Source organism: Triticum aestivum, chromosome 5A (genome assembly GCF_018294505.1).
Source record: "Triticum aestivum cultivar Chinese Spring chromosome 5A, IWGSC CS RefSeq v2.1, whole genome shotgun sequence".
Classification (NCBI taxonomy): domain Eukaryota; kingdom Viridiplantae; phylum Streptophyta; class Magnoliopsida; order Poales; family Poaceae; genus Triticum; species Triticum aestivum.
In genome coordinates, this window is record NC_057806.1 from 3,288,053 (window position 1) to 3,354,317 (window position 66,265).

Here is a 66,265-nt window from a genome sequence, read left to right on the forward strand (position 1 = left end):
TGAATGGTTTATTGAATCTCGATCGTAGTGATACACATGTTCATGCCAAAAGGTAGTAATGATAGTACCACCTGCTTGTGGCACTGCCACTTAAGTCATATCGGTAGAAAACGCATGAAGAAGCTCCATGTTGATGGATCTTTGGACTCACTCGTTTTTGAAAGGATTGAGACATGCGAACCATGTTTGTTGGTAGATATGCATGAAGAAACTCTATACAGATGGATCGTTTGGACTCACTTGATTTTGAATCACTTGGGATATGCAAATCATACCACATAGGCAAGATGACTGAAAAGCCTCGGTTTCAGTAAAATGGAACAAGATAGCAACTTGTTGGAAGCAAACACATTTTGATGTGTGCAGTCCAATGAGTGCTGAGGCATGCAGTGAATATCGTTATGTTCTTACTTCACAGATGATTCGAGTAGATGTTGAGTATATTTACTTGATGAAACACAAGTCTGAATTATTGAATGGTTCAAGTAATTTCAGAGTGAAGTTTAAGATCTTCGTGACAAGAGGATAGAATGTCTATGATATGATCATAGAGATGAATATCTGAGTTACGAGTTTTGGCACACAATTAAGACATTGTGGAAATCGTTTCACAACTAATACAGCCTGGAACACCATAGTTTGATGGTGTGTCCGAACATCATAGTTGCACCTTATTGGATATGGTGCGTACCATGATGTCTCTTGTCGAATTACCACTATTGTTCATGGGTTAGGCATTAGAGACAACCCCATTCACTTTAAATAGGGCACCATGTAATTCCGTTGAGATGACACCGTATAAACTATGGTTTAGAAAAACCTAAGTTGTCATTTCTTAAAGGTTTGGGGCTGCGACGCTTATGTGAAAAGGTTTCAGTTTGATAAGCTCGAACCCAAAGCGGATAAAATGCATCTTCATAGGACACCCAAAACAGTTGGGTATACCTCCTAATCAGATCCGAAAGCAATAAGGATTGTTTCTTGAATCGGATCCTTTCTCGAGGAAAAGTTTCTCTCGAAAAGTTGAGTGGGAGGATGGTGGAGACTTGATGAGGTTATTGAACCATCACTTCAACCAGTGCGTATCAGGGCACATGAAGTTGTTCCTATGGCACCTACACCAATTGAAGTGGAAGCTTATGATAGTGATCATGAAGTTTCAGATCAAGTCACTACCAAACCTCGTAGGACAACAAGGACGCGTACTACTTCGGAGTGGTACAGTAATCTTGTCTTGAAGGTCATGTTGCTAGACAACAATGAACCTACGAGCTATGGAGAAGCAATGGTGGGCCCAAATTCCGACAAATGGTTAGAAGCCATGAAATCCGAGATAGGATCCATGTATCAGAACAAAGCATGGACTTTGGTGGACTTGCCCGATGATCGGCAAGCCATTGAGATAAATGGATCTTTAAGAAGAAGACGGACGTGGATGGTAATGTCACCATCTATGAAGCTCGACTTGTGGCGAAGAGTTTTTCACAAGTTCAAGGAGTTGACTACGATGAGATTTTCTCATCTGTAGCGATGCTTGAAGTCTGTCGGAATCATGTTAGCATTAGCTGCATTTATGAAATCTGGCAGATGGATGTCAAAACAAGTTTCCTTACCAGTTTTCGTAAGGAAAGGTTGTATGTAATACAATCCAAAAGTTTTTTGTCGATCCTAAGGATGCTAAAAGGTATGCTGGCTCCAGCGATCCTTCTAAGGACTGGAGTAAGCATCTCGGAGTTGGAACGTATGCTTTGATGATGATCAAAGATTTTGGGTTTATACAAAGTTTATGAGAAACTTGTATTTTCAAAGAAGTGAGTGGGAGCACTATAGAATTTTTGATGAGTATATGTTGTTGACATATTATTAATCAGAAATGATGTAGAATTTCTGGAAAGCATATAGGGTTATTTGAACAATAAGCATTAAGATCTATAAGATAGATCAAAATGCTCAATGGTACTTTCAAAAATAAGCACATACCTTGACATGATCTTGAAGGAGTTCAAGGTGGTACTACCGCTGAGAGTGGTACTACCGCTACGTGGAGCGGTACTACCGCTACGTGGAGCGGTACTACCGCTGGAGAGCTTCGGCGGTACTACCGCTGGGACAGAACGGAGCAGGTACGGAAGAAAAGGGCAGCTCCAAAGATGCGGAAGGAAGACAACGGGTGTGATAAGGATGTGTACGTGTTGATTCCACTCACGTCTTACCAAAGCGGATCCCCTCTTGATAGTACGGTGACTCCTACGAAACTAGTCCACCAACAACGAAGCGAAGGAGCTACACCGTCTTGAATAAAACACTGAGGGGAGTTAATCGTCTCGTGCCAATGGATGAATCTCTGAAAGAACTTAGCGCACACGATTAGTCCACAAAAGCATTATCATCAATCACCAAAACAACTTGGGGATAAATACGCCCTTACAGTTTAGACCAATGATAGCAGAGTACGCGGATGGTGTGTTTGTTGTAATGGGTTGTGCACCGTCGGATCAAAGATTCACGTTGATACGATTCAGCCTAGCTGGCCGGACACGCTAGTACTAGTAGTAAAATTGAGCTACCCACCCGATCCGGGCCAAGCCTAACGCCATCCAGTAGGACGCATTTACCTTATTTTTGTAACCAAGCCGTGACCATTGCACTGAGCCTCCAATATCTCTCTCGAACCTCCCTCACTTATCTCTAGGGAAACCTTTTCGGGATACGGGTGGCGCATCTTAGTCTTAGCTTACGTCTCCCTCTTCTCCACTCGCAACAACAAGACAAGATCAAAGATCCTCTTCCCAAGTAAGGAAGATAGTGATTCTAGCGGGTGCGCATGCCATGTGTCTGGCCTTCCAAGTTCAAAGAGCTCTTTATATCAGGTTGGTTCATGGCCTTGCGGTTCGATCGTGGCAACTTGGTAACTCGGTTTGTTTGTTCGTGAGACCGCACCTTTTAGATTCAACTTGATGATTTTTTAGATTGACGAGATGACCCTTGCTAGCAGTACAAACCAACCTCCTCATGATTTTCAGATTCAACTTTTGATGTTGCCCAACTTGAGTATGTATGGAGCCATCTCTTTCTTTCTTTCTTTCTTTTTATCAAAGAAAGAAGAGCGTAGCGTGTTTTTTGTTTAGACCTAGGATGTGATTTTGTTTGTTGATACCATGAATGCATGCGTGCTATATGTGTTTCTCAGATTTATTTATCTATGCAAATTTTTAGCCCAATTCTAATTTGATACAACTAGTCGCTTTGGCCACGCACGCTTCTATGTGATGGGTCGATCGAGGGAGGGTTTGAGTCCCACATGACGGATGGACCCTCCTGATTTTATTCTTCTTCTTCTCTGCTTAATATTCTAGTAATCATGCCTAAACTACTGAATTACCTTTGATCAGTTTAGAGATTTGTTCATCAGGCCTACCTAGGTAGCTACCTAATGAAAATATGTATGTATGTTTCCACTGGCTGGGCTATGTGGGAACTGCGACTTTTATATGGTAGCAAGTAATTAAAATTCATTCAAGGTTACCACACAGTCAAAGAAAAAAGTAAGAATGAAGAAGAAGAGCACATGAGCATCGTGGAGGACACAAAGTAAGTTTGGTGATCTTGTTCGATCATGCGGCGAAACACATACTCGAACATTAGACCCCAACACAGAATTAACTCCGGGTATAAAACTGTTGATGTTTACATCATGAAAACAACCATCAGAAACATCATAGTTAAGTTAGCCTACTTAGAGTTTTATGTAGAAGTTGACATTTAAATTGACAACAAGTCATTCGTCATGCAGTATCTCATCAAAAGCCAGAATGTTCAGTCAGTCACCTCCACAAATCGCGACCTGCCAAATTTACATCAGTCCAATAATTAATATCACTTCGACCAACGGGTTCAGCATTTCAGTAACTGGCCATTTTCATCCAGGTCCTGCGATGCTAATGCTAGATCAAAAGATGATAGGCGCTTTCAAGTTTCAAATTACCATGTTTTCTGAGAAATTTGGTGCTTTATTTTATTTTATTTTTTTCACTTTGACAAACAGGTAACATTGCTACAAAAAGTAACAACTAAAAGGTTTCACATTTACCAGAGGAACAAAAATAATTTTGAAATCGGTTGGTGCTAGTTCAGAAGGCTTCAAGGATCTTACATACCACTGTCATGGGCATGCATTCAGGCTGTTGTTGCTGCACATAATGGAGATAATCCCATGCATGTTATCCCAAGAATATGGTTCAGGCTTAACCAGCTCTGAACCACCACCACTGGGTGGCTGAAGAAAGAAACGAAATGAAGAGCATACCATGTTTGGCCCCGCCTCCAGAAAGCATCCAGCTTCATGGAAATCCAAAATCAGGGCACCAAGCTATCTGGATTATCTTGTTTTAAATCAGGCCCCGTCTCCAGAAAGCATCCAGTTTCATGGGTTGCCAGGTTGACAGGTTGATCGTTGACTTTCAAAAATGATTTGGAAAAATTAATAAATTTAAAAACGAATTGAAAAACAAACATTGATTTGAAAAAAGTTCATGAATTTCAAAAGAGTTCAAGTTGAAAATGTTCAACAAAAATTAAAACAATATGTATTTTTCTTTTATAATAAGGATATAAAACATCATTTTTGAAAAAAAACAGACTTTGAAAAAAATTAAAGTTGAACAATGTGCATGGATTTGGAAATGTTCATCCTTCGTAAAAAGTTCACATTTCCAAAAAAGTCATGGATTTCATAAAATAGTCACGGGTTTTGGAAAAAGTCAAAATATTTTAAAAAAAATACAAATCATTTGAAAAGTAATTTGTACATTTAAAAAAATTTCAAAAACATTGGGAAAAGTTCATGCATTTGGACAAAAAGTAGAAAACATAAAGAAAAATATGTTTAAAAGATAAATGAATTCAAAATGGGTCAAAATTTCTTAAAAATATATGAATTTCTAAAATCTTTGCCAATTTAAGAAAAGATACTCCCTCCATTCCCTTATACAAGGCCACTATCGAAAATAAATTTTTGCATCAATACAAGGCCACCAACAGTAATCGAGGCAAAAGTTAATGATGTTTCCTCGTACTAGGAACTTTTTAATAGTTACATGCATGTAGTTATAATGACACTCAACCACTTCTTTCTCATTCATACGTTGCATGCTTGTGGTGTATTAATGATCCTGGTTAACAAAAAGAAAAGTTGACTTGCAAAGAAGTCATTAAATTTTATCTTGGTACATGTATATGAGTTTGTGGCCTTGTATAAGGGAATGTAGAGAGTATCAATTTTGAAAATAATAATTGAATTTGGAATAAGAAAATGAAAAATGAAAAAGAAAAGCCATACAAAACATGTCCTAGAAAAAACCAGGGAAAACATGCTCCAGAAAAAATTGATTTGTTAGAGTTGTAATGTTGTGGAGTTGGAGTTTTACATCACAAATATACATAAATCTGTTAGAGTTGGCTCTTTTTGGAGATGTAAAAAACACTTTTTACTGACTTAAATTATACAACACACACTTTTACATCTTCAAATTTGCATTATCTATTTGAGTTGAAAGCTCTAACGAGTAGCCAGACTGATATTTGCTGATGCCTCGATGCTCCTTATTGATGAACGAAGTTTGCCTGGTGATAATAATGGTACTACTGTTATATTCGATGCGTTGGTTGTATATGAAGGGGAGTTGCGGCCATGTGCAATTGAATATGATGGGCTCTTATTTTGTTAATTGTATCATGTTTTTTTCAGGGGTAAACGAAGTTTTATTCATCAAACACCACAGAATGTGAGATGTCATGGTATTGGCCAAGCCAAATGTGATGTCCCAGATCTAACAAAAGTGAAAACTTGGCTAAAGTATGCTTCAACATTGACAACACAACCTTCGAAATTAAAAATACAATCAAAAGACGACACGTGTAGCTTGATCTCGCTAATAACTGCTCCATTGTTTTCTCGCCCACCTTTCTAGATGTCCCCAATAACCTGTTTAGCGTCAGAAGCAATTACCAATCGGTGCAGGTGAAGATCTTTAGTCAATGGTAGTGCCTCCCTGCACATAATGGACTCCAATATTGTTGGGTCGTCCACTCCTCCAATGACAAGAGCGGTAACCCCCCCCCCCCCCCCCCGAATGTTCCGTCTCTATCTCTACACAGTACCACTGCCGTTCCTCCCACTCCCTTTCGGACAGGCAGCATCAACATGTATCTTTGCATAGCCCGTTGGTGGGGCATTTGGGTGCTGCGCTGTAGCCACTGTTATTTTCTGGATGATAGCGAAATACAAATAGACGAGAAAAACAATACCCGGCCCAATAGAACCATACAAGCTTAAAACCAGGATTACATAACATTGAACATTTTTCAAATTGCACGATGAATATTTCTTGATAATATGTTATCAAAAAATATTTATGAATAATATTGAAAATTTTCTAATTGCACGTTAAATGTATTATTTAAATACATGAGGAATATTTTCAATAATATTTTATTGAAATAAAAAATTTTAATAATACATTTTCTAATTGCATGTTATTTTTTTAATACACGATGATAGATTTTTAATAATATTTTATTGAATAATTTTGAACATTTTCTAATTGCATGTTAAATATTTTTAAATATACGATGAATATTTATAAAAATTCACAAACACATTTATCAAAATATCATGACAAATGCTTACATTTTTAGAAAGAAATATAAATAAAAAATGAAAAAGAAAAACTGAACAAAAACCGATAGAAACCACACATTAAGAAAATTATAGGTACATGAGCTAATATTATTCATCGACTATGATTAGGCAAGGTTTTGGAAACGCACCGGCAATTTCTGGGACATGGACATTCCATATCTAACATTCTGACAGCTGCTGAGTAGAAACGCCCTGAGTTTTAGTCCCAGCAAATGGCCTTCGGGTGACTGGAACGAAGCTCAGGAACTTCAGCGTGCCATCTTCCAGCGAGACGACAATGCCTCTGAACATGAAAGGTAGTAACAGGTAACATTATTAATCTACTAGAGTAGACAGAAAATATATATCTATAACTTGCATATATATGCAGTAAAGATCCGTTTGGGAGCTCGGTAGGACTTTCCGCCTGTATGGATTTTACCAATGTATTTATTTTACTAGGCACAGACGATTTCACTTGGTGGCCTGGTCACTAGAACTTGTATGATCAGCATATTAAAGTCAGTGAAAAATATGGAAGATATCAGTGAGCATATATTTATATTAGTTTCAGAACAACATTCGCTAATAAACTTCTATAACAAATTCTTTCATTCGGGAAAATTCCGATCAATTTGCAGGAGCCTAGCATGAGCACTGAACAACCAGATGTATGGAAAATCCGTATATGTGGATAACTGGGTTACCAAACACTGAGAAGCAATATAATGCCCTTATTACCAGTAAAGAGTTTGAAGGCTGTTGGCACGATCCGGCGCTGTGGCATCGAGAACACGTCTGCCTGAGCGCCTTCTTCATGTAGAGTCCCGGGTCGATGATGACGGGCTTCGCCCTCTGAAACCTACACGCCCAGATTCACAAACCAACAAGAGCAGTACCTTGAATCATTTAGTTCATTATAGTTCACTGCACTTCTTCAACGATCTACATTTCATCAGAGAGATATAAAAGGAGGCACTGGCACAGAAAAGTGATTTATGGTACCACTACACTGCATTGTAGTCAACTCCATCAATAGAACCTCACGAGTTCCAATAGGAACAACAGAGATTTTCTTTTTCCCGAGCAACCGGCAGGAGCTCTGCCTTTTCATTAAGAAGATGCTTATTCACTAAAAGCAAACAAACATATTTGATTACCTTTCTTTCTGGTAGGATAACTAGTGCATGCGCCCCAGAAACCAAAATGTGGGTTGATCCTCTCAACAACTATCCTACTTTGTGGTCTAGATTTCCTATGCTTTATAGTATTCGCAATGACACAAACTGAGGGGCGCGCCTATATCTCGCCTTCAGCGGGTTTGGCTTTGGACTCGCTAAATGCGAGCTGGGCCGGCCCACGAGCGCGGGAGGCCACAACTTTTTGTTTTATTTTTATTCTAGTTACAAAAATCACTCTTTAAAAATATCTTAAAAATATTCAACAAGTATTTTAAAAACGTTGAACAAGTATTTGAAAAAATGTTGAAAACGTATTTGAGAAATATTGAACATGTATATAAAAATGTTGATCATGTATAAAGTATGTTGAACAAGTATTTGAGAAATGTTGAACATGTATATAAAAATGTTGATCATGTATAAAAGTATGTTGAACAAGTATTTGAAAAATATTGAACATGTATATAAAAATGTTGAGCAAGTATTTGAGAAAACATTGATCATGTATATAAAAATATTGAACAAGTATTTGAAAAATGTTGAACAAGTATTTGAAAAATGTTGAACATGTATATAAAAATGTTGATCATGTATAAAAGTATGTTGAACAAGTATTTGAAAAATATTGAACATGTATATAAAAATGTTGAGCAAGTATTTGAGAAAACATTGATCATGTATATAAAAATGTTGAACAAGTATTTGAAAAATGTTTAACAAGTATTTGAAAAATGTTGAACATGTATATAAAAATGTTGATCATGTATAAAAGTATGTTGAACAAGTATTTGAAAAATATTGAACATGTATATAAAAATGTTGAGCAAGTATTTGAGAAAACATTGATCATGTATATAAAAATGTTGAACAAGTATTTGAAAAATGTTGAACAAGTATTTGAAAAATGTTGAACATGTATATAAAAATGTTGATCATGTATAAAAGTATGTTGAACAAGTATTTGAAAAATATTGAACATGTATATAAAAATGTTGAGCAAGTATTTGAGAAAACATTGATCATGTATATAAAAATGTTGAACAAGTATTTGAAAAATGTTTAACAAGTATTTGAAAAATGTTGAACATGTATATAAAAATGTTGATCATGTATAAAAGTATGTTGAACAAGTATTTGAAAAATATTGAACATGTATATAAAAATGTTGAGCAAGTATTTGAGAAAACATTGATCATGTATATAAAAATGTTGAACAAGTATTTGAAAAATGTTGAACAAGTATTGGAAAAATGTTGAACATGTATATAAAAATGTTGATCATGTATAAAAGTATGTTGAACAAGTATTTGAAAAATATTGAACATGTATATAAAAATGTTGAGCAAGTATTTGAGAAAACATTGATCATGTATATAAAAATGTTGAACAAGTATTTGAAAAATGTTTAACAAGTATTTGAAAAATGTTGAACATGTATATAAAAATGTTGATCATGTATAAAAGTATGTTGAACAAGTATTTGAAAAATATTGAACATGTATATAAAAATGTTGAGCAAGTATTTGAGAAAACATTGATCATGTATATAAAAATGTTGAACAAGTATTTGAAAAATGTTTAACAAGTATTTGAAAAATGTTGAACATGTATATAAAAATGTTGATCATGTATAAAAGTATGTTGAACAAGTATTTGAAAAATATTGAACATGTATATAAAAATGTTGAGCAAGTATTTGAGAAAACATTGATCATGTATATAAAAATGTTGAACAAGTATTTGAAAAATGTTTAACAAGTATTTGAAAAATGTTGAACATGTATATAAAAATGTTGATCATGTATAAAAGTATGTTGAACAAGTATTTGAAAAATATTGAACATGTATATAAAAATGTTGAGCAAGTATTTGCGAAAACATTGATCATGTATATAAAAATGTTGAACAAGTATTTGAAAAATGTTGAATAAGTATTGGAAAAATGTTGAACATGTATATAAAAATGTTGATCATGTATAAAAGTATGTTGAACAAGTATTTAAAAAATATTGAACATGTATATAAAAATGTTGAGCAAGTATTTGAGAAAACATTGATCATGTATATAAAAATGTTGAACAAGTATTTGAAAAATGTTTAACAAGTATTTGAAAAATGTTGAACATGTATATAAAAATGTTGATCATGTATAAAAGTATGTTGAACAAGTATTTGAAAAATATTGAACATGTATATAAAAATGTTGAGCAAGTATTTGAGAAAACATTGATCATGTATATAAAAATGTTGAACAAGTATTTGAAAAATGTTGAACAAGTATTGGAAAAATGTTGAACATGTATATAAAAATGTTGATCATGTATAAAAGTATGTTGAACAAGTATTTGAAAAATATTGAACATGTATATAAAAATGTTGAGCAAGTATTTGAGAAAACATTGATCATGTATATAAAAATGTTGAACAAGTATTTGAAAAATGTTTAACAAGTATTTGAAAAATGTTGAACATGTATATAAAAATGTTGATCATGTATAAAAGTATGTTGAACAAGTATTTGAAAAATATTGAACATGTATATAAAATGTTGAGCAAGTATTTGAGAAAACATTGATCATGTATATAAAAATGTTGAACAAGTATTTGAAAAATGTTGAACAAGTATTTGAAAAATGTTGAACATGTATATAAAAATGTTGATCATGTATAAAAGTATGTTGAACAAGTATTTGAAAAATATTGAACATGTATATAAAAATGTTGAGCAAGTATTTGAGAAAACATTGATCATGTATATAAAAATGTTGAACAAGTATTTGAAAAATGTTTAACAAGTATTTGAAAAATGTTGAACATGTATATAAAAATGTTGATCATGTATAAAAGTATGTTGAACAAGTATTTGAAAAATATTGAACATGTGTATAAAAATGTTGAGCAAGTATTTGAGAAAACATTGATCATGTATATAAAAATGTTGAACAAGTATTTGAAAAATGTTTAACAAGTATTTGAAAAATGTTGAACATGTATATAAAAATGTTGATCATGTATAAAAGTATGTTGAACAAGTATTTGAAAAATATTGAACATGTATATAAAAATGTTGAGCAAGTATTTGAGAAAACATTGATCATGTATATAAAAATGTTGAACAAGTATTTGAAAATGTTTAACAAGTATTTGAAAAATGTTGAACATGTATATAAAAATGTTGATCATGTATAAAAGTATGTTGAACAAGTATTTGAAAAATATTGAACATGTATATAAAAATGTTGAGCAAGTATTTGAGAAAACATTGATCATGTATATAAAAATGTTGAACAAGTATTTGAAAAATGTTGAACAAGTATTTGAAAAATGTTGAACATGTATATAAAAATGTTGATCATGTATGAAAGTATGTTGAACAAGTATTTGAAAAATATTGAACATGTATATAAAAATGTTGAGCAAGTATTTGAGAAAACATTGATCATGTATATAAAAATGTTGAACAAGTATTTGAAAAATGTTGAACAAGTATTTGAAAAATGTTGAACATGTATATAAAAATGTTGATCATGTATAAAAGTATGTTGAACAAGTATTTGAAAATATTGAACATGTATATAAAAATGTTGAGCAAGTATTTGAGAAAACATTGATCATGTATATAAAAATGTTGAACAAGTATTTGAAAAATGTTGAACAAGTATTTGAAAAATGTTGAACATGTATATAAAATGTTGATCATGTATAAAAGTATGTTGAACAAGTATTTGAAAAATATTGAACATGTATATAAAAATGTTGAGCAAGTATTTGAGAAAACATTGATCATGTATATAAAAATGTTGAACAAGTATTTGAAAAATGTTTAACAAGTATTTGAAAAATGTTGAACATGTATATAAAAATGTTGATCATGTATAAAAGTATGTTGAACAAGTATTTGAAAAATATTGAACATGTATATAAAAATGTTGAGCAAGTATTTGAGAAAACATTGATCATGTATATAAAAATGTTGAACAAGTATTTGAAAAATGTTTAACAAGTATTTGAAAAATGTTGAACATGTATATAAAAATGTTGATCATGTATAAAAGTATGTTGAACAAGTATTTGAAAAATATTGAACATGTATATAAAAATGTTGAGCAAGTATTTGAGAAAACATTGATCATGTATATAAAAATGTTGAACAAGTATTTGAAAAATGTCTAACAAGTATTGGAAAAATGTTGAACATGTATATAAAAATGTTGATCATGTATAAAAGTATGTTGAACAAGTATTTGAAAAATATTGAACATGTATATAAAAATGTTGAGCAAGTATTTGAGAAAACATTGATCATGTATATAAAAATGTTGAACAAGTATTTGAAAAATGTTTAACAAGTATTTGAAAAATGTTGAACATGTATATAAAAATGTTGATCATGTATAAAAGTATGTTGAACAAGTATTTGAAAAATATCGAACATGTATATAAAAATGTTGAGCAAGTATTTGAGAAAACATTGATCATGTATATAAAAATGTTGAACAAGTATTTGAAAAATGTTTAACAAGTATTTGAAAAATATTGAACATGTATATAAAAATATTGAACAAGTATTTGAGAAAACATTGATCATGTATATAAAAATGTTGAACAAGTATTTGAAAAATATTTAACAAGTATTTGAGAAAACATTGATCATGTATATAAAAATGTTGAACAAGTATTTGAAAAATATTTAACAAGTATTTGGAAAATGTTGAACAAGTATATAAGAATGTAGAATGAAAAACAATAAGAAACAAAGAAAAGCCAAAAAATAAAAAATAAAAATGGAGAAGAAAAAAGGAAACCAAACAAAAAATTAAGAAGGAAAAATAAAACCCAAAGAAGAAATGGAAAAGAAAAAAGAAATCCAAACAAAAAATCCTGTCAAAAAAGAAAAAGAAAAAATTAACCGTGAAAACCCATGGAAAAACCGGCTACGTTTGCCTCAAGGACGCGACACGCCTAGTGCTAACCACGTGCAAGACATGGGTGCAGTTACCAGTAGAGAGAGAGAGAGAGAGAGAGAGAGAGAGAGAGAGAGAGAGAGAGTCACCTCCGAGGAGATTAGAGATTGATCCCACTTCTCCCATATCGTTTTCTTTTTCATTTAACCGTGCGTGAAAATGGGCCGCTCCAATTACTATACTCTTCAACAAGAGTTCGTACGGTCTCTCGCTTAATGCGAGAAATAGTCGGCGTGCGAGCCAAGAACCTCTAGGCTTTCTCAAAAATAATAAAAGGGTTGGATTATGGGCCGTTTTGTGCCTTTTTGGTTATTTTGGTTTAACCGATAACCATGTGGTGTTAACCAAAAAAAACGAATGCTAAATGGTTTCCATGTTTGAAAACCAAAACCTGAGAAAACCGAAATTTTAATTCGGTTTTGGTTTGTTGGTTTTTGTTTCGGTTTCGCACACACCCCGAGTCAACGCGCCAAGTCTTGTGCCGCGTGATCCGTCTCTTTTGCTTCCGTGACCCGTGACTTTTGTTTTTTCCTTTCCCACGTGTTCTTCCACTGCTCCAATCCAACTACTCCTACAATGTCATTCTGACAGTGCCCTTTGCTTTTAGTACTAGTATTATTTTGGATTGGTGCACTAGGTGCCTACCTACTGGAGTATTACGGGCTACGGGCACTGCATCACATCACACACATATCAATCATCAAAGTCGCCGGTTTGACTGGCGTGTATCCAGTCAGATCTGCATACTGTACACATAACTGCATTGCCTACGGGCTGGACCTGGACCTGAACAAATCCTGCACTGCTTCCGTCTTGCTCCTCTTCCTTCCTCCTCTCCGCTGTGACAGGCCGGACAGGAGCCTCTGGGCCTCCATCTGCCGCATCCGGTCTTCGTCTTCGGATTCATCAACGCCTTGCCGGCCGGTGAGCAATCTTAACTTGCTTCCTTAATTGTCTAGAAAGGGTTCAACTCCTTAGATTAGCTAGCTCCGCCCTCCATGTATGTATCGCCTTCACCTTGAGCTATCGTACGTCAAGTCAACAAACAGCCTTGAGCTATCGTAAATAAAATGTTTTAAACCAAGATCTCTGGGAGGATGCGGATGTGTTCAACGATGTTGTCGAACCGATGTCTCATGTCTTCTGACAATGTGCTTCAGACTTGTCTCCTTATTCTCTTTTTGTCGATAATTTTCGTAAAGACCTTTCTCCTTGATTACTTTCTAGTTTAGCTCCCCCTTATAGCCTGCAGCTTATATATATCCTTCTGTAGTTTGGTTAGCCTGTAGCTATTCGCTGTATCAAACTTTTTTGGTTTTTATATTTTGTTGTAATAAAGAAAAAGGACGTCCAATTTTGTTGTATATATCCTTCTATAGTTTGGTTGCCGCTTAATTAAAGTTAAAAAATGGTTCAGCCTGATATTTTGTCAAAAAACAATGTTTAAAATCAGATGCTATGTCTGATCCTTCATTGGTTCATGGAGGAGTCCTATTTGTAGTTGTAGGTGATGCTGCTAATGGAGTTTTTTTTTTCTTCCCCTTTCTTCTGTGCAGCGTCGCTGGATACAATTACGATGGCATGGTCTAAGTTGGTCGTGAAGGTCATTCGTGTTCACAAGCTATTCCCAGAGCATAGTAAAGATTCTACAAGTGCCTTTGTCGTGGTCACCTTTGATTCTCGACATCTATCAAATTTCTCCATCGGCCGTAGGAGACTGGGAAGCTAGTCGAACCCCCGGCCGGGGCCTGCATCAGCATCATCGTGGCAGGAGCGCTGGAGACCTGTCCGCGGAGGGTTTTTTTTTTTTAGAGAAAATGCCAGGTCCGACTTTAAATTAATAAAGTCACCAGGCAACATGAGTCACAACCAAACTAACCACACAACAACAGTATCACCCGGCCCGAGGATAACCAAAAGGACAATTTTAACTGGGAAAGGCACAAAACGAAGCATGGGAGCAGCAGCAGCTAGGACATCCTGGCCCGATCCCTTCCAGATAGAGATATAGCAGTTGCACACACTCGGTCGGTGAGGGCCACTACAACCGCCTTTTCCTCCTCCTTAATCAGAGATTTCCACTGCTGCAAAAACATGGATAATTTGAAGATAACATTAGCCACCGAGCTAGGGAACACCTTTTAACGGTAAACTTGTTTCTGATAGTCCACAAGGTCCAGCACATGGCCAAGAAGCCGGACCAGAAGAGCCTCTTCGTCAATCCTGACAAAGTAGCCGAAAGGAGGCAGAGGGCAGAGAAATTAGCAGGATCCCAGGAGACGCCCAGCCAGTCCCTTAGACAGCTCCAGAGTAGTAATGCCAGCGGGCAATGAAAGATGATGTGATCAGTATCCTCAGGGCTCCCGCAGAGAGAGCAGAAATGAGAGCACGGCCCATGCTGTTTCTTAATCTGATCAGCGGCAGGTAAACGGCCCCTCATTGCTTGCCACATAAAGATTCGGATCTTGTCACTCGGGCGAACCAGATGGGCTTGAACTTAAAAACTTAGGACCAGTCGGCGGCACACGGTAGCACGACTTAACAGAATACCGGCCGGAAGCATAATGGGGCCAAGAAACCTCATCCCGCGCCTCCAAGAGCGCGGGGAAGAGGGCAGCGAGACGCTGCCACTCCTCCAACTCTGCGGGAGACAGGACCCAGCGGAAGCCCAGATCCCAACCAGCGGCCGCAACCTCCGTGATGGAGATAGCAGGCGACGACACAAAAGAAAACGGAGGTGTTGTTGTCGATGCATAACACTCCTGCCTTCCACCCTGCTGTAAATAAATTCACCCAATAATATGTGATTATACTCATCACATGTATGGATAGATGGCTCAGCCTGTGTCTTCTTTTCACATGAGAGATGAGATCACAAAACAATCAGACCACTAGTTAATCAAAGGCAAATTTTAGCATGCTCCCTCTTACCTCCCTTTTTCACGTGAGAGGTACGAGAGATCATGCTGAAATTTGCCAGAGGTTGCACATTCGGTGTGTGTACACTATGATTCAGTGTTCAAGAGTGAGATGTGGCAAGAAGATGCTAGGGTTCTTTTACCAAAGAGGGCCCGGTCGATCAGTGAGCTAGCGCAAGAACCTTTCATCCATGTGAGTTTCCTAGTTTCTTGGGCCAGAGGCCCCAATCAGTGGTGTGACGACACCGACAAGCCCATACCGGCGCGGGTCAGCCTCCGGCGCCAATGATGGCCGCAGAGGAGGGCGTCCGTGACTGTCGCGACCTATGCTCACAAAGCCGGGGAATGATGGAGCCTCCATGAACCAGGCTGGACCTCTGCAGCTGCTTGAAGCCCGCCCAGATATGTGATTCAACCGCGTAGTTCACTTCCAGCTACCTGATCTGGGGCAAGTCGCACTCCCTCATATCTGGGGACGAACATTGTTTTTTTGTTAATGACACGAGTAAGATGGTGATTTGCGAAAACGGAATTGTTATTTCACATCTAGATGCAATATACTTACCTCACATCTAAGTTCAGAACCATTGATTTTGGTTGTCTTTAATTAATTCCACGCAAGAATCAGACAAACATAGAGTGAATAGCATAAAACTACCATTTTTCGTGCTATGGTACCAAAAAACTACCGAAAATTTGTTTGTGACTAATACCTACCACTGTTGGCGTCGACTGTCTCAAAAAAACCCAAATGGACGAGTGGTTAACATCTGATCAGGTTTATGATAGCTGGGGACCGCCTGTAAGATAACAGTTCGTTTGACCGTTTGTTTGGCCGTTAACTTACATCTGAGGCCTACATGTCAGTGTCATTCAAATAAAAAAATCTTCATTCCCTCAATTAGCAATCAGGTCCCTGAAAATAAAATAGAAAGCAATCAGGCCCTGAAAAATAAAACAAAAAGCAATCGTGTCCCCGCCGGCAAGCTCGTCGCCGGAGTTGATGCGGGCGTCGGCCGGCCTTCAGCGGCACCGTCCCTGCTGCTCTGCTGCACGCGCCGGAGCTGCTGCATTGGTGCACGCGGCAGAGCTCGAAGGCTCCCTGCTGCCGGCAGCGGGCGAGGCAGCCATGGCGAGCTCGCCTCGAGGCTTTGCAGATGGGGCCAGGCACGGCAGCCGTCGGACGTGAAGAAAGCGAGCTCAGCCTGAGTGGAAGGAGGCCAGCAGGAGGTGAGGGAGTCGGCCAAGCTCCGTCGGAGATGGGGCCGGGCGGCGCACGTGCCATAGGAGGCGAGCTATGGGGAGGAGGGAGGAGGGAGGAGGCGTGGGTGGTTGAGCTGCTCGCCGTTTGCCCCCGCACCCGTGGCGGTGGCCAACTGTAGCCCGTCGCCGTGGCCGGCCGTGAGGAAAGAAGAGAGAGATCACAGGAGGGGAGTAGAGAAGAAAGGGAAGAAGATGAAGCTTACCGGTGGGTCCCACATGTAAGTTAACGGTCAAACTAAACAGTCAAACAAACGGTTTGTTTAGGAGCGGGCCCGACTTGTCATAATCCAGATCAATTTTGAATCACATGGTGATTTGGGTTTTTTAGACAGCCGATGCCAACAATGATAGATATTAGTCACAAACAATTTTTTGGTAGTTTTTTTGTACCATAGAATGAAAAGTGATAGTTTTATGTTATTCACTCGACAAACATACCGTATATACACTGCTGCAAGACATGGCTTCTCGTGGTTTGTTTCGCGCAGAATTCCCCAATTACGATTCCTTGTCTTTTAGATCCTCTGACGATGAATAATTCCCTGCTGCTGCGCCTCCATATATAGCATAACCATTTCTCTAGGAAAAAGTACAAACCGTGGCAGCTTATTAGGAAACTTGTAAAGCGCTGCTTAGGCCACGGATCCGGCTTGCCTGCTTCCTTCCCATGCTTCCGTCCGTGCTCCCACTTCATCCTACGGCTGTCATTTTCTCTTTTTCTTTTCTAATCTAATCATCTCCCCCCCCTGATTTTCAGGGGGTGGGGCCGGGCCTTATTTTCTTCCAATCAAATCAAGCCACGTACGCGGGAACACAGATGGGAGCACGGGAAGGGAGCAGGCAAGTCTCGTCCTTAGGCCACACCCATACTGGCTATTACTATTAGGCATGGTTCTGGAAACGTACCCGTAATTTCTGAGACATGGACATTCCATATCAAATATTCTGACAATTTGCAAGTAGAAACACCCCTGAGTTTTATCCCTGGACATCGCTGGCAGTTCTAGGTAAGCTGAGGAACTTCCATGTGCCATCTTCCATTGAGATGACGATACCTCTGAACATGAAAGATAGTAACATCATCAGGACGCGGAGTTTCTGCTCCCGGGCTTAGCTGCACCCTTGCTGATGAAAAAAACCAAAACAAATACTAGAAAAATTCAAAAAAAATCATTTTATTTGTGTGGTAGATAATTTAGTGCGTGAGGTCTGCTCCAAATTTTAACTCATTTGGACATTTGAGCAGCCCTCGGCAAAAAAGACAAAATCAGGATCTGCAAAAAAATTAAGCTACTAGTAGACTGGAAATATCTCTGGCCTGAATATATACTCCACGGTAAGTCCCCGTTTGCGAAGTCAATAGACACTCGTATAGTTTTTACCACTGTATATTTTACTAGGCACAGACGGTTTCAGTTGGCGGCCTGGTCAACACAACTTGTATGATCAGCATATTTGTATCAGTACAAAATATGGTACATATCAGTGAGCATGTATGCATTAGTTTCCAACCCTCAACACCCACAACAACTAATAAACTTCTAATACTATCAGATTCCTCTGAAACATGCACATACAGATTAACAAACCAACAAGTGCACGGCCTTGAATCATTTAGTTCATGATAGTTCATCCCGTCAAAAGAGAAAAAAAGTTCATGATAGTTCAGTGCCTTTTTCAAAGCATGCATGCATCATGCCCATTTCAGAGAGACAGGAGGCACAGAGAAGTTATTTATGCTACCGCTGCATTGCATTGTACTCCCTCCGTTCCTAAATACTTGTCTTTCTAGGCATTTCAACAAGTGACTACATACGGAGCAAAATGAGTGAATCTACACTCTAAAATATGTCTACATACATCTGTATGTAGTAGTCATTTAAAATGTCTAGAAAGACAAATATTGAGTAGTCAACTCCATCAATAAAACCTCACCAGTTTCATTGCTTATTTCACTAGAAGCAAACGAACTCGATATTTGATTACCTTTCTTCCTGGTAGGTTAATTAGTGCACGGGCCTCAGAAACCAAAGAAATCATGACACGAACATATAATGTGCGCGCAACGCAAGCGCGAGCAATTCATGTCCTCCTGCTAGTTGGCCCCTAGGCGCGCCTGGAGGTTCCTTGCCAGGATCCCCTCGAAGGTGATCCCCGGCCCGAACGCCAGTATGAGTCCCCACTCGCACTCCTGACCCCCCTCCGGCTCCGGCTCCGGCTCCGGCGCCTCCGTCCTCTGCCTGCTCTCCTCCACCATGTTCTCCAGCACGTACACGATGGTGTTGCTGCTCGCGTTCCCAAAGTCCCGGAGCGCGCTCCGGCTCGCGCGCAGCTTCCCGCCGTCCAGCCCCAGCCGCCCCTCCATCTTGGTCAGGATCGCCGGGCCACCGGGGTGCACAGCCCAGAACATCTTGTCATACGTCAGCTGCTCGCCATGGTCACCCTCCGCAGCAGCAGCAGCAGGGTGCTCCTTGATCAGCTTCTGGCAGAAGGACTCCACGTGCGCCTCGATGATGTGGGGGAGCTCGCGGCCCAGCTGGAACTTGATGCCCTCCTCCGTCAGCCGGCCGTCGATGGTCTTCTCGGTGTCGGGGAGGAAGCGCTGTAGCGCCGAGTAGAGCTCGAAGAGCGGGCGCTCCTGGTCAGTGGGGTCGGTGCCGACAACGGCCGCGCCCGCGCCGTCGCCGAAGAGCGCCACCCCGACGAGGTCGTAGGGCCGGTCGGGGCTGGGCGGGCGGAACCCGGCCACGGTTGTCTCGGAGGTGGCCAGCAGGACGCGCGCGCCCGGGCAGCTCTCGGCCAGGCCCTTGGCCACACGGAGGCCCGCCACGCCGCCGGAGCACCCCGTGAAGGCCAGCATGACGCGGCGGACGTCCGGGCTGAGCCCCAGGGCGCGCGCCAGGTGCAGGTCCCCGCCCGGGAACCGCGCCTCGCTGGACGAGACGTAGACGAGGTGGGTGATCGCCGACAGGTCGCCGCCCCACGCCTTGATGCAGGCCAGCGACGCCTCGGTGGCCATCTGCGTCACCGCCTTGTTGGAGATGTCCAGCCGCTGCTTCATCGTCGGCAAGCCCTCCTGGGCCAGCTCCGGGTAGCTCTTGAGGATCTCGTCCGACATCACCACGTACCTCGTCTTCACCGTCGTCGTCTTGCCTGCATTGCATTCATATACTCATCATGCATCAACAAAAGAACTTGCCGAAATGGAAACAGAGAGAATTAGTGGTTACATACATAGCCTGGTGAGCTTCTCCTTGAGCTCGGGATCCTTGCAGTTGGTGTTCCTCATGAAGCCCTCGACGACGTAGTCTTGCATGACGAGCTGCTGCGGGAAAGCGTGGCCCAGGGCGAGGATCGTGGCCTTGCCGGGGTTGGGGGCCAGGCAGGTGGCCTGCTGCTGCTTGTTCGCCGCCGTCGTCGTGTCGACATCCCTAGCGCTCACCATGGTCGTGTGAGGAGGATTGGATTGATGCAAGAGGATGGAATCTCAGTGCCGGAGGAGGAGGGCTAATTAGCTGCTGGTGGTCCAGAGATTTGAAGACTATATATACATATACTCTCCTCTTGTTTTCTTCTCCTCTGCTTTAATTACTTAGGATGTATCAACCAGTCTGTCTAGTTGAGAGGCACCAAGTGCGTGCATGTATGCATGACAAGCAAGGTTGGTGGCCAGCAAGCAGATAACCTACAGGTTGTTTACTGGTAATCGAGGATCTCAGTACCAGAAGCAAATAAACAACCATGTGTACTCCGAAGTGTCTTCCTTCCTTCTAGGCCGCCCTTGTCTAATAACACCATTTGATTTAGGTCTACCTATCAGTTTCCGACGAACCCTCAACGGAATCATTCCCTTCTGGTATTTTTCTAGGTCTTCCTCTCCTACTATACGCAATCATTGGCTGATGAGGATGTGCCTCTTCAAACGGTGCTACGAGGCACCATGCTTGAATGATACCTCTGCCAATCAGTGTCACACCAAGTTTATGGTAAGACCAACCAGGAGGATGAGCAGCAACTACAAGATACTGCAGCAGATAGACGATCATGATCAGCTCCAAGTACCCCATAAGTTCTACTTATCGTTTTTTATATCCAGTAGATTCTTGCACTTAAAAACAAACCAAAAAATCCTATAGTTTCTTCTTTTTCTGATCGAAAAATTCTTATACTTCCTAAAAACATATACATTGCATATTAACTTATTGCATCAAAAGAGTTGTATATACAACAAGATACGCATTGCATGTTAAACAAGCGATGATGGAGTTTTTCTAATTGCTAGATTCGGGCGGTGAACCAAACATTTCTCCGGATAGACTTCAAGACAGACAGGCACACTGGATAATAAGATGAGGAATAAACTCTTTTGATGTTACTGCTTCATGCTTCATACGTAGTTCATAATCATCAGCCTCGCAATTTACAGGAGGAAACTCTTTGAAGCCACGACTCACAAAATGAAGTCGGAGAGCTGCGGCAACACATACAGAGATCTAATCACTGTTGAACTAAATTTAACAGAGAAAAGTGAGATAGGGCAGGAATACGAGATCAGATTTAATACTAAAGTTGTCGTTTCTTAAAGTTTGGGGTTGTGATGCTTATATGAAAAAGTTTCATCCTAATAAGCTCAAACCCAAATCGGAGAAATATGTCTTCATAGGATACCCAAAGGAGACTGTTGGGTACACCTTCTATCACCAGATCCGAAGGCAAGTTATTCATTGCTGAGAATGGATCCTTTCTAGAGAAGGAGTTTCTCTTGAAAGAAGTGAGTGGGAGGAAAGTAGAACTTGATGAGGTAACTGTATCTGCTCCCTTATTGGAAAGTAGTTCATCACAGAAATCTGTTCCTGTGACTACTAGACCGATTAGTGAGGAAGCTAATGATGATGATCATGTAACTTCAGATCAAGTTACTACCGAACCTCGTAGGTAAACCAGAGTGAGATCTGCACTAGAGTGGTACGGTAATCCAGTTCTGGAGGTCATGTTACTTGACCATGACGAGCCTACGAACTATGAGGAAGCGATGATGAGCCCAGATTCCGTGAAATGGATTGAGGCCATGAAATCTGAGATGGGATCCATGTATGAGAACAAAGTATGTGAGCGAAATATGCCCTAGAGGCAATAATAAAGTTATTATTTATTTCCTTATATCATGATAAATGTTTATTATTCATGCTAGAATTGTATTAACCGGAAACATAATACATGTGTGAATACATAGACAAACAGAGTGTCACTAGTATGCCTCTACTTGACTAGCTCATTAATCAAAGATGGTTATGTTTCCTAACCATGGACAAAGAGTTTTTATTTGATTAACGGGATCACATCATTAGTTGAATGATCTGATTGACATGACCCATTCCATTAGCTTAGCACCCGATCGTTTAGTATGTTGCTATTGCTTTCTTCATGACTTATACATGTTCCTATGACTATGAGATTATGTAACTCCCGTGTGCCGGAGGAACACTTTGTGTGCTACCAAACGTCACAACGTAACTGGGTGATTATAAAGGTGCTCTACAGGTGTCTCCAAAGGTACATGTTGGGTTGACGTATTTCGAGATTAGGATTTGTCACTCCGATCGTCGGAGAGGTATCTCTGGGCCCTCTCGGTAATGCACATCACTTAAGCCTTGCAAGCAATGCAACTAATGAGTTAGTTGCGAGATGATGTATTACGGAACGAGTAAAGAGACTTGCCGGTAACGAGATTGAACTAGGTATTGGATACCGACGATCGAATCTCGGGCAAGTAACATACCGATGACAAAGGGAACAACGTATGTTGTTATGCGGTCTGACCGATAAAGATCTTCGTAGAATATGTAGGAGCCAATATGGGCATCCAGGTCCCGCTATTGGTTATTGACCGGAGACGTGTCTCGGTCATGTCTACATTGTTATCGAACCCGTAGGGTCCGCACGCTTAAGGTTTCGATGACAGTTATATTATGAGTTTATACATTTTGATGTACCGAAGGTTGTTTTGAGTCCCGAATGTGATCACGGACATGACAAGGAGTCTCGAAATGGTCGAGACATAAAGATTGATATATTGGAAGCCTATGTTTGGATATCGGAAGTGTTTCGGGTGAAATCGGGATTTTACCGGAGTACCGGGAGGTTACCGGAACCCCCCCGGGAGCTATATGGGCCTTAGTGGGCCTTAGTGGCTCTTTCGAACCGCGGTGAGCTGCTGACCGTTTCCCCTTTGACCCCCCTGCTTGCTCCCGCCCTCTAGCCATAGCCCCGAGGTCACCGAGGCCGCCGTCCGCCGTGGCCGGCGAGCCCGCGCTCCCGAGCCTCTCGTGCTCGCTCCAGGGGCATCGACACGCTCCTGGCGCCTCAGGAGGCCGCCTAGCCGCTACGTTTGCTCGCTCGAGCACTGCAGCACCGGACTGGCTCGAGCCCAACTCCGGCCGCCGCCTGGCTCGACGCCGGCGCCATTCCCGGCCACCCCAGCAACCCCCACCATCACCAATGGATGCGCGTTGGCCCCAGCTAGCCCTAGGTCCAAACGGCGCTCGATTCCGTGGACTACAGTGCGAACCCGACGCGTCTCTGCCGCTCGGTTTGGTCATCGCCGGCCCAACTCCGGTGAGGTGACGTGGCGTCATTAGCCCCAGCTAGCCCTAGGTCCAAACGGCGCTTGATTCCTATATATTCCCTGTTTATCTTGTTTTCTTTTCTGTTTTTATGCGTTCTGTTTTTGCTTTTCTTTTTTCTTTTTGTTTATAAGTAGTCGGTTTTAAAGTTATTTTTGGGTTGTCGGGTGAGTGTAAATGTACGTACATACATACATACATACATACTATATAATACTTCCCCCGTCCTATAACGTAACATATTTTTTGACACTACAGTAGAAAAAAAATGTCTTACATTATGGGATGAAGGGAGTATGTATACTATTATATGATTATTCTTTGCATATTAGAAAATTTGCAATTTTAGTGCAAAATTGTTGTAAGTTTTTTATTTTCTTTTTGAGTGATAGGCACAGGTTGACCGACCAAAATTCGGCCGGTCGTCACGTAGCCCTCAGATCGCCCCACGCGCAGTTGTACGATGGATTTTCTAAGTGAACTTTTTAAAGTTTGACCAAGCCTATTGATAAAACCCGCAAAGATCTGCGATATCAAATATATTTAATATCAAAATCCAATTCATAATGAATCTGATGAATTATATTCGTTTTTTAATAAGAAGTTGATAAATTTTGTTAAAACTTGGTCAAACTAGACAATAAATATGATAAGCCAATTTGGGCTCCAGCCCAGTAAACCCGGCCCATACATTAGCTGATCCAATGTGATGAGTTGCCGGACACGGAGAGCGTACGCTCTGCCTTCCCGCGCGAATCCGTGTCCGACCCGCTCTGTCTCGGCCAGGATCGAGTGCTTAAATTCTCACGCAGCAAACCAAACCAAGCACCGGTAGCAGCAACAACGAGAGCCCGCCGGCGATCGATCGATTGCAAGAACTCGAGCTACTACTGGTTCACGGCGAGCCGGCGATCGGTTGCTTGCAGATCATGGAGGCGGTGAAGAAGAAGCAGCTGGAGGCGCAGCTGGAGGCGGCGGACAAGCTGCTCGCGGCCGGCGACCTCAGGAGGGCCAAGATGCACGTCGACATGGCCGTGGCCATGGACCGCTACGGGGCCTGCCCGGAGGCCCAGCGCGCGCGCGCCGCCTACAGGGTCCTCGCCGCCGACAAGGCCAACCACTACGCCGTCCTCGGCGTCGCCGTGCCGCCCGGCGGCAGGCCCACCAAGGAGTCCCACGACGCCGTCAAGTCCCAGCACAAGGCGCTCTGCGACATGTTCGACCCCGGCAAGGCCGGCGGCACCAGCGCGGCCATGGCCGGCGCGTTCAAGCTCGTCAACCAGGCGTTCGCCGCGCTCACGGACATCAGGAAGAACGAGGGCGCGGTGCCGGGGAGAGCTCCCGCTCCTCGCCACCGCCTGCCGCCGCTGCTCCCGGTGCCGCGTGCCAAGGCCAAGGCGGCGGCCGCGCCAGCCCGGGTGGTCGTGGTGGAGGCCGCCGCCGACGAAGATCCTCTTGCTGCTGTCTTCCTGGACAAGCCGGTGGTGCCAGAGCACAAGGGGCATGACGCAGAGGCAGTGGAAGACGAGGAGGAGGACTACAACGCCGGCGGCCGCGGCCGCGGTGGACGTCGTTAATTAGGGAAGGAAGGCCGATCAATCAAGAGTCACTAAAAATATTAGTCGGGAGTAGTACATTGTTTGCTTGTTTAGTTCAAGATGTTACATTGTTTTCTTGTGTTTCTTCTTGAGTCAAGTTGATTTATATGTACCCTGTTTGATTCATGACTTGGGATGATCATGAGATTTATTGGCAGTGGATTCTTTTTGTTTGCAATTCGAATTTGTTGTGGAATTGATGGTCGAAACTTCCTAGTTCAAATGGATGAAGGCTATGCTACGCTAAATGTGCAATTTGTGCGATTATTCACTTGACACCCTGTCACGTGTTAGCAACCTGTTGTTCGTCAACACACTTTGCTTTTGCTAGCCAGGATGGCTTCAAGAAGTGGCTAACTCCGATGAGACGGACCCAGACATTCAAATAACCAATTTTCACTAATCTAAGAAAACAATTTCACTACTACAACAATAACAACAACAAAGCCTTTAGTCCGAAATAAGTTGGAGTAGGCTAGAGCTCGAACTCATAAGATCTGGCAACCAACTCATGATTCTGGCACATGGATAGCTAGCTTCCATGCACCCCCTGTACATGGCTAGTTTTTTGGTGATATTGCAGCCCTTTAGATATCTCTTTATGGACTTCTCTCATTCTAAGTTTGGATTTAAAAAACAATTTAGCTCATTTCAAACAAATAATTTCACTCACTTTAAAAAATATTTCACACGTTTTAAAAGTTTTATTTTACTCGTTTTAAAAAACATATTTCACTTATTTTAAACCACTGATTTTCCTTAGTTCAAGAAATAATTTCACTCATTTCAAAAACTGATTTCAATCATTAAAAATTTGTTTCCCTCATGTAAATGTTTCCACATATTGAGAAAAAAGCAGTGACATCTTTTTTCAAAAAAAAAACACAGTTTCATATATTTGAAATAATCGGTTTCACACACTAGAACAATCAATTTGACAAGACTGATTTCTATTCTTTCAAATAACATATTTCAACCGTTTTGAGAAATGGATTTCATTCATTTAAAGAACATAGTTCATTCATTCAAGTTAACCGAGTGAAGTTATTTTAAAAAACTGATTTCACTCATCTTCACAAGTAGCATATTTCAGTCGGTTATATTTTAAAAATATCATTTTCACTCACTGTAATAAGGAGCTTCACAAATTTTAAATCAATTTCACATATATGAACAAAAACTATTTCACATTGGAATTGAGATGAATGCAATAACTAACTTCACAAATAAACTCAGCGAAATAAGCAGCTTCAGAAAATAGCATGTTCAAACTTTAGTTATATTCCACAAATATCAGTTTCACATACTGAAGCAAGCAGCTTCACAAATAAGCAATTTCACACAGTTGAACTATTTGAGTGAAATAAATGGATTGGAACTTTAAAATTTAAACATATTTGAAATGTAGTCCCTCAGTTCCAAAATAATTTAAGTTCTAGGATTGTCTAAGTCAAACTTTTTAAAGTTTGACCAAGTCTATAGACAACCCGCAAAGATCTGTGATATCAAATGTAATAATATGAAAATTCATTTCCTAATAAATCTGATGAAGTATATTTGTTTTTGAAGACATTGATAAATTTTGCTATAGTGTATAGACTTGATCAAACTTGAAATGAAATATCATAAGTCAATCTGGGCTCCAGCCCAATATACCCGGCCCACACATCAGCTGATCCAGTTGTGATCCAATGTGATGAGTTGCTGAACATGAGCCGGACGGAGAGCTCTGCCTTCCCGCGCGAATCCGATTTCGACGCCGACCATGTCTCGGCCGGCCAGGATGAGTCCTTAAATTCACACGCACCACACCAAGCACCGGCAGCAACAACTCACGGTGATCGATCGATTGCAAGAACTCACGGTGAGCCGGCGACCGATCGCGCAACTCGAGCAGATGGAGGCGGCGGCCGTGGCGGTGAAGAAGAAGCAGCTGGAGGCGCAGCTGGAGGCGCAGCTGAAGGCGGCGGACAAGCTGTTCGCGGCCGGCGACCTGAGGAGGGCCAAGATGCACGTCGACCTTCACGCCTAGAGGGTCCTCGCCGCCGCCAACAGCAACAAGGCCGACCACTACGGCGTCCTCGGCGTCGCGGCGCCGCCCGGCGGCAGGCCCACCAAGGAGTCCCACGACGCCGTCAAGGCCCAGCACAAGGCGCTCTGCGACGCGTTCGAGGCCGCGGCCGATTACCCTGCTGCTGCTGCTGCCTTCGTGGACGAGCCGGTGGCGCCGGAGCAGAAGGGGCACGGCGTGGTGGCAGATGAGGAGGAGGAGGAGGACTACTACGCCGGCGGTCGCGGCCGCGGTGGACGTCGTTAAGGCCTAATCAATTGTTACTACGAGTTACACAACGTTACTAGTAGCTAGTACATTGTTTGCTTGTGTTTCTTCTTCAGTTGAGTAGATCTACCATATGTAACTTGTTTCGATTCATCATAACTTGTGATGATCATGAGAATTTGTAGTAGAATTTTTTGTTACTATTCGAGTTTGCAGTAGAATTGATGGTCAAAACTTTCATGCTTAAACTGTGTGGTACTCAAACTCTGCTACAAATTGTCGAGTATATACGATTAGCAGTTATCACAAAACCTTTCGACAAACGGATGAAGCAATGCTACTAAAGATGCTCTAAGTTAAACAATATAACAATAAACAAGAAAACATGAAATTTATCCGATTATTCACTCGACGCGAGACATGGCATGCGGGGCCCACGTGCCAGTGACCGGAGCAGCCGCTCCGACTCTTTTTTTTTTTGGTGGATGTCTTGATTCTTTGTTCGAACAAAGTGATGAAGCTAGGCTAGGCTTAGGACTTGCAGTGGTCCCTATGGCAGATGGAGAGGACGATGATGAGGATGATGGCGACGACGATGCCGGCGACGATGAGCTTGATCTTCATGTTCTGGTACCACATCCTGCGGCGGATGCGCGTGCCCTCGGTCCTGAAATCCAAGGCGTGGTCGTGGAGCTGCTCGGTCCTCGTCACCAGGCCCTCGATCTGCTCCCCGCGATCAATCACCTGAGAAGCATCCACCAAGCAAACATCCAAGATCAAATCAACAAAGAAATCCATTCGGCATTACAGTTACTCCCTCCGTTCGTTTTTATAAGGCGTTTCAGACAGCTGGGTTTGAACTGTTTAGTACACTGTCTGAATTTGCTAAAACGTCTTATATAAGTGAACAGAGGGAGTATTTGATTGAGAAATTAGTACCTTGTCGATGTTTTCCATCATGATGCCCTTGACCTCGGAGACCTGGGCCTGCACCTTAGACAGCCTGCTCACCTCCTCCGGGTGATCCATGCAGTACTGCATCTGCTCCTTCAGCCTCGGCCTGGCCGATCACTTCGTTAATACGTACCTTACTTTATATTACCCTAAACCTTTGCTGCTATTTTCATTTATTTTTGGTAACGTTATGGAATGGTCTTTGCCTAATCAGTTACCTTGCTAAATTTGTTGACCACAGCTAATTAACCTCTGTCTCTATGTCATTCAGAGTAATTAACCCACAACATTAGCCATAATTTGTTACCCGAAATCTTTGGTGAGGCTGTTGGCTGTGGCGGTGGCGGCCTTGCCACCGGCGTACCGCTTGTTGAACTCCTCCTTGATCCTCTCCAGGAAGGCGAGGGGCACCTCGCGCCCCGCCGACTCCGTCGCCACCACGCAGTAGGCTGCATATCATATGTATATGCACATGTCATTTTCAGTTCAGTGTGGATGCAGCTTTGGTTTTACTGAATAACTTTGGTTTTACTGAATATTATGATGTGTATGCAGCTTTGGTTTTACTGAATAACTTTGGTTTTACTGAATATTATGATGTGTATGCAGCTTTGGTTTTACTGAATAACTTTGGTTTTACTGAATATTATGATGTGTATGCTTGGAAAGCAGGGCAACACCAACGCTCAGGCTCTGAATATTGGGCATAAACGGAACAGATTTGTGAAATAAGTACCAAGTGAGAGCTTGTATGCGATTATTCATGGATGATATATGTATGTACTACTATCATCTGGAGGCCATGCAATTTTTTTCATGAACAAGAACCTGACCTCAGAACTAGTAGTAACTAATTACTTTGAGATTGATAACTCTGGCTGGGTTTTGGGAGAAGGGAGGTCCAAGATCAGTCAGCTGCACCAGAACTGAAAAAGAAAAATCCTGGGAGACCGGCCGGAGAAGAAAGAGGTAATAAGATGGTGCTGCCGTACCGTAGCCCTGGTGGAGGAGGAAGGTGAAGGCGTGGCCGTCGCAGGTGTAGGTGAAGCGGCTGTCGCCGGCGGGGAGCTTGTGCAGGCACTGCGCGGCGATGTCCCGGAAGTTGCCCGTGTACGCCGTGTGCTCCGCCACCACCATCGTGCCCCGCGCCACCATCGCGTAGATCATCGTCATCTTCTGCCCACCCTCCCCCTCCCCCTTCCCCTGCGGCGCCATCGGTCGATCAACCGGCGACGACCACCACCACCAACACCACAAGTAGAAGAAGAAGAAGAGGGGGAGGAAAGAAGAGGACGAAGAAAAGGTGGAGCTTGTCAAAACAAGGGAGGAAACAAGGCAGGCAGGCAGACAGGGTTTGGTGGTCTATACTATGTCGCCGTTTTGGAACCTGTCAACGCTAAGTACCACATGATGACGATGATGAGCCGTCCATTTGACTATGATTTCGGGCGTTGATTACTTAGCTGCTTCCTTAAACAAGTGCAAAAAGAAAGACAAGGCTGGTAACACAAAGACATGTTCATTTCTCCCCTCAAAAAATAAAAAGAGACATGTTCATTTCTTGTCATTTTGTTTCCAAGCAACATTCATCTCCTGTAAAGAAAATTCTCCTGTAAAGAAAAATCAAAGCCAACACAGCAGAATGACATGTTTGCAAGCAATCTTTTTTTTTTTTTTGAGATGTGTTTGCAAGCAATCTTGGCTGACTGAATAATAACAGGAATTGCTGTTAGAACACAATCCTAGTAACAGAAATGGGTCCTTCAGGATGGCTCTTACTCAGGCAGCAATAAGTAACCCTTTTTCTGTTTTCTTCCAACCAGCAGAGATACCCAAACTTCAGAAACATCAGCAGTCTTTCATCACCAAGTTCCCGTCTTCAGGTTCATACCGTCGAGTCGATGTCGATGATACATCATCTTGTGGTCTTCAGACTTTAGTAGTCTTACAAGTGGTGATACAACAACAAACTCTACTTACGCTACGTGGTCTGGTCGTACTCGTACAACATCATCATACATGGCATGGTCTGCTACCTAGCCGACAAAACGGCGAGCCGCAGGCGGTCAAATCGACCGTGCGTACATCGCCGGCAGGAGATCCATGCATCATCACACCGCAAGCAGCTCTGGCATCAGAAGCATATCATCACTTGCACTGCCGCGGGTGGAACTTCTCGTCTGACAGGAGCGACGTGACGAGCCGCTGGAGCCGCACGGCCCCACGGCCAGGCTGAAGAAAGCTGGTGTTCCCGACGACCGAGCAGGGGTCGCTCCCGTTGTCCCCTGTCCCCGCGCACCAGCCTCCGGGCGTGGGCGCGTCCGGGCCGGCGTGGCGGGACAGGAGCTCCGCGTCGATCCGGTCGAGCACGGGCTCGTCCGCGTGGAACTTGCGGGCGAAGGGCGCGTCGCTGGCGATCATACGATCCAGGTCGTCCATCGTGAGGTAGTGTGGGTGCTGCTTCGGGGGGTTGTCCCACGAGATGTAGTGCAGGTCGTGGTTCACCGTCGTGTTCTTGAACTCCTCCGCGTTGCAGACAACGGTGTGGAAGTAGCCCTCTGGGGAGGAGATGAAGTTGGAGTAGTACATGAGGACGGTGCGGGGAAGGTTGTCCCAGCCCCATATGCTGTACTCGACCAGCGACCTGGACAGCGCCATCCAGGCTGAACCTGCATCAGGATAGATAGGGATTATCAGATGCATCTACAAACATATCAGAGATTTAAGAGCAAAGATTGGTTCCTCAAAAAGGCCCAGAGTAACAGAGTTAATTGGTCACTCAAAAGCTCTTGAAATGCAATATTTGTGGGGTTTGTGACGAAGAGCAAGATGCTGCCATATTTCCTTGTTAGTTATTATTACACAGGAAAGCTAAAATACTATCATTGGCCTAATCATGCTGCTAATGTTTTGCTTGCCAGTTAGGAATCAAATGCCTTGAACTTCACTGCAAAGGCAGGCTCTGAATCTTACAGCTACTTATCTGGTTGAGATGTTGAAACATGGAGTGTACACATCAGGTCAAGAACTACTTGAGGAACTGAGATTAGATCAGTCTTCTTGGTCTAGAGAGAGGCAGAAAGGTGATTTTTTTGGGGGCTACTAGTAAGAACATTTACAACAGGTGAAGTTTACCAGCACAATAAAGTAACTGAACTGAAACAGAAACAGAAGGTTTTGCTAGTTACATTCAATAGATGGAATGGAAGTTTCCTCAAGGAGTTTCAACAGGAAAGGTAAATCTGAACACAAGGAGTTTCCTCATTTATGCCACGTTTGTTTTCAGCAAAAGAAACAAAAAAAAAAGCAACTATTAAGCTAGAAAAGCACCACATTTATTGTGCTGGATTCTGCATGATATCTCAGGAAATAGTAATAAAATAGTAACATTGGCCTAATCATGCTAATGTTTTGCTTGCCAGTTAGCCTTGACCTTGACTGGAAAGGCAAGCTCTGAATCTGGAAGCTACTTATCAGATTGAGATGTTGAAACATGGGGTGTGCATATCAAGTTGAGAACTACTCCCTCCGTTCCAAAATAGATGACCCAACTTTGTACTAAAGTTAGTACTTGAGAAACTCGGATCAGTTGATCTTCTTGGTCTAGAGAGAAGCAGAAAGGTGAAATTATGGGGCTGCTAATAAGAGCATTTATAACAGATGGAGTTTACTAGCACAATAAAGTAACTGAACTGGAACTGAAACAGAAACTGAAGGTTATACTAGTTATATTCAGTAGACAGAATGGAATTGCTGTCACGCAGGAAAGATAAATCTGAACTCATGGAGTTTTTCCATTTATGATTTGTTTGTTTTCAGCAAAAAAACAAAAAACAGGCAACTAAACTAGAAAAGCATCCCATTTATTACGCAGGGTTCTGCATGATATATCTGGAAACCCTTTGAAGATCTTTTTATGGTAATATAAATCGATGAGAACTGCTACACACACGATGGGTTGTGCCCGATTTGTAGACGACAAGCTGTATCAGCCATCGATCACTTGGGTTCACCTGGGCCGCAGCCAACGATCACAACGTCGTCTTAAAATCGTCCAGCAACTTATCGTGTGCATAGTAATTTCGTAAATCGATTTCAGTTGGTGGCGTGCTCACCAGAACTTGCTTGATCAAACACGTATCAAAGAGAATATATAGTTTCAAATCCTGAACACTCACATTCACTGATAAACTCTTCTACTCCCTCCGTTCACTTGTGTAAGGCGTTTTAGACACTTAAGACGACACCCAAAACAGTTCAATTTTAGCTGTCTTAAAAATCTTACAAAAGTGAACAGAGGGAGTACAACAAATTCTTTCAATTGACGGAAAGAATTTGCAGGAGTCTAGTATATATGCACAGTGAATATAATGCCCTTTGTTATTACCGGTGAAGAGCTTGAAGGCTGTTGGCACGCTCCGGCGCTGTGGTATCCAGAACACGTCAGCCTTCTTCTTCATGTAGAGCCCTGGGTCGATGATGACCGGCTTCGCCCTCTGAAACCTACAAAGATTAACAAACCAACAAGAAGTGCATTAATTTCCCACAGTGTCCATCCATCCAGCCACGGTGCACCATCGACCGATCGGAGTTTTAAGCTGGGAAGGAAGGAAAGTCCTACTCCTTCCATCCGATGTTGCTGGTGTGGTCGATGAAGTTGAGATCGCGCGGCAGCTTGGAGAAGACATGGATCAGATCTGCAGCAAGCAAGCTCACAGGGTCAGATTAGTGGATTTGAACTTGGAAGAAGTGGTGGAAGGAGAGGTCAAATTACCGTCCTGCGTGACGAGCGGGTAGTCGGAGGCGGAGAGGTTGATGAACCAGTCCCAGTCGGACCCGCCGGCGCCGGAGTGGCCCCAGAGGAGGGCCGCGGCGGCGTGCAGGGTGCTGGCGACCATGGTGGGCCCGCGGTAGGTGACGAGGTTGGCCCGCTCGACGACGCGGACGTTGCCGGCGGCGGCTATGACGGGGTGCGCCGCGAGGCCGGCGGCGAGGTCCCGGCGGTCGGACTCCGGCGCCTCCGCATCTAGGTGCAGGACGTAGAGGTTCCTGGGGTGGTAGAGCGCGAGGAGGACGCGGCGGAGCGCGGAGGCGTCCTTGGCGGATCCGGAGATGACGTAGGCGATGCGGGGGAGGGATCCGGCGGCGCGGGAGGCCGGCGGGGTCGGGGCGAGCTTGTGCTCGACGAAGAGCGCCGGGGAGGGCGAGGAGGAGGGGAAGAAGGGGAAAGGGACGGTGGTGAGGAGGACGAGGAGGAAGAGCGACAGCGCGGAGCCGACGGCCAGAGGGAGCAGCCACCGGCGGTCCACGGCGGCGGCGTGGACGACGATGGGCTTCATCGGCGGCGGCGGGAGGAGGCAGCCGCAGCGGCGGCTTGGCAGGAAAAAAGGCCGGATTTTGGCAGGTGAACGGCGGTAACCACTAAAACCGGGTTTAATAATCTACTGTGATATAAAACCAGGTTTATACAAACACTTCAATGATCAAATTTGAGTTCTTTGTGAGCTTACCTTCCACAAATGTTGTTAGTTAATTCGATTTCAATTGTTCATTTGGGTGCTTAGGGGGATAACATGTTCTGCTTTTTCCTTGGCTTAATCAACATTTTTTAACACAGCACAAACATAGACACTCATACATATTTCACAAGAAAAAAGACACTCATACATACACACATACGACTTGTATAGGATCTGACCTTTAGGTGAGAATCGTAGGATCAACACCAAAATTTCATGTTTAGACATTTTAAAAAATTCTGAATTTTTTGAAAACATACCTGCAAAGTATGTTTACAACTCTAAAAAAATCAGCTTCAAACCCGGTCTATAGTAAGAGATTCAATAAAGACAAATTCGACTATGAATAGTGTCATCTTGGGGTGAATAGCATTTGACAATATTCACATCCGATTTTCTCTTTTTTGGTTCTCTAAGTGTACTCTGAATTAGGAGTTGAAACCTCTTGAGGTTGTACATCAAACATGGATGTGTGTTTATAACTATTTTTAGAAATTTTGAACATGTTTTGAGTCTTTAAATAGATTGATCTATTTGATCTCACCTAAAGGTAGATCTCATACAAGTCTCGCCCTCACACGCCACCCCCCCCCCCCCCCCCCGCGCACACACACACGCACACTCCACCCCTTACAAGCACCTTCGAGAAACTGAGTCGACACATCATCTTGAGATTGATGAAGTCGCCACAAATGCCTTCATAGTCGACGGGAACGTCTCCTCCCACTGAACGCACATCGCCGGAAAGCTTGAAATAAATCCAGAAAAAGCTCAAGTTCAGGACTTGAACCCTGGTGGGCTGGGGATATCACTGTCCTCCTAGCCATCCAATCATAGGTTAGTTTGCATCAACACTTAACCTTGATTCTAACAATTTGGGTATCAATGAATTTTTTTTTGTCATGGTATTTTCCTTATCAATGTCTAAAACACGACTTAGTATGAATTCAGTGAAGTTAACAGATTTATCTATAATCTGTGGGTTGGGTTTAGTCCTTGTTGTACAATTTTTTCATTTCTTTATCAAATATATTAAAACGAGTTGCATCCATCCTAATAACCCGCACAACAATACAATTGCAGTTCCACAAAACAATTAAAAACCATAACAAATATTAGGCGCGAGCCACGTAGTTTCGTATGCATTACAGAGTGAAACCATGGGGAGAAGAGGACAACATCTTGGTGAGTCATTGCTTATCATGTACTAATAACACATAAGACACATGCTCTAACAATTTTTTGGTGAAAGCTAAGAATGGTGGATCCATCTGAAACAACCTACGGAAGTCCACAAGTTAGCGTTCATGAAAGAGTAAACTATAAAACACTTAACCATATGTTTTTTAGTACAATACAATACCAAAAGCAGGACATGGAAGTGTCACACATCATTACTCATTGTATGTTTCCACAAAAGAGTAGATACTTTATGAAAAATGCCATCTATATAATTACCACACAATGGCTAATACATGACAGAACAAAGAAAGTTAGTGGAAGATGACATCTAGATGCATTACTTATCATGTTCTACTACCTTGTATAACACAATCACTAGCAACATGGTCTCGATCTTTCTTTAAAGACCCGCACAATTACAAATTAAGTTCCACAAAAAACCAAAGTAAGAAGCCTTGGAATAACATTACATGTGGTCTCTTTCGAGGAAAATTGCAGATTCAGTGCACGAAACATCATCTCAACAACTTGCTAAAATTATGTGTGCTTGCAAAGTAACTTTGGTCATCCAACTAAATTTGTAAGCATTCAAAAGCAACACAGAATGGTAGACATATATCATGTCACATCATCCATTATAAATAGTGGCCTCATCTCATCTTTCATCTTCACCACTACCAAAACAACATTGACAACATGAAGATCTTCTTCCTCCTAGCTTTCCTTGCTCTGGTAGTGAACACTGCTATTGCGCAATATGCGGAAGTTCCCAGCCCAGCTGCGCGAGCTCCCACCGCGGATGGTTCTGGGGAATGGGTTGCGATAGCACCTAGTGCGAGTGGTTCTGAGAATTGCGAGGAAGAGCAGCCAAAGCTAGACTCTTGCAGCGATTATGTTATGGATCGGTGTGTGACGAAGGATATGCCGCTCTCTTGGGTCTTTCCTCAGACTTGGGGGAAGAGAAGTTGTGAGGAGGTCCAAAACCAGTGTTGTCAGCAATTGAGGCAAACGACGCCGCGTTGCCGCTGCAAGGCTATATGGACATCAATCCAAGGCGATCTAAGTGGCTTCAAGGGCCTTCAACAAGGTCTGGAAGCCAAAATGGTGCAGACGGCCAAGAGCCTTCCCTCCAAGTGCAACATTGATCCAAAATACTGCAACATCCCCATCACTAGTGGATATTACTGGTGATGTAGCTTCCACTGGTGACCAATAAACTATCACATACCACTGTATGTGACCAATAAATGTGACCATGGAATAATATGTACTTTAGTTTTCCTTACTTATGTATGTATGTGTTTCTCTTACAAACATCTAATTATGCATGTGTCTATCAAGAAAACAATGTTAATTGTGCCAGTACAAAAGGAATGTGTGGAAGCGCAAATACGCCTCTCATTGCGTTTTGGTATACATGGCGAAAAAATTAAATGGGATAATTAGGGCATACTTGTGAACAGATTTTAGTCCCAACCATGAAGGTTGTCGAGAATCAAAGAACCATTAAAAATGGAAATAACACAAAAATGTGCCTCGGTAGAGGTTATTTTATAGGCTTTACTCACAACGGTTGGGAGGGGGTCTCCTATTGAGACCTCCTCTTCTTCGGCGCCTTAAGCGCCCGTTCCCATAGCGGGCGCTCGCGCAGCAGCCTCGGGTGGGCCGACCCAGCAAGCACGCTCACACCTTCCTTTTCTTCCTTCTATCGCTAGCTCCTTCATGCACGTTTCTTTCGTTTTTCTTTTTGCTGTTCGTCCCTTTCGTTCACAAAAACTGAAAACCACATGGATCTGAAAATTAAAAATTTGAAAAGCAGTTCACGAATTTGAAAAAGTTCATCAATTTTGAAAGCAAAAAAAAGAAAAAGTTCATCGGATTTGAATTTTTTTGCTGAATTTGAAAAGAAGTTCATCAAAATTGAGAAAAGTTCACTGAATTCAAAAAAAGTTCATCAACTTTGAATAAAAGTTCATCAAAAATGTGAAAAGTTCACTGAATTTGAAAAAAGTTCATCGACTTTGAATAAAAGTTCATCGATTTAAAAAAAAGTTCATCAAATTTGAGAAAAAGTGCATCAATTTTGCAAAAGGATTCGGCGCCTTTGAAAAAGTTCACGCATTTATGAGAAAAGAAAAAACAAGATAGAAAAAAAAGAAAACAGAAAAAATAATTGGCTTTCTCATATTGTATAAAGAAAAGAAAAAAGAATAGTAAGCACATCATGTCTTCTGATCTAACTGGTTAGAGCATCTCCAGCCGTGACCCCAACAGACCCCCACGCCCCTTTTTAGGTGCCGGCACCCAGAAGACGGTCCAGTCGGACCCCCATGAGAACCCATTTTTTGCCGGTTAGGCCCAAAACTGGCGTCGGCGGACCCAACCCAAACTCGGCACGCTGGGGCGCCGGGGGTGCCGAGGCAATCGTTTTTGGCGCCAAAGAACGGTGGGCCCGCCGAGTCAACGACCCTCGCGCCTCGTCGTCCTCACATCGCCTCGGTTTCCCGTGGGGAATCAATGCCAAGGCTGTCGCCAGTCAGCCTTCCATTGATTCCTCATGAGTGGTGCGGTGAGGCGACGCGCCCCCTCCCGCCACGCGTACACATGATTGCCGCCTCCGGCCGTTATATAAAGCAGCACCTCCCTCGCCGGTGGACACACCCATGATGGGTTTCGTAGTAATTTCAAAAAAATTCCTACGCACACGCAAGATCATGTGATGCATAGCAACGAGAGGGGAGAGTGTTGTCTACGTACCCAACGCAGACCGACTGCGGAAGCGCTGACACAACATAGAGGAAGTAGTCGTACGTCTTCACGATCCAACCGATCAAGCACCGAAACTACGGCACCTCCGAGTTCGAGCACACGTTCAGCTCGATGACGATCCCCGGACTCCGATCCAGCAAAGTGTCGGGGAAGAGTTCCATCAGCACGACGGCGTGGTGACGATCTTGATGCACTACAGCAGCAGGGCTTCGCCTAAACTCCGCTACAGTATTATCGAGGACTATGGTGGCTGGGGGCACCGCACACGGCTAAGGAATAGATCACGTGGATCAACTTGTGTGTTTCTGGGGTGCCTCTGCCTCAGTATATAAAGGAGCCAAGGGGGAGGGGGGCGCCGGCCAGGAGGAGGGCGCAGGAGGAGTCCTACTCCTTCCGGGAGTAGGACTCCCCCCCCCCCAATCCTAGTTGGACTAGGATTCCCCGAGGGGGAAAGAGGGAGAGGGGGGCCGGCCACCTTTCCTAGTCCTAATAGGACTAGGGGAGGGGGGAGGCGCGCAGCCACCTTGGGCTGCCCCTTTCTCCTTTCCACTAAAGCCCATTAAGGCCCATATGGCTTCCGGGGGGATTCCGGTAACCTCCCGGTACTCCGGTAAAATCCCGATTTCACCCGGAACACTTCCGATGTCCAAATATAGGCTTCCAATATATCAATCTTTATGTCTCGACCATTTTGAGACTCCTCGTCATGTCCGTGATCACATCCGGGACTCTGAACAACCTTCGGTACATCAAAATGCATAAACTCATAATATAACTGTCATCGTAACCTTAAGCGTGCGGACCCTACGGGTTCGAGAACAATGTAGACATGACCGAGACACGTCTCCGGTCAATAACCAATAGCGGGACCTGGATGCCCATATTGGCTCCTACATATTCTACGAAGATCTTTATCGGTCAGACCGCATAACAACATACGTTGTTCCCTTTGTCATCGGTATGTTACTTGCCCGAGATTCGATCGTCGGTATCCAATACCTAGTTCAATCTCGTTACCGGCAAGTCTCTTTACTCGTTCTGTAATACATCATCCCGCAACTAACTCATTAGTTGCAATGCTTGCAAGGCTTATGTGATGTGCATTACCGAGAGGGCCCAGAGATACCTCTCTGACAATCGGAGTGACAAATCCTAATCTCGAAATACGCCAACCCAACATCTACCTTTGGAGACACCTGTAATGCTCCTTTATAATCACCCAGTTACGTTGTGACGTTTAGTAGCACCCAAAGTGTTCCTCCGGCAAACGGGAGTTGCATAATCTCATAGTTATAGGAACATGTATAAGTCATGAAGAAAGCAATAGCAACATATTAAACGATCGGGTGCTAAGCTAATGGAATGGGTCATGTCAATCAGATCATTCAACTAATGATGTGACCTCGTTAATCAAATAACAACTCATTGTTCATGGTTAGGAAACATAATCATCTTTGATTAACGAGCTAGTCAAGTAGAGGCATACTAGTGACACTTTGTTTGTCTATGTAGTCACACATGTATTATGTTTCCGGTTAATACAATTCTAGCATGAATAATAAACATTTATCATGATTATAAGGAAATAAATAATAACTTTATTATTGCCTCTAGGGCATATTTCCTTCAGTCTCCCACTTGCACTAGAGTCAATAATCTAGATTACACCGTAATGATTCTAACACCCATGGAGCCTTGGTGCTGATCATGTTTTGCTCGTGGTAGAGGCTTAGTCAACGGGTCTGCAACATTCAGATCCGTATGTATCTTGCAAATCTCTATGTCTCCCACCTGGACTAGATCCCGGATGGAATTGAAGCGTCTCTTGATGTGCTTGGTTCTCTTGTGAAATCTGGATTCCTTTGCCAAGGCAATTGCACCAGTATTGTCACAAAAGATTTTCATTGGACCCGATGCACTAGGTATGCTACCGGCCTCCGCATTGTGCCTGGCGAGCTTGCGCAGCGGTGTCCCACCATGGGCATCATGCCCGCAAGCAGCACCGGCCATGGGGAGGAGGAAAACGAAAAAGGAGAGGCAAGATTTGACGCCGAAGGCCGGGATAGCTAGCGGCGGAGGGATAGGGTTTGGTAACCCTAAATCCTGGCTAAACCGTAGATATAGCACCGGAGAGACGTTTTCGCGGGCCGCCTGTAAATTTTTATGGGCCGTGCTAGATTTAGCGGATCTATTCGGACAAAAAAACGTTTAATCTCACAAAATGACCGGAGTTTTACGGGCCGGCGTGCTTTTGCGCAATCTGCTAGAGATGCTATGATCCATTCTTTTTGGAAAAAAATGTAGGTAGCAAAAGATCACCTATATACCACAGTCCACGGTGAGTAGCCAATAAATAGAGTGCTGAAATAATAATATATGAAAAGATTATCATATGTATGTTTCTTGGTACAAATATGCAGCCAAAAACAGAAGAGAACGTGCGTCTTTATCTCAACTAGTAAAATGCCCGTGCGTTGCTACGGGCAAAAGCCGAATGTCCGTGCATTGCCACATATTTATAAAAATATAGAAACATTGATCAAATTATCCTTTTAATTCAAAAATATGTTTTTAAGCAAGGTGGCATATGATTTCCATCATATAGCGACAAATAAAGACTCTCTTCCACTTGTTTCCTTCTTGGTAGTCTTTGTGTCTCCTTAACCAACCAAATCATTCGCTAACTGGATATATGTTGCCCACGATTAAATAGCATTAGTATCACTCAACTTCACGCATCCATGGTGTCATTATTATAAGGTACACAAAGCTTGGCAATTCCTTAGACTTATAGTGCGCCTCTTAATTTCAGCAATAATAGCACGAGAAGAAAGATCCAATTTTGTGAGATTGTTCTTTATCAATAGCATAGATGTTCCATTCTCCATAGCAATAACCAGTCTGAAAATAACACTGCAAATGGTTTGAGCTTGTGTCAAATATTAGGCCCAAGTTGTTAACTGCGTCATTTTTCAACCAAACACATCTCCCTTGTTGGTAAGTCTATAGGGCACCAGGGCTTGTACTGCACCTGGATTCAGCTTGTACATACAAATGTTTTCAAAAAAATCTGAGAAAAAGTCTACAGATGGGCACAACATGAACCGATAATATCACAAAAATCAAGTACCTTTTGAATCTCAACTAATGTCAAGGTCCAAAAACAAAAGTAGTATTGACAGTGGTAATGGGCAAAATTTAAAGCCCAACTGATGTTGTGTACTATCAGAGTCAAATTTGTCTTTTTCTCCCGAACTATATTATAAATTATACTTCAAATTTGTGACACGGGTGTTCCCTCTTGCAGGTTGAATTTATGTTGGAACTATTTTATTTCAAAATTTAATTGGATTATAATATTTATAGTAGAACTACTGTCGCATTTGAATATTCTCATTCATGAAGATTTGATATGCTATTATTTTGATCCGTGTCCGTGAACCAATCCGCAGATAAATAGTGTGTCCATTTTGTGGGCCCGCATTGAAGGTGCCTTTAAGGCCTATCTTGCCGACACAGTGGTCGTGGTCATGACAGCAGGCGTCAAGCCGTCAAGGTCTTCACAACGCCACAACTATCCTTCCCTGTCTCCACCAAGTTCATAGGTAGTGCAACGGCGGCGGACCCGTGCGTTGCCACGAAACAACACATTTACGCACAGTGACATGTTTTTAGCAAGTAATATTAAAGATATCAAACAAACATGAAAGCTGCTCCAATAATCACTTATCATGTTAATGTGAGTAGAAATAACAAATAACAATGTTGAGATAGACAATTTAACAAAGAAAAAGGACACCAACCCCTTCTTACGTCCGTAATTCAAGAATAAACGGTCCTTTTCAAGGGTTTGTTATGCTCTCATCAAGAATATCGTTTTCGACTTTAAAAAGAGTTTGAATTTTATATACAGTGCAGCTCTATTAAAAGTGCAAGAATAAGCGGGGCCTTTTCAGGCTTTTGTTAGGTTCTCAATTTCACACGGATTCGCACATTCGATAATTACAATCTTATAAAAATTGCAATTTAGTAGGAGTACTTCCAAGGGTAGAGGGGTTTGAGTTCTTTTGCCAGCTTGCCTTTTGATTGAATACTCCTTGAGCTCCATTATCTTGCTCTTGTCCACATGTCCACATGACACAAGCAAAATCATAGCTAGAAGACGACAACTTGGCTTGGATCCATGCTAAGAAATACTCCCTTCGTCCGAAAATACTTGTCATCAAAATAAATATAAGAGGATGTATTTAAACATATTTTAGTTCTAAATACATTTATTTTTATCCATTTTGATGACAAGTATTTTCGGACGGAGGGAGTATATTGTTTGATAATCATGCTCAAATTAAAAAAGTCACCCTCTCCTAGAAAAAGAAAAAACATTCTCCATTTCTCACAATTGCTATGGCTTCTTCTCGGTGGGCCCACGCTGTCAGTGACACACGGCGGCTAGTGGGTGTCACGTAGCTCACGTGGCAGCGCAAAGAGAGGTCCTTGAAGCCACCGAGCTAAAAAAGACATTCTTTTCCACCTCTTCTGTTCCGGCAGGGGCGGCGGCGATGGCGGCCAGGACGCGGTGGTCGGCGCTGGCGGCGAGCGCTCTGATCCAGTGCTTCGCGGGGGGCAGCTACTGCTTCGGCGTCTACTCGCCGGCGCTCAAGGCGTCGCAGGGCTACGACCAGTCCGCGCTCGACGCCGTCGCCTTCTTCAAGGACGTCGGCGCCAACGTCGGGGTCCTCTCGGGCCTCCTCGCCGCGTGGGCGCCCGCGGGAGGGCGCCGACGCCCCTGGGTCGTCCTCCTCACCGGCGCCGCTCTCTGCGCCGCAGGGTACCTCCCCATGTGGCTCGCCGTCGCGGGTGTCGTGCCCGCCCCGCTCCCGCTCGTCTGCCTCTACATGCTGCTCGCCGCGCAGGCGCAGACCTTCATGAACACGGCCGATGTCGTCACCGCCGTCGAGAACTTCCCCGACCGCCGCGGCACCGTCATCGGCATCATGAAGGTACCTGCTGCCGATCGATCCCCTTACTCTGCTTTCAGTCTCTGCTCTGTTCCTCTGCATCAGTAATTTGCTCTGTGAGTTACAACAAGAAAACAATCCAAAGAAGCATGTGAAATCCACAGGCTCTGTCTGCTCCAATCGTACAAACCAAAAAGAGGCATGTGAAAGGATCTGTTTTGTTCCATTTTTATGTGCAGAAATCTGTTTTGGTGGCATACCACAGTGGCACAGTAGTACAGAGATTTATGCTGAAAGTAGTCAAGGAGAGTAATTTTGATGCAACACAACCTTATTTAGAGACAAACAGTTCTAGAGAAGTACAATTCATCGAGCACAACCATTCTGGGAATCCTTGCTCCCTGGGAGGCAGCATCACAGGTTCTAGAAAAGTACAGTTGTGTAGGTACAGGAACTGTTTCATAATAATGTTTTCTGGTCCAGATACATCAGAGAGGCAATAATGCAGTGTTCATTCGCTGGCCTCGTCCTTTACCTACCACACCAGGTGGAGCTATCATTTTTGTCTTAATTGCCCGAACTTTCAGTGTTATTGTCTTCAGTTCCCGCCTAACTGTATTCATAACTCTGATGATGTGAACTTGTGTGGATCCAACATTGCACACACTTTATTTTCTCAATAATCCCAACCTACACTCTGTTTCGCAGTTTATGACATCGATTCATCTGTTTAATTTCCAAACAGGGTTTTCTAGGCTTGAGCGGCGCAATACTGGTCCAAGTACAGCGCACTCTCCATATTGATCCCGGCAGTTTCATACTTATGCTGGCAATACTACCCACAGCCATCGCGTTGCTGCTCATGTACTTTGTCGACGTCCACAGCGCTCATCAGCGGTACAACAAGAAGTTCCTCGATGCTTTCTCTCTCATGGCCGTTACTGTTGCTGGGTTCCTGATGGTTGTCATAATCTGCGACCAAGTTTTCATGATAAGTTCAGCTGGGCAGAGTGTTTGCTTCGCGATACTCTTGCTGCTGATCATGTCTCCAGTGACTATTGTTGTAAGGGCTCAGAGGTCCGAATCGAAGCAGCGAGAAGAACCAACGTCGGAAGAACAAACTGGTTTACTTCTTCATGAGGAAACGGCGCAGCAGGATTCAGAGAACGCCAGCTCTAGCACACCGCTTGTGGGATCTAATAATCAGGACATGTCGTCGGACAAAGCAGAGAACCTGAACGTGGTGCAGGCCATGTGCAAACTCGACTTCTGGCTGCTCTTCCTTGCGATGGCCTGCGGAATGGGCTCGGGGTTGGCCACGGTGAACAACATCAGCCAGATCGGGGGCTCTCTGGGCTACACGAGCAGGGAGACCAGCACTCTGGTGTCCCTATGGAGCATCTGGAACTTCTCAGGGAGGTTCGGCGCAGGCTACGTCTCCGACCACTTCCTCCGGTCGCGAGGACTGGGCAGGCCTTTCTTCATAGCAGCGACGCTTCTGGTCATGGGTGTAGGCCATGCCATCATCTCCTCCGGTTTCCACGCATCGCTCTACGTCGGCTCGGTCCTTGTCGGCTTGTGCTACGGGTCTCAGTGGGCTTTGATGCCGAGCATAACTTCAGAGATATTCGGGCTAAACCATTTTGGCACCATCTTCAACACGGTGGCCGTCGCGAGCCCTGTTGGCTCTTACATCCTCTCGGTGCGCGTGGTCGGGTTCATTTATGACAAGGAGTCACCGCAAGGTGAGCTTGCCTGTGCCGGTAAGCACTGCTTCGCACTCTCCTTCCTGATCATGGCATGCGTCTGTGTCTTCGGGTCTGCCGTAGCATTTGTATTGTTCATCAGAACAAGGAAGTTTTATAGACGGGTCATATATGCCAGACTGCTCCCTTTTGTAGATAAATGAGGAAATGTATATATACAAACCAGTTTTCCTGTATCTTTAATATAGTAGTAACAATATCATGTTAGCATTTGGTATTGTAGCACTCTCTTTAGATAGCAACAATACAATGGTCACTTCCTGTGTTAATAAGCAAATGAAAAAGAAACCAATATTTGTATTTCAGTTGAGTGACACATATTTATCGGGAAAAAAGCTGAGTGATACATACTCCCTCCGTAAAGAAATATATGAGCGTTTAGATCACCAAAGTAGTGATCTAAATACTCTTATATTTCTTTATAGAGGGAGTACTTTACAGGAGTTGTGCTCTTACAGCAATACCATGTTAGCATTAGGTATTGTAGCCTCCGTCCCAAAATAAGTGTCTTGGTTTTAGTTCAAATTTGAACTAAAACCGCTTCACTTATTTTGGGACGGAGGTATTATATAGCAACATTATAATGGCAATTTCTCTGAGAAGAGAAATCAATATTATTTATTTATTTTACTCCAGTTGAGTGATACATATTTTATTTGAACAAACACTGCATCTGTTTGTGTCTGTAAGGGAGCACTAGTTTACATGTTCACTCTGATCCTGTAACTCTACTCGTCACCTTGATTGATGTCTCCGTTGGCTACCTCTGATGTTTTGTCCTTCCCTTCGTCTTTCTTCGCCTCTCCCTCCTTTATCTCCTTGGCTTTCTTCACTTCAGCCTCCTTGGCCTCCTCTTCCTCCTTCGCCTTTGCCGCTCCTGCGTCCTCCTTGGCCTGCTTGAGCGCCTCGATGAGTCCTGCCAAGCACACATCAGGGTCCCTCCTTTTCTTCTTGGACATGGCATCAGGTTCTCCGCCACATCAGCAGGCGACATATCGATTTCCTCGAGCAGCTGCTGGATCTCGCCGAACAGCTCATGCTCAACGATGTCCATGTAGTTCTTGGTGAGCACCGTGAAGCCCTCGAAGCGACAGTAGGACATCTCTATGTGCTTGTCCATCCTGCCCCGCCGGATCAGTGCGGGGTCCAGCTTCTCCTTGTGATTGGTCGTGAAGATGATAATCCGCTCACCCCCGCAGGCCGACCACAGCCCGTCGATGAAGTTGAGCAGGCTAGAGAGCGTCACTCTTCTCTGGCTCCATTGATAGCTTGGATCTGTCATCGTCATCAGAATCCTTATCGCCAGAGGCCTTCTTGTCCTTGCGGCGTTTTTCGGTGAGGTCGGCGGAGCAGTCGATGTCTTCTATGACGATGATGGATTTGCCTGTTGTCGCAATGAAGAGCTTCCGCAGCTCGGTGTTGTTCTTGACGGCAGTGAGCTCGAGATCGTAGACGTCGTAGTCAAGGAAGTTGGCCATGGCAGCGATCATGGTGGACTTGCCGGTGCCAGGCGGTCCATAAAGGAGGTACCCGCGCTTCCACGCCTTGCCGACCTTTGCATAGTAGTCCTTGCTCTCCTGGAACGCCATGAGATCGTCAACGATGGCCTCCTTCTCATCAGGGTGCATGGCGAGCGTGTCGAAGGTGGCGGGGTGCTCGAAGGCGACGTGGCTCCAGACGCTCTTGCTGTGGTAGGGGTTCCAGTTGCGGCTGGCGTTGTTGGTGAAGAGACGGCGCTGGCGGTTCTTGACGGTGACGGCACGACCCTCGCCGAGCACGAAGGGCAGGTAGGAGTTGACGACGAGGTCGCGGTGGCGCCTGTGGAAGACGACCTTGTAGAAGCGCCGCTCGTCCTCGCCGGGGTAGAAGCTGATGACTTGGGCCCTGGACTGCCGCTTGGAGGCGTACCACCAGATGGTCGTGCCGGAGAAGTCGTCGGTGACCTCGTCGTGGTCGTCAACGGTGACTCGGAGGTTCTTGCTGTCCTTGCCGAGCTCGGCCTTGAGCCTCCATGCATGGCGAGCATAGGCATCGCTCACGTAGGCCTCGACAGCGAGAAAAAATTCGCTACGCTGGAATCGCTTGGCGCCGTACTCGGAGATGGTGATCTCGTGGTAAGGGTTGAAGTTGGCAGCAATCTTGGCTGCCCGGGTGGTGAGGAAGAGGCGGAGGGTGTCGGGGACGTGGTTCTGCACCATGGACCATAAGAAGATGGCGCTCGCCACCGCCGATCCAAACCATGGCAACCACTCCGCCATGGGCGCTATGGCTGGACCTCTTGATATTGTGTCTTGAGGCTTTCTTGTTGGAATGCTATAGGTCGATCTGCACTGGAAGCGCCTGCATATGTGTATATATAATGCTGGAGAGTTGTGGGTGATTTACTTAAGTTGACCTGAGTCTTCGTGCCCGTCTTCGTTTTTGTTGTCGTCATCGGAGCATGTTCGACTTTGCCTTTGTCGTCATCGGATCAGATTTGTGTTCTTCTTTGCCGTTGTCGGAGCAGGTGAGGAGGAGCTGTCGGAGCAGAGAAGAATCTACAGCATGGAAAAATCCTGTGGATTACCTTTGCCCAGTACGTTTGAGACAGGGGAGAGGTTGGCATTTCGTATTGTAGCTATTCCATACATACACAGGAATTATCATCATTATTATTCTTGTTGAGGGATACATATTTTGTTTTGTGCCCCCATTTGCCTTTCTCCTTGGCTTCACACTCTCCTTCATGATCATGGTGTGTGTCGTACCGCTCGTATTGTTCGTCGGGACGAGCATGTTCTATAGGCAGGTTATATACGCCAGAATGCTGTCTTTTGTAGTGAAGTGAGGAAAATGTTCGCTGTGTACTTGCAACAGTATCATGTTAGAATTATGCATCTGGTATCAGTTATATTAACTTTCTAAAGGTAACTTCCCGTGTGAATTAACCATTGAGAAGAGAAAGCAAAACCATTTTATTCCAGCTGAGTGATACATAATTTATTTGAACAAACACTATACATCCTTTTTGTTGTTGTAAGCGAGCACTAGTGAGCAAGCAAACTTGTTTGATGTCTTGGTTGGCTACCTGGCTTCCTGGCACGTTTTTTCTTTCATTTGTCTTCCTTGGGTTCCTCTTTCTCCTTGGCTTTCTTTGCTTCTGCCTCCTCTTCCTCCTTCGCCTTTGCCGCTGCCGCAGCCTCGACGGCGTCTTTCTTGGCCTGTTTGAGCGCCGCAATGAGGCCTGCCAAGCACATGTTCGGGTCCTTCTTTTTCTTCTTTGACACGGGCATCAGGTTCTCTGCCACGTCGGCTGGTGACATGTCGGTCTCTTCGAGTAGCTGCTGGATCTCGCCAAACAACACATGCTCGACGATGTCTAGGTAGTTTTTGGCGAGCACCTTGAAGCCCTCGAAGCGGCAATAGGACATCTCGATGTGCTTGTCCATCCTACCCCGCCGGATTAGCGCCGGGTCCAGCTTCTCCTTATGGTTGGTGGTGAAGATGATGATCCGCTCACCGCCGCTTGCCGACCATAGCCCGTCGATGAAGTTGAGTAGGCCTGAGAGTGTCACCTTGCTTTCATCGTCCTTCTGTGGCTCCGTCGGGTCCGCTTCATATTCATTGTCAGAGTCCTTGTTACTCGAGGCCTTCTTGCCCTTGCGGCGCTTACCAGTGAGGTCAATGGAGCAATCGATGTCCTCGATGACGATGATGGACTTGCTTGTCATCTCGATGAAGAGCTTTCGCAGCTCGGTATTGTTCTTGACCGACGTAAGCTCGAGGTCGTAGACGTCGTAATCAAGGAAATTGGCCATGGCGGCGATCATTGTGGACTTGCCGGTGCCGGGCGGGCCGTACAATAGGTACCCCCGCTTCCATGCCTTGCCGACCTTTGTGTAGTACTCCTTGCCATCCTTGAACGCAATGAGGTCGTCCATGATGGCCTCCTTTTGGTCAGTGTCCATGGCAAGCGTGTCGAACGTGGCCGGGTGTTCAAACTTAACATAGTCCCAGACGCTATTGCGAAGGTAGCGCCTCCGTCTACCACCGCAGTTGGTGAAGAGGCGGCGCTGGCGGTTCTTGACGATGACGGTGCGGCCCTCGGCGAGGACGAAGGGCAAGTAGGAGCCGACGACGAGGTCACGGTGGCTCCTGTGGAAGACGACCTGGTAGAAGCGTCTCTCGTCCTCGCCAGGGTAGAAGCTGATGACATTCCCCTTGGAATGCTTCTTGGAGGCATACCACCAGAGAGTCACACCAGAGAACTCATCGGTGACCTCCTCATGGTCGTCCACGGAGACCTGCAGGTTACTGCTGTCGCTCCCGAGCTCGGCCTTGAGCCTGCGGGCGCGGCTGGCGCACGCGTCGCTGAGGTAGGCCTCGACGGCGTAGAAGAACTCGCTTTGCTGAAAGCGCCCGGCGCTGTTCTCCAAGATGGTGATCTGGAGGTATGGGCTGAAGCAGGCGGCGAGCTTGGCGGCCCAGGTGGTGAGGTAGAGGCGGAGGGTGACCGGGACGTGGTTCTGCACCATGGACCAGAGGAAGATGATGCTGGCCATGGCCGACCCCAACCCCGCCCATCTCTCCACCATCGCCACCATGGCTGGCTAGCTCTCTTCTTGCTAATGTAACGCTGGAGATTTGTGTGTGTAGTGTATATATAGTTCCTGAGTTCTGGGTGCTGATTTACTTAAGTAGACTTAGGGGCGACCGGTGGTCGTTGTGGTCGTCGGAGCTGGTGAAGATGAGCTATCAAAGCCGGGTAACTTCATGCGCGCATGGAAAAAATGCAGAACTTGGTCGACCGGTGGTCGTTGTGGTCGTCGGAGCAGGTGAAGATGAGCTATCAAAGCCGGGTAACCTCATGCGCGCATGGAAAAAAATGCAGAACTTGGTTGCTTCCGGATTTGGGTTGCTTAATCAATTAATTAATGAAGGAGCAGGGTAGGTTCCGATTGCTAATTGCGTATTCTGTCACTGTCATGCGTAGTGTCGATATTGTGTTGGTGAAATTGTAGGGAAGCTTCTTATGCCACGTTTAGGTTTAACTCCCTATAGAAAAACTGGTTAGCATTTTGTTGTAGGTAAAGCGAATGGGTCTTGTTAGCATTTTGTATAGTTTTGCCGGAAATATTACAAATGAGAGATGAAACAATTATCTATATAAGTAAGGGGGCACATATTACAAATGAGAGATGCAACACACAATATCTCAGTTGAGAGCTTATATTTTCTGTGAACAAACACTGCATTTTCTTTTTGTACAAGCGGGCACTAGTGAACAAGCTCATTCTTTTTTCCTTGGCTTTCTTTCTTGATTTCACTTTACTTTGTCACCTTCCTTGATGTCTCCATTGGCTTCCTCTGCTGCTTTGTCCTTCCCTTTGTTTTCCTCCTTGGCTTTCTTCACCGCCGCCTCTTCTTTCTCCTTGGCTATCTTTGCTTTAGCCTCCTTGGCCTCTTCTTCCTCCTCCGCCTTGGCCGCTGCTGCCGCCGCATCTTCCTTGGCCTGCTTGAGTGCCTTGACGAGGCCCGACAAACACAAATCAGGGTCCCTCTTTTTCTTCTTCGACATTGGCATCAGGTTCTCTGCAACGTCGGCGGGTGACATGTCGGTCTCCTCGAGCAGCCGCTGAATTTCCCCAAACAGCTCATGCTCGATGACATCTAAGTAGTTCTTGGCGAGCACCTTGAAGCCCTCGAAGTGGCAGTATGACATCTCGATGTGCTTGTCCATCCTTCCTCGACGGATCATCCTTGTCACTAGAGGCCTTCTTGTCCTTGCGGCGTTTTCCGGTGAGGTCGATCGAGCAGTCGATGTCCTCTATGACTATGATGGACTTGCCCGTGGTCTCAATGAAGAGCTTCCGCAGCTCGGTGTTGTTCTTGACGGCAGTGAGCTCGAGATCGTAGACGTCGTAGTCAAGGAAGTTGGCCATGGCAGCGATCATGGTGGACTTGCCGGTGCCAGGCGGTCCATAAAGGAGGTACCCGCGCTTCCACGCCTTGCCGACCTTTGCATAGTAGTCCTTGCTCTCCTGGAACGCCATGAGATCGTCAACGATGGCCTCCTTCTCATCAGGGTGCATGGCGAGCGTGTCGAAGGTGGCGGGGTGCTCGAAGGCGACGTGGCTCCAGACGCTCTTGCTGTGGTAGGGGTTCCAGTTGCGGCTGGCGTTGTTGGTGAAGAGACGGCGCTGGCGGTTCTTGACGGTGACGGCACGACCCTCGCCGAGCACGAAGGGCAGGTAGGAGTTGACGACGAGGTCGCGGTGGCGCCTGTGGAAGACGACCTTGTAGAAGCGCCGCTCGTCCTCGCCGGGGTAGAAGCTGATGACTTGGGCCCTGGACTGCCGCTTGGAGGCGTACCACCAGATGGTCGTGCCGGAGAAGTCGTCGGTGACCTCGTCGTGGTCGTCAACGGTGACTCGGAGGTTCTTGCTGTCCTTGCCGAGCTCGGCCTTGAGCTTGCGTGCGCGGCGGGCGCACGCATCGCTGAGGTAGGCCTCGACGGCGAGGAAGAAGTCGCTGCGCTGGAAGCGCTCGGCCCCGTTCTCTGAGATGGTGATCTCGAGGTAGGGGTTGAAGCAGGCGGCGACCTTGGCGGCCCAGGCGGTGAGGTAGAGGCGGAAGGTGGGCGGTACGTAGTTCTGCACCACGGACCAGAGGAAGATGATAGTCGCCATCGCCGACCCGAACCCTGCCCACCTCTCCACCATCATTGCCGCCATTGCTGCAACTGGACCTCCTGCTGTTGTTGTGTCTTGTGCCGATGGAAAGCTGTAACTCGACCTGGACGCATATATATAATGCCAATGATTCGTGTGGTGATCTGCTTAGGTTGAAGCTAAGCAACGTGTAGTCGTCGTCGTTGTCGCCGTCTGCGTTGGAGCCGGTGAGGAGGCGAGAAGAGGCGGCGGGCGTCGATGGAACTGTCCAAGGAAACGGAGTTACTTAACTCTGAAGACAGTGGCAAAATGGGAATCGCCAAGCTCAGTCTAGCCAATCGCCAAGCTCCGTCGCTGTTTTTAGCTCATGGATTGCATCTCTGAGACTGACAGCCGAGTATAGAACAGAGACGAGGCAGGCCGGCCGGTGACATGTTCAGTCGTCGGCAAATGGAAGCATGGGTGACGACATGGTGTTGCGTTGGTGAGTGCTGAGGATGCATGACGCCATGTACTCCTAATATTTACCACAATAGTTCTATCTTCTATGTAAGTTAACTGAATTTGCATTGGACTGGTCCATTTTTGCGGGAAAGGAAGGAGGAGGCAAGGCCGGAAAGAGGGGGGCGCCACAGCGAGCGGCAGAGAGATGCTGGGACCCAGGTGAGGCCCAGCCAGGAATGGCCGTGATGACATGGCTCGCCGCGGCGTCGCATCCGGAGGCGAGTTTGAGAGTTAACAGGTGCGGGTGGTGGGCCTTTTCGTTTTGATTCCGGGGGCGGAGAAGAAACTGGAGGTTTTAGGTTGTGGTGAAGATTTTAAGGTTTGGGGTGGGACACCGGGGCCGGAGAAGAAACTCATGTCTCCGGCTAGAGGGTGGCATGCAGGAGGAGGCGGCAGCAGTAATTGAGATAGTGTGTGGTGATTCAGTCAGGAGAGGCTACGGAGCCAGCCGTGGAGCTTGGAAGACAACCGACTGAGCAGGATAGGAGGAAGAGGATGAGAAAAGAGAAAATCAATGGTAATTTTCGGATAGAAAAAAAGAGAGGTGATGTTTGCTATTGACACTAAGTGTCAACTTGTCTGGGCCTAGAAATTTGACTTGGTATTTTCATGAGATAGAAATCCTTACTCAAATCTTTGCATATGGACCGACATTGGGAGCATATGGACCATAGGTTTAGGGGTTGTTGGAAGGATATAGCTCAATCTGCATTGGACACGGCTGCGTGTGTCTATATATAATATTCGGATGTTCGTGTAGTGATTTAATTAGGTTGACCCAGGTCTTCGTCTCCGTCTTCGTCTTTGTCGTCGTCGGAGCAGGTTCGACTTTGTCTTTGTCATCATCGGAGCAGGTTCATGTTCTTCTTTGTCGTCGGAGGAGGATGGAGGAGATTCATCTTCATTGCCGTCGGAGCAGATGAGGCGGAGCTGTCGGAGCTGAGAAGAATCTACAGTCCATGCACGCATGGAAAAAACCTGTGGATTCCCTTTTCCCAGTACGTTTGAGACAGGGGAGTGAGAGGTTGGGTGTAGCCAAAGGGTCATGTTAGCATTTCGTATTGTAGCACCATTCCATAGTCCATACATAGGAATATTATCATTCCTGTTGAGAGATACATATTTTGTTTTGCCTCCCCTTCGCCTTTCTCTTTGGCTTCACTCTCTCCTTCATGATCATGGCGTGTGTCGTACCGCTCGTATTGTTCGTTGGAACAAGCAAGTTTTCTACGCGGGCTTATATACGCCAGATTGCTGTGTTTTGTAGAGAAATGAGGAAAATGGCGCTCAGTTTCCATTCGGTTCTTACAGATCATGTTAGCATTTGGTATTGTGTAGTACCATCTCTATATGGTATAACACTACAATGGTCACTTCCTGTGTGAATAAGCAAAAGAAAAGACACCAATATTATTTTATTTGTGTTGAGTGACACATCTTTATCAGTAAAAAAATTAAGTGATACATATTTTCTTTGAACAAACACTAAATCTTGTTTTTGGAAGGGTGCACTAGTGAACAAAGCTCACTCTACTCATGGGTGGCTTCCTCCAATGTTTTATCCTTTCATTTTTCTTTCTTAGTGTCTGCTTCCCCTTTCTCCTTGGCTTTCTTTGCTTCTGCCTCCTCTTCCTCCTTGGCCTTTGCCGCTGCCGCAGCCGCGACCGCGTCTTTCTTGGCCTGTTTGAGTGTCGCGATGAGGCCTGCCAAGCACATGTTCGGGTCCTTCTTTTTCTTCTTTGACATGGGCATCAGGTTCTCTGCCACGTCGGCTGGTGACATGTCAGTCTCTTCCAGCAGCTGCTGGATCTTGCTGAACAACACATGCTCGTTCACGTCTAGGTAGTTCATGGCGAGCACCTTGAAGACCTCGAAGCAGCAGTAGGACATCTCGATGTGCTTGTCCATCCTGCCCCGCCGGATTAGTGCCGGGTCCAGCTTCTCCTTGTGGTTGGTGGTGAAGATGATGATCCGCCCACCGCCGCTTGCCGACCATCGCCCGTCGATGAAATTGAGTAGGCCTGAGAGCGTCACCTTGCTTTCATCGTCCTTCTGCGGCTTCGTCAGGTCCGCTTCATATTCATTGTCAGAGTCCTTGTTACTTGAGGCCTTCTTGCCCTTGTGGTGCTTACCAGTGAGGTCAATGGAGCAATCGATGTCCTCGATGACGATGATGGACTTGCTTGTCATCTCGATGAAGAGGTTTCTCAACTCGGTATTGTTCTTGACCGACGTAAGCTCGAGGTCATAGACGTCGTAATCAAGGAAATTGGCCATGGCGGCGATCATTGTGGACTTGCCGATGTCGGGCGGGCCATACAATAGGTGCCCCCGCTTTCATGCCTTGCCGACCTTTGTGCAGAACTCCTTGCCATCCTTGAACGCGATGAGGTCGTCGATGATGGCCTCCTTCTGGTCACGGTGTCCATGGCAAGTGTGTCGAACATAGCCGGGTGATCAAACTTAACATAGTCCCAGACGCTATTGCGAAGCTAGCACCTCCGTCTATGTAACACCCACAATGCGGCTATATCTCCCACGTGTCGGGGCACGACTTAGAGGCATAGCCGCATGGTAGTTTTGTCGCAAGAGGGATAATCTTCACACAATCCCATGTACTGAATAAGAAATGGATAAAGAGTTGGCTTACAATCGCCACTTCACACAAATAACAAGTTAAACATACATCATCCAGAGTACAATCAAAGGTCCGACTACGGAACCAAAAGAAAAGGAAGACAACCCCAAATGCTAGATCCCCGATCGTCCCAACTGGGCACCACTACTGATCATCCGAAAAAGACACACAACAACGATCAAGATCTTTATCGAGCTCCCACTTGAGCTCGGTTGCGCCACCTGCACTGGTACCATCGGCACCTGCAACTGTTTGGAAGTATCCGTGGGTCATGAGGACTCAGCAATCTCACACCCGCGAGATCAAGACTATTTAAACTTATGGGTAGGATGGGGTAATGAGGTGGAGCTGCAACAAGCACTAAGCAAATATGGTGGCTAACATATGCAAATAAGAGTGAGAAGAGAAGCAACGCAACGGTCGTGAAGCTAGAAGTGATCAAGAAGTGATCCTGAAACTACTTACGCACAACCATAACACAAGAACCGTGTTCACTTCCCGGACTCCGCCTAAAAGAGACCATCACGGCTACACACGCGGTTGATGCATTTTAATTAAGTCAAGTGTCAAGTTATCTACAACCAGACATTAACAAATTCCCATCTGTCACATAACCGCGGGCACGACTTTGAAAGTTTAAACCCTGCAGGGGTGTCCCAACTTAGCCCATCACAAGCTCTCACGGTCAACGAAGGATATTCCTTCTCACGGAAAGACCCGATCAGTCTCGGAATCCCGGTTACAAGACATTTCGACAATGGTAAAACAAGACCAACAAGACCGCTCGAATGTGCCGACAAATCCCGATAGGAGCTGCACATATCTCAATCTTAGGACACATCAGATGGGCAAGACGTCGGGTTGGCATAGACCCTGGTTTCCCAAGGGGCGCCGGACATCGCCCAGTTCGGACCAACACTTAGAGAAGCACTGAACCGGGGGGAGGGGGGTTAAAAATAAAGACGACCCTCGGGAGCGCGACTCCCAAGGGAAAAGTAATAGGTGGTTGTGGAAAATGTTAAAACCAAGGTTGGGCCTTGTTGGAGGAGTTTTATTCAAAGCGAACTGTCAAGGGGTTCCTGTTGGGGATATAGCTACCAGGTATGACCCGCCCAGGAGGGGCCTGGTCAACCCCAATGGCGGGTTACAAAAGAAGCCCAGTAATATTCAAGGTGATAGTTTATTAAGACTTGTAGAAGGCCTAAGCCCAGAGGCAGCTTAAGGCCCAACATTGTAAACCGCCGTATGTAAAGAAACACTTGTAAAGAAAGGCATATAAAAGAAGTCACCGAGCTGGACACGTTTTATGAGCCGGCCGGGACTCTGCAGGCCGCCAGGCGTCAACCCATGTATATAAGGGGACGACCCAGCGGCGGCTTAGGAGAAGAAACAAGAGATCGATAGCCAAGCTAGCGGATTAGCTCCTTGGTCATTGAAACCCTAGCAATTCCAACACAACTAGACATAGGCTTTTACCTTCATCGTAAGGGGCCGAACTAGTATAAATCTCTCGTGTCCTTTGTCCCGATTAACCCCTTTGAGCTTCCTAGTTGCGATGGCCCTATGACTAAGTCCTTTTACTAGGACATCTGCCGTGACAATTCCACGACAGTTGGCGCCCACCATGGGGCCAGTGCACGGTGGATTTGAGTTCTTGGAGGGCAACTTCGAAGGGCTCAAGGGATACGTTGTGGGCCCGATGACCAAGAGTCGTCGCGGCAAGCTCTACATCAACGACGAAGGCTGGGGCCCCGAGGCCGGCTCAATTGAGTACGGGTACTGGGTCCCCTTCGGCGGAATCCATGTCTTCATCGGCCGGATCGGCGAGTCAGACCCTAAGCCGGACGTCTACACCAACCTCGTTGAGACGACTCAACGCGCGAGATCCGCCCGGGCTCAACTTGCCGTGAAGCATGCCTTCATGGTTGCATCCATGGAGGTGAATTCTCTGAAGGATCAGTGGATGGTGGTGAGACGGCCATCTGTTCCGATGCTACTGTTGGAAATATGCCCTAGAGGCAATAATAAAATGGTTATTATTATATTTCCTTGTTCATGATTTATACTACGGGTATCTCTGAAAGTGTCTGTTGGGTTGGCACGAATCGAGACTGGGATTTGTCACTCCGTATGACGGAGAGGTATCTCTGGGCCCACTCGGTAATGCATCATCATAATGAGCTCAATGTGACCAAGTGGTTGATGACGGGATCATGCATTACGGTACGAGTAAAGTGACTTGCCGGTAACGAGATTGAACGAGGTATTGGGATACCGACGATTGAGTCTCGGGCGAGTAACGTACCGATTGACAAAGGGAATTGTATACGGGATTGATTGAATGCACGACATCGTGGTTCATCCGATGAGATCATCGAGGAGCATGTGGGAGCCAACATGGGTATCCAGATCCCGCTGTTGGTTATTAACCGGAGAGTCGTCTCGGTCATGTCTGCGTGTCTCCCGAACCCGTAGGGTCTACACACTTAAGGTTCGGTGACGCTAGGGTTGTAGAGATATTAGTATGCGGTAACCTGAAAGTTGTTAGGAGTCCCGGATGAGATCCCGGACGTCACGAGGAGTTCCGGAATGGTTCGGAGGTGAAGAATTATATATAGGAAGTCCAGTTTCGGCCATCGGGCAAGTTTCGGGGGTCACCGGTATTGTACCGGGACCACCAGAAGGGTCCCGGGGGTCCACCGGGTGCGGCCACCTATCCCGGAGGGCCCCATGGGCTTAAGTGGGGAAGGGAACCAGCCCCTGGTGTGCTGGTGCGCCCCCCTTGGGCCTCCGCCTGCGCCTAGGGTTGGAAACCCTAGGGGTGGGGGCGCCCCATTTGGCTTGGGGGGGGGGAGCCACCCCCTTGGCCGCCGCCCCCCTTGAGATCCAATCTCTAGGGCCGGCACCCCCCATAGGGGCCCTATATATAGTAGGGGGGAGGAAGGGTAGCCGCACCATAGCCCCTGGCGCCTCCCTCTCCCTCCCATGACACCTCTCCCTCTCGTTGAGCTTGGCGAAGCCCTGCCGAGAACACCGTTGCTTTCACCACCACGCCGTCGTGCTGCTGGATCTCTATCAACCTCTCCTCCCCCCTTGCTGGATCAAGAAGGAGGAGACGTCTTCCCAACCGTACGTGTGTTGAACGCGGAGGTGCCGTCCGTTCGGCACTCGGTCATCGATGATTTGGATCACGACGAGTACGACTCCATCAACCCCGTTCTCTTTAACGCTTCCGCGCGCGATCTACAAGGGTATGTATATGCACTCCCCTTTCCCTCGTTGCTAGATAACTCCATAGATTGATCTTGGTGATGCGTAGAAAATTTTAAATTCTGCTACGTTCCCCAACAGTGGCATCATGAGCTAGGTCTATGCGTAGTTTCTATGCACGAGTAGAACACAAAGCAGTTGTGGGCGTTGATATTGTCAATTTACTTGCCGTTACTAGTCTTATCTTGATTCGGCGGCATCGTGGGATGAAGCGGCCCGGACCGACCTTACACGTACGCTTATGTGAGACTGGTTCCACCGACTGACATGCACTAGTTGCATAAGGTGGCTAGCGGGTGTCTGTCTTTCCCACTTTAGTCGGATCGGATTCGATGAAAAGGGTCCTTATGAAGGGTAAATAGAAATTGGCATATCACGTTGTGGTTTTGGCGTAGGTAAGAAACGTTCTTGCTAGAAACCTATAGCAGCCACGTAAAAACTTGCAACAACAATTAGAGGACGTCTAACTTGTTTTTGCAGCATGTGCCGTGTGATGTGATATGGCCAAAAAGATGTGATGAATGATATATGTGATGTATGAGATTGATCATGTTCTTGTAATAGGAATCACGACTTGCATGTCGATGAGTATGACAACCGGCAGGAGGCATAGGAGTTGTCTTAATTTATTTATGACCTACGTGTCAACATAAACGTCATGTAATTACTTTACTTTGTTGCTAAACCGTTAGCCATAGTAGTAGAAGTAATAGATGACGAGACAACTTCATGAAGACACGATGATGGAGATCATGATGATGGAGATCATGGTGTCATGCCGGTGACGATGATGATCATGGCGCCCTGAAGATGGAGATCAAAAGGAGTAAATGATATTGGCCATATCATGTCACTATTTGATTGCATGTGATGTTTATCATGTTTTACATCTTATTTGCTTAGAACAACGGTAGCTTAAATAAGATGACCCCTCACATAATTTCAAGAAAGTGTTCCCCCTAACTGTGCACCGTTGCGAAGGTTCGTTTTTTCGAAGCACCACGTGATGATCGGGTGTGATAGTTTCTAACATTCGAATACAACGGGTGTAAGCCAGATTTACACACGCAATACACTTAGGTTGACTTGACGAGCCTAGCATGTACAGACATGGCCTCGGAACACGGAAGACCAAAAGGTCGAGCATGATTCGTATAGAAGATACGATCAACATGAAGATGTTCACCGATGTTGACTAGTCCGTCTCACGTGATGATCGGACACGGCCTAGATGACTCGGATCATGTTTCACTTAGATGACTAGAGGGATGTCTATCTGAGTGGGAGTTCATTGAATAATTTGATTAGATGAACTTAATTATCATGAACTTAGTCTGAAATCTTTACAATGTGTCTTGTAGAACAAATGGCCCACGCTAATGTTGCCCTCAACTTCAACGCGTTCCTAGAGAAAACCAAGCTGAAAGATGATGACAGCAACTATACGGACTGGGTCCGGAACCTGAGGATCATCCTCATAGCTGCCAAGAAAGATTATGTCCTAGAAGCACCGCTAGGTGACGCATCCATCCCAGAGAACCAAGACGTTATGAACGTTTGGCAGTCACGTGCTGATGATTACTCCCTCGTTCAGTGCAGCATGCTTTACAGCTTAGAACCGGGGCTCCAAAAGCGTTTTGAGCAACACAGAGCATATGAGATGTTCGAAGAGCTGAAAATGGTTTTCCAAGCTCATGCGCGGGTCGAGAGATATGAAGTCTCCGACAAGTTCTTCAGTTGTAAGATGGAGGAAAATAGTTCTGTCAGTGAGCACATACTCAAAATGTCTGGGTTGCGTAACCGCTTGACTCAGCTGGGAGTTAATCTCCTGGATGACGCGGTCATTGACAGAATCCTTTAGTCGCTTCCACCGAGCTACAAGAGCTTTGTGATGAACTTCAATATGCAGGAGATGGAAAAGACCATTCCTGAGGTATATTCAATGCTGAAATCAGCAGAGGTGGAGATCAAAAAGGAACATCAAGTGTTGATGGTGAATAAAACCACTAAGTTTAAGAAAGGCAAGGGTAAGAAGAACTTTAAGAAGGACGGCAAGGGGGTTGCCGCGCCTAGTAAGCAAGCTGCCGGGAAGAAGCCAAAGAATGGACCCAAGCCCGAGACTGAGTGTTTTTATTGCAAGGGAAGTGGTCATTGGAAGCGGAACTGCCCCAAATACTTAGCGGACAAGAAGGCCGGCAACACTAAAGGTATATGTGATATACATGTAATTGATGTGTACCTTACCAGTACTCGTAGTAGCTCCTGGGTATTTGATACCGGTGCGGTTGCTCACATTTGTAACTCAAAGCAGGAGCTGCGGAATAAGCGGAGACTGGCGAAGGATGAGGTGACGATGCACGTCGGGAATGGTTCCAAGGTCGATGTGATCGCCGTTGGCACGCTACCTCTACATTTACCTATGGGATTAGTTTTGAACCTCAATAATTTGTTATTTAGTGCCAGCTTTGAGCATGAACATTGTATCAGGATCTCGTTTAATTCGAGATGGCTACTCATTTAAATCCGATAATAATGGTTGTTCTATTTATATGAGAGATATGTTTTATGGTCATGCCCCGCTGGTGAATGGTTTATTCTTAATGAATCTCGAGCGTAATGTTACACATATTCATAGTGTGAATACCAAAAGATGTAAGGTTGATAATGATAGTCCCACATACTTGTGGCACTGCCGCCTTGGTCACATAGGTGTCAAATGCATGAAGAAGCTCCATGCAGATGGACTTTTGGAGTCTCTTGATTACGAATCATTTGACACGTGCGAACCATGCCTCATGGGTAAAATGACCAAGACTCCGTTCTCAGGAACAATGGAGCGAGCAACCAACTTATTGGACATCATACATACTGATGTGTGCGGTCCAATGAGTGTTGAGGCTCGCGGTGGCTATCGTTATGTTCTCACCCTCACTGATGACCTGAGTAGATATGGGTATGTCTACTTAATGAAACACAAGTCTGAGAGCTTTGAAAAGTTCAAGGAATTTCAGAGTGAGGTTGAGAATCAACGTGACAGAAAAATCAAGTTCTTGCGATCAGATCGTGGGGGGGAATACTTGAGTCACGAATTTGGCACGCACTTAAGGAAATATGGAATAGTTTCACAACTCACGCCGTCTGGAACACCTCAGCGTAATGGTGTGTCTGAACGTCGTAATCGCACTCTATTGGGTATGGTGCAATCTATAATGTCTCTTACCGATCTACCGCTGTCATTTTGGGGCTATGCTTTAGAGACTGCCACATTCACTTTAAATAGGGCTCCGTCGAAATCCGTTGAGACGACACCGTATGAATTATGGTTTGGGAAGAAACCTAAGCTGTCATTTCTAAAAGTTTGGGGATGCGATGCTTATGCCAAGAAACTTCAACCTGAAAAGCTCGAACCCAAATCGGAAAAATGCGTCTTCATAGGATACCCTAAAGAAACTATTGGGTATACCTTCTACCTCAGATCCGAAGGCAAGATCTTTGTTGCCAAGAATGGATCCTTTCTAGAGAAAGAGTTTCTCTCGAAAGAAGTAAGTGGGAGGAAAGTAGAACTTGATGAAGTATTGCCTCTTGAACCGAAGAGTGGCGCAGCTCAAGAAAATGTTCCTGAGGTGCCTGCACCGACTAGAGAGGAAGTTAATGATGATGATCATAAAACTTTAGATCAAGTTGCTACTGAACTTCGTAGGTCCACAAGGGCACGTTCTGCAACAGAGTGGTACGGCAACCCTGTCTTGGAAATCATGTTGTTGGACAATGGTGAACCTTTGAACTATGAAGAAGCGATGGCGGGCCCAGATTCCGACAAATGGTTGGAAGCCATGAAATCCGAGATAGGATCCATGTATGAAAACGAAGTATGGACTTTGACTGACTTGCCCGATGATCGGCGAGCCATAGAAAATAAATGGATCTTTAAGAAGAAGACAGACGCGGATGGTAATGTAACCATCTATAAAGCTCGGCTTGTCGCTAAGGGTTATCGACAAGTTCAAGGGGTTGACTACGATGAGACTTTCTCACCCGTAGCGAAGCTGAAGTCCGTCCGAATCATGTTAGCAATTGCCGCATTCTATGATTATGAGATATGGCAAATGGACGTCAAAACGGCATTCCTTAATGGTTTACTTAAGGAAGAATTGTATATGATGCAGCCGGAAGGTTTTGTCGATCCTAAGAATGCTGACAAGGTGTGCAAGCTCCAACGCTCGATCTATGGGCTGGTGCAAGCATCTCGGAGTTGGAACATTCGTTCTGATGAGATGATCAAAGCGTTTGGATTTACGCAGACTTATGGAGAAGCCTGCATTTACAAGAAAGTGAGTGGGAGCTCTGTAGCATTTCTCATATTATATGTGGATGACATACTGTTGATGGGAAATGATATAGAATTCTTGGAAAGCATAAAGTCCTACTTGAACAAGTGTTTTTCAATGAAGGATCTTGGAGAAGCTGCCTACATATTAGGCATCAAGATCTATAGAGATAGATCGAGACGCCTCATTGGTCTTTCACAGAGTACGTAGCTTGACAAGATATTGAAGAAGTTCAATATGGATCAGTCAAAGAAGGGGTTCTTGCCTGTGTTGCAAGGTACGAGATTGAGCATGGCTCAATGCCCGACCACGGCAGAAGATAGAGAAAAGATGAGTGTCGTCCCCTATGCCTCAGCCATAGGGTCTATCATGTATGCTATGCTGTGTACCAGACCTGATGTAAACCTTGCCGTAAGTTTGGTAGGAAGGTACCAAAGTAATCCCGGCATGGAACAGTGGACAGCGGTCAAGAATATCCTGAAGTACCTGAAGAGGACTAAGGATATGTTTCTCGTTTATGGAGGTGACGAAGAGCTCGTCGTAAAGTGTTAGGTCGATGCTAGCTTCGACACAGATCTGGATGACTCTAAGTCACAAACCGGATACGTGTATATTTTGAATGGTGGGGCAGTAAGCTGGTGCAGTTGCAAGCAAAGCGTTGTGGCGGGATCTACATGTGAAGCGGAGTACATGGCAGCCTCGGAGGCAGCACAAGAAGCAATCTGGGTGAAGGAGTTCATTACTGACCTAGGAGTCATTCCCAATGCGTCGGGCCCGATGACTCTCTTCTGTGACAACACTGGAGCTATTGCCCTTGCCAAGGAGCCCAGGTTTCACAGGAAGACCAGGCATATCAAGCGTCGCTTCAACTCCATTCATGAAAGTGTTCAAAATGGAGACATAGATATTTGTAAAGTACATACGGACCTGAATGTAGCAGATCCGTTGACTAAACCTCTCCCTAGAGCAAAACATGATCAACACCAGAACTCTATGGGTGTTCGATTCATCACAATGTAACTAGATTATTGACTCTAGTGCAAGTGGGAGACTGTTGGAAATATGCCCTAGAGGCAATAATAAAATGGTTATTATTATATTTCCTTGTTCATGATAATTGTCTATTGTTCATGCTATAATTGTGTAATCCGGAAATCATAATACATGTGTGAATACATAGACCACAACACGTCCCTAGTGAACCTCTAGTTGACTAGCTTGTTGATCAAAAGATAGTCATGGTTTCCTGACTATGGACATTAGATGTCATTGATAACGGGATCACATCATTAGGAGAATGATGTGATGGACAAGACCCAATCCTAAGCATAGCTCAAAGATCGTGTAGTTCGTTTGCTAGAGCTTTTCCGAATGTCAAGTATCATTTCCTTAGACCATGAGATTGTGCAACTCCCGGATACCGTAGGAGTGCTTTGGGTGTGCCAAACGTCACAACATAACTGGGTGACTATAAAGGTACACTACGGGTATCTCCGAAAGTGCCTGTTGGGTTGGCACGAATCGAGACTGGGATTTGTCACTCCGTATGACGGAGAGGTATCTCTGGGCCCACTCGGTAATGCATCATCATAATGAGCTCAGTGTGACCAAATGGTTGATCACGGGATCATGCATTACAGTACGAGTAAAGTGACTTGCCGGTAACGAGATTGAATGAGGTATTGGGATACCGACGATCGAGTCTCAGGCGAGTAACGTACCGATTGACAAAGGGAATTGTATACGGGATTGATTGAATGCATGACATCATGGTTCATCCGACGAGATCATCGAGGAGCATGTGGGATCCAACATGGGTATCCAGATCCCGTTGTTGGTTATTGACCGGAGAGTCGTCTCGGGCATGTTTGCGTGTCTCCCGAACCCGTAGGGTCTACACACTTAAGGTTCGGTGACGCTAGGGTTGTAGAGATATTAGTATGCGGTAACCCAAAAGTTTTTCGGAGTCCCGGATGAGATCCCGGACGTCATGAGGAGTTCCGGAATGGTCTGGAGGTGAAGAATTATATATAGGAAGTCCAGTTTCGGCCATCGGGAAAGTTTCGGGGGTCACCGGTATTGTACCGGGACCACCAGAAGGGTGCCGGGGGTCCACCGGGTGGGGCCACCTATCCCGGAGGGCCCCATGGGCTGAAGTGGGGAAGGGACCCAGCTCCTGGTGGGCTGGTGCGCCCCCTTGGGCCTCCCCCTGCGCCTAGGGTTGGAAACCCTAGGGGTGGGGGGCGCCTCACTTGGCTTGGGGGGCAAGCCACCCCCTTGGCCGCCGCCCCCCTTGAGATCCAATCTCTAGGGCCGGCGCCCCCCTAGGGGCCCTACATATAGTGTGGGGGACGGAGGGTAGCCGCACCCTAGCCCCTGGCGCCTCCCTCTCCCTCCCGTGACACCTCTCCCTCTCATTGAGCTTGGCGAAGCCCTGCCGAGAACACCGTTGCTTCCACCACCACGCCGTCATGCTGCTGGATCTCTATCAACCTCTCCTTCCTCCTTGCTGGATCAATAAGGAGGAGACGTCTTCCCAACCATACGTGTGTTGAACGCGGAGGTGCCGTCCGTTCGGCACTCGGTCATCGGTGATTTGGATCACGACGAGTACGACTCCATCAACCTCATTCTCTTGAATGCTTCCGCGCGCGATCTACAAGGGTATGTAGATGCACTCCCCTTTCCCTCATTGCTAGATAACTCCATAGATTGATCTTGGTGATGCGTAGAAAATTTTAAATTCTGCTACGTTCCCCAACAGCTACGTCATCAATAGGCGAGACAAATTCTTTGTATCAGCTGCAAGATGGCATGCTTGGGGGCTGTTCCGATCGCAGCAGTATTCCGGACCCCTTTGAGCCACCGAATCGAACCGGAGTCTTCATGGCTGGCACTCAACCCGGGCAGAACTCCACGGCAGCAGCAGCAATAACCACCGGGTCGGCAGCGGCCGGGTCAGGAGACCCCGCGCGCCCCCAGCCCAGATGCTAATGGACCTCATGGATAAGTTGACGACTTTGTTGACTGCTGTGGTGGAGCTGGCGGATAAGGATCAACATGAAGCGGAGGTGGCACGGCTACGAGAAGAGATGGCACAAGCCAAGGAAAATTTAGCAGCAGAAGAGATCAGGATGGCCGCGGAGCGGGAATTTTTGGATGCTTGTGCTCCGCAGCTTCAAGCGGAGACTTTCTGGCTCTCGGTGGATCTGAACGCGTCAAACGAGGTCATGAGGAGAAGGCACCAGAAAACTCAGTCACGTCTGCCTCTGACATACGATCCTAGGAACCTTTTCCACACACCCGGGGCTGGTCCAAGTAACCCGCCGGAGGCAAACCGGATCATGACACCCGGGGTCGGGGCGCCGGTTCAACCGCGGGCCATGGAACCACCTCATATGAATACCGCTCCGCCTCATTACACACCAATACCACCGGGTCACTTTTCTAACCCTTTGGAGAATCTCATTGCTGCGTCGGCTCGTTTGGCGGCTCTCCCGATGGAAGGCGACTCTCTGACAACAATTGAAACACGAAGGGTGAGAGAACTTCTTCAGACGGCTTTGGCGCAGCAGGATGCGTACTCTTACAGTCGAGACAGAATCGATTCAACCCCTCGCCCAAGCCGGAGCCCGAGCTATATCAGGCATATGGACTCAGCCGCTATGTCGAGCAATGCTCAACGCTGTAACCAACCGTGTAGGCATGAGCCGGCGCAGGGTGGAGCCCTTAACCCGGCGGATCAGGAGAGAATCCCTCAAGAGGCTGAGCGGGCGGCTCAACTGGCAGCTGAGCAGGCGGTGTTGGGGAATGTAGTAATTTCAAAATTTTCCTACGCACAAGCAAGATCATGGTGATGCATAGCAACGAGAGGGGAGAGTGTGATCTACGTACCCTTGTAGACCGACAACGGAAGCGTTAGCACAACGCGGTTGATGTAGTCATACGTCTTCACGGCCCGACCGATCAAGCACTGAAACTACGGCACCTCCGAGTTTTAGCACACGTTCAGCTCGATGACGATCCCCAGACTCCGATCCAGCAAAGTGTCGGGGAAGAGTTCCGTCAGCACGACGGTGTGGTGACGATCTTGATGTACTACCGTCGCAGGGCTTCGCCTAAGCACCGCTACAATATTATCGAGGATTATGGTGGAAGGGGGCACCGCACACGGCTAAGAATATGATCACGTGGATCAACTTGTGTGTCTAGGGGTGCCCCCT

At 45.2% G+C, this 66,265-nt stretch overlaps 6 protein-coding genes and 2 pseudogenes across 6 annotated transcripts; 2 read left to right on the plus strand and 6 right to left on the minus strand.

Annotated features, from left to right (window-relative positions):
* Window positions 1-18,925: 18,925 nt before the first annotated feature.
* On the minus strand, window positions 18,926-20,543 carry LOC123101922 (type III polyketide synthase B). Its single transcript, XM_044523167.1, has 2 exons — window positions 20,240-20,543; window positions 18,926-20,158 (listed from the first exon to the last, which is right to left on the minus strand). Exons 1-2 carry the CDS (start codon window positions 20,448-20,450, stop codon window positions 19,101-19,103), a joined length of 1,269 nt encoding a protein of 422 aa, XP_044379102.1. The 5' UTR covers window positions 20,451-20,543; the 3' UTR covers window positions 18,926-19,100.
* A 6,533-nt stretch (window positions 20,544-27,076) lies between these two features.
* On the minus strand, window positions 27,077-29,697 carry LOC123101923 (vesicle-associated membrane protein 721). Its single transcript, XM_044523168.1, has 4 exons — window positions 29,451-29,697; window positions 28,766-28,907; window positions 28,444-28,564; window positions 27,077-28,248 (listed from the first exon to the last, which is right to left on the minus strand). Exons 1-4 carry the CDS (start codon window positions 29,671-29,673, stop codon window positions 28,036-28,038), a joined length of 699 nt encoding a protein of 232 aa, XP_044379103.1. The 5' UTR covers window positions 29,674-29,697; the 3' UTR covers window positions 27,077-28,035.
* A 543-nt stretch (window positions 29,698-30,240) lies between these two features.
* On the minus strand, window positions 30,241-33,874 carry LOC123101924 (beta-glucuronosyltransferase GlcAT14B). The gene is made up of 4 exons (XM_044523169.1): window positions 33,233-33,874; window positions 33,080-33,155; window positions 32,846-32,961; window positions 30,241-31,127 (listed from the first exon to the last, which is right to left on the minus strand). Exons 1-4 carry the CDS (start codon window positions 33,795-33,797, stop codon window positions 30,607-30,609), a joined length of 1,278 nt encoding a protein of 425 aa, XP_044379104.1. The 5' UTR covers window positions 33,798-33,874; the 3' UTR covers window positions 30,241-30,606.
* Window positions 33,875-35,816: 1,942 nt separating this feature from the next.
* On the plus strand, window positions 35,817-36,448 carry LOC123101925 (puroindoline-B-like). Its single transcript, XM_044523170.1, has one exon. The coding sequence runs from the start codon at window positions 35,856-35,858 to the stop codon at window positions 36,348-36,350; it is 495 nt and encodes a 164-aa protein (XP_044379105.1). The 5' UTR covers window positions 35,817-35,855; the 3' UTR covers window positions 36,351-36,448.
* A 5,955-nt stretch (window positions 36,449-42,403) lies between these two features.
* LOC123101926 (protein NUCLEAR FUSION DEFECTIVE 4) lies at window positions 42,404-45,113 on the plus strand. The gene is made up of 2 exons (XM_044523171.1): window positions 42,404-42,928; window positions 43,632-45,113. Exons 1-2 carry the CDS (start codon window positions 42,488-42,490, stop codon window positions 44,793-44,795), a joined length of 1,605 nt encoding a protein of 534 aa, XP_044379106.1. The 5' UTR covers window positions 42,404-42,487; the 3' UTR covers window positions 44,796-45,113.
* A 135-nt stretch (window positions 45,114-45,248) lies between these two features.
* Window positions 45,249-47,133, minus strand: LOC123101928 (AAA-ATPase ASD, mitochondrial-like; annotated as a pseudogene).
* Window positions 47,134-47,582: 449 nt separating this feature from the next.
* On the minus strand, window positions 47,583-49,362 carry LOC123101929 (AAA-ATPase ASD, mitochondrial). The gene has a single exon (XM_044523172.1). The coding sequence runs from the start codon at window positions 49,233-49,235 to the stop codon at window positions 47,745-47,747; it is 1,491 nt and encodes a 496-aa protein (XP_044379107.1). The 5' UTR covers window positions 49,236-49,362; the 3' UTR covers window positions 47,583-47,744.
* A 501-nt stretch (window positions 49,363-49,863) lies between these two features.
* Window positions 49,864-51,395, minus strand: LOC123106263 (AAA-ATPase At3g28580-like; annotated as a pseudogene).
* Between the last annotated feature and the right edge of the window lie 14,870 nt (window positions 51,396-66,265).

Excerpts from the sequence above, each read along its gene's own strand:
- LOC123101923 (XM_044523168.1), bottom strand. The coding sequence starts at position 29,673 with ATGGCGCCGCAGGGGAAGGGGGAGGGGGAGGGTGGGCAGAAGATGACG. Across the intron at positions 28,908-29,450 it reads CCTCCTCCACCAGGGCTACG|CCTACTGCGTGGTGGCGACG; the intron begins GTACGGCAGCAC and ends TATGATATGCAG. Across the intron at positions 28,565-28,765 it reads AGCCTCACCAAAGATTTCGG|GCCGAGGCTGAAGGAGCAGA; the intron begins GTAACAAATTAT and ends GTGATCGGCCAG.
- LOC123101924 (XM_044523169.1), bottom strand. The coding sequence starts at position 33,797 with ATGAAGCCCATCGTCGTCCACGCCGCCGCCGTGGACCGCCGGTGGCTG. Across the intron at positions 33,156-33,232 it reads CCCGCTCGTCACGCAGGACG|ATCTGATCCATGTCTTCTCC; the intron begins GTAATTTGACCT and ends TGCTTGCTGCAG. Across the intron at positions 32,962-33,079 it reads AGCAACATCGGATGGAAGGA|GTTTCAGAGGGCGAAGCCGG; the intron begins GTAGGACTTTCC and ends TAATCTTTGTAG.
- LOC123101929 (XM_044523172.1), bottom strand. The coding sequence starts at position 49,235 with ATGGTGGCGATGGTGGAGAGATGGGCGGGGTTGGGGTCGGCCATGGCC.
- LOC123101925 (XM_044523170.1), top strand. The coding sequence starts at position 35,856 with ATGAAGATCTTCTTCCTCCTAGCTTTCCTTGCTCTGGTAGTGAACACT.
- LOC123101926 (XM_044523171.1), top strand. The coding sequence starts at position 42,488 with ATGGCGGCCAGGACGCGGTGGTCGGCGCTGGCGGCGAGCGCTCTGATC. Across the intron at positions 42,929-43,631 it reads CCGTCATCGGCATCATGAAG|GGTTTTCTAGGCTTGAGCGG; the intron begins GTACCTGCTGCC and ends ATTTCCAAACAG.
- LOC123101922 (XM_044523167.1), bottom strand. The coding sequence starts at position 20,450 with ATGGTGAGCGCTAGGGATGTCGACACGACGACGGCGGCGAACAAGCAG. Across the intron at positions 20,159-20,239 it reads GGAGAAGCTCACCAGGCTAT|GCAAGACGACGACGGTGAAG; the intron begins GTATGTAACCAC and ends AATGCAATGCAG.